Genomic DNA, 72,089 nt, shown 5'->3' on the forward strand with positions numbered 1-72,089 from the left:
TTCGAAGGTCAGAATCCTTTAGCTTGTCACATAGCTCTTCTAATTCCTCCACAGTCTTAATAGGTTCCTCCAGAACCTCTGTGAGATCAGAGACGGGGGTGCATGGCTGGCTCATATTCTGCATTCGGACCGCTGATGTGATGTTTTCCTGGATTTCGTCCAGTTTCAGAATGATTCTCCTCTCCAAATTCTCAAATAACTTGTATATTTCTGTCCAGAATTTGTTTTGAAACATTAATGACATTACTAACTACAGCAATGAAAAAAATTAACACATACGTCTGTTTGGGAGACAATTAATAAAATTGACTGTAAGATAATTATGATGAAATGAAATAGCCCGTACGGTAAAAAAATATATTTTTTCTGGCCAAAATATATTTTAAATATATGCTAAATATATGTTGTAACTGTGAAATTCAAAAAAATATATTTTTGAAATCTAAAATATATTTATTTTCATCCTTCATTTACCAAAATATATTTCAAAATGTATTTCAGGGTCAAGAAAATACATTTCCAACCTTACAGTAGAATGTGGATGGATAGCAAAAGTATCCATTATATCCGGGCATGTCACTATGCTCTGTCTTGTCTGCACCTGTTCTTGTTCTATCCCTGATTAGTTAACCTTCATCCACCTGTGTCTAGTTAGTTCCCTCGTTTACCTGTATATATATTCTCTCGTTTACCTGTGTATATAGTACCCTGTGTATATATTCTCCCGTTCAGTTCTCTCCCGGGTCGGTTATTGTTTTTGTGAACGTGATGTTTCTGTTAACACGCTGTTACATTAAATCTTATCGTCTGAAACTTACGTCGTCAGTCTGTTTCATCTGCCAAGCCGTGACAGTATTAAAATCATCAGTAGCCTATAAACAGAGCAAAAACAATGCACAATATAAAACACTGCTTTGAAATGTACATTTGACTTCTTGCCATTAAATATTCAATTAATTACGTGTTTTTTAATGATAATGACATGTAAGTGTTATTTAAACATAAGCATAACAAAATAAACTGAAAAAGTTACAATTATTTACATAAATTGTTTTTAAATCATTTTTAATATTTATAAAAATGTAATCAACTTTTGAGCTTTTCAGTGTGAATGATCAGACATTTGCTTGATAGCTTAAGCAGGAATAGCGGTAAGATGTCTGTGTTATATCAACATAAGCATTACAAAATAAACTGAAAAAGTTACAATTATTTACATAAATTGTTTTTAAATCATTTTGCAAAATATACCACATAGCATAATATTTTGCATTGCTTTAGTAATGTACACATAGCTTTTTGCCATTAATTCATCGTCAAATTTTAAAAGATAAATATACACTTATTACATTATAAAAAACATTGTACACTGACACTAAAGATCAAATTGAATAAAACAACTTAGGCCACTCTTCTTAGCTTCATTTGACGTCTCATTTAAGGAATTCAGACTGATTAATATTTCTAAAAATGTAATCAACTTTGAGTTTTTCAGTGTGAATGATCAGACATTTGCATTTGATAGCTGAAGCAGGAATAGCTGTAAGATGTCCAAGATTTTTTGACACTGGTTCAAAGTAACTTGGATTTGAGGCACAGAGACTATGCTTTGCTTGTTCATAGAATCTGCCAATGGCATAACACCTCTCCTCATTTTCATTTTGACAAATCAAGAATCTTTTAATTCTAAAAAAGTTTTGATCTTCGTCATTCAACACAACAGTGAATGAATTGCGTTTAGATACACGGCTGTAATCTTCTGAGTGAACCACCTCGTCATTTGTAATGATTCGTTGAAAGTACTTTACCCTGCCTTTTTGTACCCCATAACGACTCAGTGCCATATAGTCATCTCTCCTAAGTAATCGCACTTTAGGACGACCGAGTGCAGTGACATCATGTGTGCGAGTTACATGTTTCAACCGTTTTGGTCTTGTCAGAGTTTCAAAGATCTCCTTGCATTCATTTGAGGCATCTTTTAGGATAGTCTGACCATAAAAAGGTAAAGCCTTTTGTAACCAAAAAGTTTTGACAATCTGCAGTGCAACCCCTTGAGTGCTTTTGATCATGTCGAGTAGTTTAGCATTATAAGACTCAAATACAAAGGCAGAGTGAGCCCACAAAGGCCCCCAGTTAACTACACTTCTTGGTAAATGGAGGCAAAGATGGACATTATAAGACATATTGGCTTCCCCATAGTATACCTCCATGTCTTTCACAAAATCTGTTAGAAGTGCCTCAGACTCCGTAATCTGGTCTCTGATTATATTTTCACCCAACAGAAGTGATACACCCTTAACTAGTTTTGACCAGTGATTCAGTAGTGGTTCTGGCAAGACACCTTTTAGTACAGGTAAGCTATAATAAAAGAGCCACATGTACCACTCGTGGGCTTTCCAGAATTTCCTCAATGTGACTGATCTTGGCACACGAGGTACATTACATGGTGGTTTAATCTTTAAAAGCAACTCGTCTATCACTTTTGTAGACCTACCTATATACCAGTGTTTTTCATGGTTTTCACTGTTTAACCACAGCCCTGTTACAGTTCGTGCAACACCCAGAAGTACTGAATGCATGTAGTCTGGCACAGACCCTTCAATTACATCAAAACTGGGAAGCCGACACAATGCACTTGGTCCTTTGACACCCATAACAGGCTGTCCTGACTCTAACGCAGCTTCTACAAATTCATTAGTCTGTTCCTGATTGCGAAGCTGGAGGTCTTTCTGAAAAGGATATGCACGAGTAGATCCTCTGCCCTTTTCAACCCATTTTCCTTTGTGAAGGCAATAGGAGCAGCCATATTCACCATTAAACTGTTTGACATTCTGTATTAGAGGTCTGGCAACTGAGTCACTCATCAGAACTAGAGGGATTACTTTTGTAGTGATAGAAACACCTTTGTCCTTTTCCCATGTGAAACCGTTGTCCTCTAGTTTTACACATTCCTCTACAAAAGGATTTAAGAATGTTCTCATATTAGGCTTCTCATCCCCAAACCACAGTCCACAAAGGAGTACATTATCCTGTCTCATTTTCAACGGCAACTCATTAATGGTGCATAAAAGGGGCCAAATACTACAAGGGGACTTTTTAAAAACTGGCACACCATCACAGCTAAATGTCAAGGTAAGGGTTTGAAGGGGCGTATCTGAACCACTTAAAGCTTTCTGATACAAAAAACCATCACAAATATCACTGACAGATGTTGATGTTTCTGTTTGCCTTTGTACCAATTCGTCTGTAATTCCTGGAATTTTCAAAAGATGTTTTATTTGATCTTCCAAGGAGAGGTATATGAAAAAATTATTGGTGAACCTGCTGGCTTTGTCATAAGTAATGTTGCATTGAACACAATGAACATGGTCCAGTTCAGCTGACATTATTTTATTGCACTGGTCACACACATAACAGATTTTCATAATGTCTTTGGTATAATCGAAAGCTTTGTAAAATGAATATTTTGTCCTGCATACCGAATCATTACCACCAACAACATTTAGAATTTTCATGACATCCTCAAGACAGTCATTGGTCAAATTGTGTTTAAGCTTAAGTGCCAAAAGAAGTAGTTGGGTTTGCTCTTTAGTTTGACCTGAATCCACTGGATCCTCTATCTGAACAGGACTGGAAGTGCACTCTTCTTCAGGAGTAGTTAGCTGGATGTCTTCTGGGGTGGTGTCTGGGAACGGCTAAAAAAAAAAGAAGAGAGAATTATGGGTCCTGTTAACATCACATTAATACTCTTCGAAGAGATGTAGCCTGGAGTTTAAGTTTAAGTTTCAGATCGGTCCTTTCCCAATCCACATTTATACTCTTCTGCCCTGTAATTTCCTGTCTTCTCTCCATTATCCTTTCTGCAATAAATAAAAAGTGGCAATTTTTTTTTCTTAGTAAAAACTTTCTTTTTTACTGCTCAGCATCACATCTTTTTAGAATTATTCACAATCAAGGGAGTGTATTGTTTTGTGTATTTTGACACAAACCTTGAAAACAGACAAATAAGATAGTATTTGTTACTTGCTATAAAGGAGCAATTAATTAAAAAGGATAGTGAAAGTTCTGTAATCCTTTACTCACCCTCAAGTTGTTCTAAACCTGTGAGATTTTCTTTCCTGTTGAACACAAAATAAGCTATTTTGAAGAATGCAGGTAACCAAACAGTAGATGGACCCCATTGACTTCCATAGTATAAAACAAAAATACTGTGTAAGTCAACAGAGAACAGAAACTGTTTGGTTACTGACATTCTTCAAAATAGCTTATTTTGTGTTCAACAGAACAAAGAAACTACACGTTTGGAACAACAGTACATTTGCATTTTTGGGTGAACCATACCTTTAATTAATTAAAGGGATGTATCAAATGTAAACTGTGCAAATTACCAGAACCATACCTTATGACATTCATTGATAACATTCTCAAGGTCTTCTGCTGCCTTCATTCTGAAAAATAAAAATATATATACAGTAAATAAATTTAAAAAAGTGATCTAATACATTTCACACCATACACCTATATTATACTGAATCAAGAATATGCAGAGAAATCGGACATTCTCGCGCTATAAGTCACGAAAGTGCGAACTCGTAGGAAGACCACGAGTGCTTAGGGTACATTTAGGACAGGGCCTAAATCCCCTGATCAAAAGAGCCAACTTCGAGTGATTAATTTGGGAGCCGTTCGCACCATAGGCAGAAACAAAAGTACACCCGCCAGAACGGCTGATTGGGGAAATTTAAGGGCATTTGGTTTGGTTTGCAGTTAATCGACCTAGCAGTGGGAGATACTGTTTTCAACACACCTTTTTTTTGTGCCCATCTTCGTATGGTTCTTGGAGGAATTTCCTCTTCAGCATCAGTAAGATAACGTTTATACGAAATCCTTTGTCGAGGCTCGCTCATTGTGTCTGTGTACGTCACAGCAAATCATATGTGACCTACTGATGAAATTAAGATGACAAAATAAAGAACAACATTGAGGATTAATCATACAATCCAAAGGGTTAACGTTAAACATTTGTAATAAAGTTAGAATGTTATTTATTGTGACATCTATGCTTACCAAATAGTTTTCCAGGGAAGTAAAAAAATGGATTCGTCTGGAATCCGTCCGTCAATGCGCTTACTGTCTGCGTATGCGCAATGCATACGCAGCGCAATGCCTTAGTGATGTTATAATAAAACTGCATAATTAGATTTTAAAGGTAAAAAACAACATTTAAAAGAATCCTAAAACATTTTTATGTAAGTGCAAATACAAAAAAATTCAACAATTTAAAAAAAGCAGCTTTATGACGTCATTAAAAAAAAACCGTTGCCAGCCTGAGGCGCGAATAATATGACCGTGTCACCGCTGCACCCGAAAATTGGAGACGGTAAGAAACGAGCCGATTATGTTTGCGTTAATTAAGTGGGTGGAGGATGGAAAATTCGAGAAGGGTCTGGCTGCAGACTGTGGGCGATTGGAGCTCCACTCTCAAACAGGAAGTACGTCACCTCCACTTCGCGGGGGCGGGGCGGAGTAAATTCGCGGGGTTTTTACATTCCATACGTCGCTGTGGGGAAACATCAGCGATTTTCTCCCCTTCTATTCAGGTATTAATTCTAATGATTTTTTTTAAATATAATGTTTGTAGAGTGTGCAGATGTGAGTATTATATTGATTGCTTGTTAATTTAAATGTTTGCCATTTTTTTAGTTAAGAGATGCACGAACGCAAATCTCCATTTTGAGCATTATTTAATGGCCCGAGACCACATATAGATAACATTTTAGTGTTGGTGTGTGGCAGGTATGTTTGTATTTATTGTTTAATTGTTTAGTGGGGATTTGATTGTATTGAGAAGTGTAAATCTGAAGAGAATTTAACGTTATGCATTTTCAGTTAAAACGGTTTCACCCTAATCCATTTCCCTAAAATGAAACTTTTGGCAGCTAAAGATTTGTGCATTTATTGTCTGAATTGTGACTTTCATTGTGTTTTGAAATTGAACAGGTGTAGTGAGTTGGAAAAGACTTTCAGAGAGACACTGTCAAATGTACAGAAAGCCGTACACCATCTCTATATGCAGCCGCCTACAATGCAGCCAGCTTTACAAAGACTGTGGGGCTGGCTACCAGGGAAATGGACAACGGGGAGTGCTTTTGGGGTTTTACTCCTCAGATGACAACCCTGGCTACTGTAGCTGGGATTGCTTTTTGGATGATGGAGGTCTTGAACAGTGAAGTGTGTGTGCGCGCAGTGTTGTCTTTGATGTGACAATTTTGGTCACTTTTTTGTAATTCAAGTGTGCTGTCAATATATATATATATATTTAAACAATTCAATTAACTGGAAATTATTCTTCATTATTTTACTGTGGTTGATTTGCATGTTATTTTGCTTTAAATACAAAATTCTAAATAATTATTTTGTTCATATTTGTATTTTTTTTTTACAGTATGGACCATACAGTTATTGTGTTTTATTTGTGTAGATTATTTGTTTTTTGTTTTTTTACATAAAAACAATTAAAACTTAATTTGTGGAAATTATTCTTCATTATTTTACATTGGTTGATTTGTACATGTTATTTAGCTTTAAATACAAAATTCTGAAATTATTTTTACTATAATATTATATTTAAAAGTCATAAACCGTAAAAGTTTGGTATACTGCTTTGATTTTGTGTGTGAAGATTAGGTGAGGTCACGTATATATGCGCTCGGTTAAATAAATAAATAAATATATACATATATATATATATATATATATGCACTCGGTCGCAGTCATAGACAGTAAGGTCGCAGTGGAGGTGACGTATTTCCGCTTTTGAATGGAGCTCCACTCGCCCCGTAGTCTGCAGCCAGCCCCTATTGGAAAATTCGCTATTCTGCCTACTGAACAAATAAGAGGATTTGATGAGGATGAATACTCAGCGGGTATGGAAGAAAAGGAAGTTTACTTGGTGGAGTGGCGCCAAGGCGTCAAAGAGCCGAAAGGTGGGTGGGCGGTTTATGAGGCCTCCATCGTCAAGATAGCAGGTAAAGTTTCCTATTTTTATTATCCTATACTCTTATATCATGCTTTATTATTCTGGATACGCTTAACAAGACGTCAGTAAATTATTCAATTTGTTTTTTTGTTTTTTTATGTAATTAACATCATCAGGACCGTGTGACGTGCTACAATCATTAACGTTAGCCTTTATCTCAGCATTATTCTATCTCCTCAGAAAGGGAGAGAACGTTGCAAATACAGCTCAAGGAGCTTGAAGAACAGCTACCCAAGCCAGTCATTCTCAAGAGAAAGACTAGACCCACAATGAAACTCCTAGAGGCCGCACAGGTGAGAGAGGAACCAGCAGCTAAGAAAAAGGTGAGTGTTTGCTAGAACTGTATGTGTATATATATATAACATAATTATAAATACATATAAATGTACTTGTTCACAGTAAATTATGTATTTTTAATGGACAGCTCACAGACCTACTACCAAATGATCTAAAGGTGTGGAATGAAAAAAAAATTGAACATCTACAGCATGTGATAAATCAGCTGAGAGAAGAGAACATGAGTCTAAATAAAGAAAATGAGAGGCTGAAAAATGAAATACTTGAAAGTAAGTACTGTACTGTATAAATATATATATATATGTGTGTGTGTGTGTGTGTAATATATTATCAATCCGGCATTTTGATCAAAATACAGAAAAAAACTGTAATATTGTGAAATATTATTACAATTTGAAATAATGGTTTTCTATTTAAATATACTTAAAACATAATTTATTCCTGTAAACAAAGCTGAATTTTCAGCATCATTAATCCTTAATGATCCATAAAGTCTTCAGTGTCACATGATCCTTCAGAAATCATTCTTATATGATTTGATGCTCAACAAACATTTATGATTATTATCAATGCTGAAAACCTGTTGAGCTGCATAATATTTCTTATAATCTGTGATACTTTTTCAGGATTCATTGATGGATATAAAGTTGAAAAGAACAGCATTTATTCAAAATAGAAAACGTTTCTAACAATATAAATCTTTACTATCACTTTGTATCAATTTAACAGTTACACTTTTTATCAATTTAAGGATAAATTAAATTGATAAAAAGTGTTAAATTTTGTTAGAAAATATTTCTATTTTAAATAAATGCTGTTCTTTTTCACTTTGTTCTTTTTAATCAATGAATCCTGAAAAAAAAATAGATATCATTAGAAAAAGTAACATTAAAAATAGTAATGTTTCCAAATTTCTGACCAGTACACTATATATGTGTGTGTGTGTGTGTGTGTGTGTGTGTGTGTGTGTGTGTGTGTGTGTGTGTGTGTGTGTGTGTGTGTGTGTGTGTGTGTGTGTGTGTGTGTGTGTGTGTGTGTGTGTGTGTGTGTGCTTACAGTTTGGTCTTTCTACAGTATTTTTCAAAATATATTCACATTTAATTTTACGTTCACAGAAATCCCACCTCTCCTTCTGGCTACGAAGCACTTACTCCAAGAGGTTAGAAGAATTGTTTACATAATGTAAAGCACAGTTATGCCTTAATTTATTTTACAATGCTCCACATTTTCTTGCCTTTTAAAACTTTTTAAGACCTTTAGAGTTGCTCATTAGTAATATTTCTGCCTTCTTATTTCAGCCCATGAAATCAATTGCAGATGTCCCTGACGTAAGATTTAAATCTAATTAATTAATTTGTTTGCCTTTATCATTATTGTTGTTGTTGTTTTTGGTGCAGTTTACAATAGCTTGTGGAATCTGTTGCAGATGTTCATGATGTACATTTTACACATTTTCATATCTATTAACATATGATATATATATATATATATTTTTTTTTAAAACATATGTACTTGTACATTGTACTCAGGGCCGTGATCACGAACGAACGGGGTGGGGGATTGAGAGGGGTGCTAATACTAACTTGCACTGCCCGACACCACCCCACGCTACGCTTGGGACGGTCCTGATTGTACTTGTACACTGAATCTGAACAAGAAACAGTCTGCTATGTAAATGTTTTTCTGATTTACAGTGTTGACTTGTTTCTAATACATGAATTTCTCTTTTACAGATTTCAAAGACTCCATCTCATGTTCCCCTCTCACATGCTCCTAAAGTAAGTATTAGCTACTTTTTATGTAATGTCTGTCCCACATGCTATTATGTCACATACTAAGCATAACTATTGAAATAATGACATTTCTAATCGATTTTTTAAACATTTATAATAAACCATGAAATTAAAATAATTATAAAGAAATTACAACAGAACAAGTTGTACTTCATACCACGGCTACATGCAAACTACTATACTGTATATTAAATCTCGGCATTTTGTGGTATAATTATCCTGCTAGAAGTGCCAGTTACATAGATCATTAGATAAACGTATATTGTAAACAATTGTCCAGTACTATTGCTAACATATCCATTTACCATATTCATTTTAGCCTGTGCAATCAAATGCAGATGTCCTTGATGTAAGTTATGCATTTTAACTATTGTTTTTATCTTATTTTTTACATTTCAAATATACTTGTCAAGTCAGGATCATTAATCATAGCATCGTTATTTGAACATGACTGTGGTAGATAAACAATAGTTCACCTAAAATTGATATATCTCATCATTTACTCACCTTTGTGTTTTCTCATGTTTGTGTGACTTATTTTCCTCAGCATAACAGCAAAATATGTTCTACATCCAATGCTTCTCTGTCTGCTAGTAAAGTAAGTACTTTGTTTTTGCCTTGCCAAAATACATGGTGCAGTTACGAGTAATTGCTTTGTTAATTCTTAATAAAGTGTGTAAAGGTTTGTAGTTAAGCACTTCCTTCTTTTCTTTATAGTTTACCAGCAACAGTCTGTCTGTAATAACATTGTTGACTTTCATTTTGGTTTTATTTCAATTTTATTTTTTTAGTGTTCCAGTGATGCTAATTATGTAAGTACTTTTTGCTGAGGATTTAGGTGTGTACATAAAGATTTGTTAAGCATTTCTCCAATGGGTGAAATGGCTAAATAAAAACTTAAAAAGAGATTTACAATATACATTATTTTCAAATTAAATCTTTTAAAACTTGTTTATGTGATCACAACCACAGGTGGAGTTAGCACATGGCACGGGCATAACAATCCTACAGCATCAATGGACTTCTGCTCTGCAGGCCCAAACAGCCACTTCAATGGTCCGTGTTCTTTTAATGGCCGCCTTCCCACTAGAGGTTCTGATCCAGAGCAATTTGAAAGGTAGACCGTTTCAAAGGCCAAGTCAAATTCTTAGATATTAATCTGAGTAGTTTAAAAAAGGCATCTACATCTAACTTGCCCATAAAAATATCTTTCAAATTCAGCATACCTGTAGTTATTTTTCTTTACTTCCACTGTTGAGGTGAACAAAAATATTTGGAGATCTAAAACTAGTCAGAAGACAATTGTGCATGCCCTCTGTATCCTATTCAAATGTTCATGTATCATGTATTGTCTTTTGTAGGGGGAAAGAGTAAAACTGACGGTAGTACAGAGAGAAGAAGTGCCCTTGACAAGGAAACCATGGGAGCCATATTGGTAAATCAAGACTTGCAGTGCGTCCAAAATCACATATAAATGAATTGAAAGTGCTCGCTCTGCTCCGCACAAAAAAAGAACGGACCAAATGCGGACATAAGTGGATGTCCTCGGAACGTCCCACACCGAACGTTACAAAGCGGACCTAATGCGGACGTAAGGGGACGTTCGGAACGTCCGGGGGACGTACCTTGTTAGGTATAACCCAGCTAACAAAAAAAGGTCCCCAGAACGTCCCCTAAATGGCCTGTGCGAACGTCCCCCCGAACGTCCCCGTGTAGGGTCCGCTTGATGTCCTGCGGACCTTCGCGAAGACGTCCTCCGGACGTTCAAGAGGACGTTCCCAGGACCACCAGCGGCCATTCGGGACGTTTATGGGACTAAAGCGTTTAGTCCCCTGAATTTTATTTTATTTTACTTCTGGCTAACCAAAGAAAACAGACACGGTGTAAGGAACAAAGTAAATTGTTTATTTAAACAATTGTAAAGGTGTTGTGCTATTTCCGTGTGTGTGTGTCTTCAAATGCGCTGGCAGCTGTGTGTGTGTGTGTGTGTGTGTTTGTCGGTCAGCTGTGGGTAATCCGATGGCAATTCTCCCCCTTTGGCATCTACCTAAAACAACAAAATGAACATAGTGTTATGACTTTAAATGTCTATATATCCATATGTGAAATATAACGTTGTCTCATTTCAGCTTAACATATAACATTAGCTTCGTAGTGTTAGCATAACTGTTATCAGCGGTACATTGCGGACAACTTCAGGACACGTTTTAAAAGGTAACATTTTTCATATAATTTAAAGATGGACAGTGGTTATGGTAACTAATGTATAATAATCTAAAAATTAAAATTACCTTTTAGACAGACGAAAGAGAAAACACAAGGCTGCGTCTGAGGAGGACCGTTAACTGTCACTACGAAGCTGAGCGTTGCCATGGATACAAACCGCGTACAATAAGGAATGACGTCACTCGCTTAGGTGCATTTGATCCTATGATTTGATCGTCACTTGCTTGTTTCTCCAATTTTTTTTTTGTTATTTGATCTGCATGTGCTATCAGTCTTAAGTGCAATAATTAGAACAATATTTTTCCTAAAATAAATTGTTTTTAATAAAACCAGTCACCTTCGTCTGACCAACAGTTTGACAGGTAAATGTTTAGGATACTTTTATTTGTCTTACCTGTGTTATTTTCCACTTTCTTTCCAGCAATTTTTCCATTCTTCATGTTTTCCTTGGCTGCATTCATCATTTGAAGTCGATGCATTCTTTTAGAGCTCCTGGGATTCAACCTCTTCGTGCATGTGGAATAGCCTTTATAAATTGTAGCTCATATTCAATTGAATCAATCATGTTTTTGATGTTTGAATTATAACGGGTGAAAACAGTCTCGTGATTTTATTAAATCTTTAATCAGTGATAGAATTTACATGAAGTAACATGAAAGTTATTATCTTAACATTAAAACACTAAAATTTTTAGCACGAACTTAATTTTACAATTAATGCAAATAGCTTGCATTTATATTTTAGTTTAATTATTCGTTTGTCTGAATTGCAAAGTGTCAGCTTTGATGATAGCAAACGCATGGGCGACTGGATTTTGCAAGTGTTGTCATGGAAATGGCAGGTGAGGGACGAAATAGGGACGTTCGCAAACTGGTCCGAACAAATGTCCTCAGAACGTCCGTCAGCGAACGTTACAAAGCGGACCAAATGCGAACGTCATCGGAATGTCCGTCAGCGAACGTTACAAAGCGGACCAAATGCGAACGTCATCGGAATGTCCGTCAGCGAACGTTACAAAGCGGACCAAATGCGAACGTCATCGGAATGGCCGTCAGCGAACGTTACAAAGGGGACCAAGTGCGGACGTCCTCCGAACGTCCGCTCGGGAACGTTCCAAAGCGCCCAAACCAAATTTTGTTTTTGTAAGATCGTTGCACTTTTGGTGTTTTTTTTAGGTAATTTGGTGTTGGTATTTGGGTGTTTGGTGAAGGGTTTGTATTTACAGCAATGGCAACAGCCAAAAAAAGGAAGACGTCCCCTAACTGGGAATATTTTGAGCATGGGCGTAGATTACGCGGGGGACCCCACATAGCAAGCACATTTGGGCCGATTCCGGCTGAAATGCGCTACTGTCGGCTCAGTGTCGGCATCGGTGAAAAGATAATGGGCCAGAGTCGTGCCGGCTGTGTACACAACACTTCTGGCTGACATACGGCTTTTTATGAATGGGCCAGTGTCGGCTAAAAGCAGTTGTACTCGCGCTGGCTCATATACGGCGTTTTATGAATGGGCCAGTGTCGGCTAAAAGCAGTTGTACTCGCGCTGGCTCATATACGGTGTTTTATGAACGGGCCAGTGTCGGCTAAAAGCAGTTGTACTCGCGCTGGCTCATATACGGCGTTTTATGAATGGGCCAGTGTCGGCTAAAAGCAGTTGTACTCGCGCTGGCTCATATACGGCGTTTTATGAACGGGCCAGTGTCGGCTAAAAGCAGTTGTACTCGCGCTGGCTCATATACAGCGTTTTATGAATGGGCCAGTGTCGGCTAAAAGCAGTTGTACTCGCGCTGGCTCATATACGGCGTTTTATGAATGGGCCAGTGTCGGTTAAAAGCAGTTGTACTCGCGCTGGCTCATATACGGCGTTTTATGAACGGGCCAGTGTCGGCTAAAAGCAGTTGTACTCGCGCTGGCTCATATACGGCGTTTTATGAACGGGCCAGTGTCGGCTAAAAGCAGTTGTACTCGCGCTGGCTCATATACGGCGTTTTATGAACGGGCCAGTGTCGGCTAAAAGCAGTTGTACTCGCGCTGGCTCATATACAGCGTTTTATGAATGGGCCAGTGTCGGCTAAAAGCAGTTGTACTCGCGCTGGCTCATATACGGCGTTTTATGAATGGGCCAGTGTCGGTTAAAAGCAGTTGTACTCGCGCTGGCTCATATACGGCGTTTTATGAACGGGCCAGTGTCGGCTAAAAGCAGTTGTACTCGCGCTGGCTCATATACGGCGTTTTATGAACGGGCCAGTGTCGGCTAAAAGCAGTTGTACTCGCGCTGGCTCATTTACAGCGTTTTATGAATGGGCCAGTGTCGGCTAAAAGCAGTTGTACTCGCGCTGGCTCATATACGGCGTTTTATGAATGGGCCAGTGTCGGCTAAAAGCAGTTGTACTCGCGCTGGCTCATTTACGGCATTTTATGAACGGGCCAGTGTCGGCTAAAAGCAGTTGTACTCGCGCTGGCTCATATACGGCGTTTTATGAATGGGCCAGTGTCGGCTAAAAGCAGTTGTATTGGTGTCAGGTCCGTACTCGGTGTAGCTGTGTGTATTCACCGTCGGCCCGAGTTCGTTTTGTCACAGTCGGGCCACAACAAGAATTATGGAACTCGGCCGCCTGAAAAAAAAAAAAGGGCGGTTAAATCCTAGGTCTCGGCCGGAGATCTTCAGAAGATTTCATTTTCGGGAGGAACATTTTCAGCTGCAAAAAAGGCAAGTAATTTAATTAATTTAATGTTCATTAATGTGTTGTATTATGTTTTAAATGTCAAGAGGAATTGTTTTTTAATATCTTTATAACAGTTAGATCGTTTAACATCATCAGAAAACCCGCTGTGATAGGCTAGATGAGCGCGATCTCATAGCCTATAACATTGTGTAAAATGTAATTAACATTATCTTGTTTTATTATTATAACTGCTGATCTGTATCCAGTGCACTAGCCTATAGCTAATCCAATGATCTGGAGTTATTGAATGTTTGCTCATTCAGTGCCAGCGTCGATTCATATTTTGAATGAATGGGCTAGGCTACTGTCGGACTGCTATAACTTTAAGGCCTAACGTTAGGCTACGCGTAGCGCTGTCTGATTTGATTCACTTGAATAAACCATTCCAAGTATTTAAAAATAGGAATATGTGCTAAAATAAACATAATACAATTGATTTATTTTGTTGTCCGTGTGGAGCTCGATCCGAAACGGAAAAACGTTAGGCAAGCCGTACGTAGGCCGAAATTACAGCTTCTTGTGTTACTACGACTACGAATTATGTGACGGTATTTAACTTATTAGTAAAAAAATCATGTATTTTAAATTGACCTATGTGATAGCATTCTCTGACCCATTGAATTACATAGCCTATGTCGTCCACGAGACTAGTTGTCACGTGACTACCACGGAGTCCCAGAGGGCACATTACGGAACTGTCAATTTTCCATTTCAAAAGAAGAAACTCAAAAACATTTGAATAAAATTCAGTATAGGCTACATATCCAGCACCTATCTGCTGCAGTATTTCAACTAATAAAAACAGCATGAGGTTCTAAAACACCCAGTGTGAAACACTTGGTGTCTCAATGTAGTAGTGATTATAAAAGATCAAATTCAGTATACTTGATTGAAGATTTTTTTAAATTTATTTTTTATTTTTATTGAATTTTAATAATAACAAAACAGTTTACATACAAGAGTACATATAACCATACATGTCAGGGGTAGAGAAGAAATGAAAAGAAAAAAAATAATAAAAAAAATAAAGAAAAAATAATAATAAATAGGCTACTGAAAGACTTTTTACAAAAAAAGTTTGTACTTGTCAAACAGATGTTTAGTTTTCATAGCTTTCAGGTTTTTACTTTTGGAAATAGTTTCTAAATATATCTTAACATCAATTTTAAAATGTTCAAAATTTGGTATTTTTCCATTCCATTTGACCTTATGAATATAGTAACATGAAATTATAACAATTAAATCAAAAATAAACAAAATGTTTTTTTCACCCTCAAATGAGAAACATTTTAACATTACATCAATTTCTTCAAAGTTAACAGGAGTCATAACTTTACTTTGCAAGTAATTACTAAGTTCTTTCCAAAACATTTGGGTCTTGGGACATTCCCAAAATAAATGTTTAATAGTCTTAGGGGTGGTTTTACAAAAAGCACAAATATCTTCAATGTTCACTTTAAAACGTTGTACCACAAGTGATTTAAATGGGTAAATTCGATGGAAAATTTTATATGAAACCTCTTTTACTTTGTTTGTAATGCAATACTTGTGAGGTGTCATCCAAACTTTACTCCACTCAATATGTCTCTTAAATAAAGAATTCCAGTGAATAGTAACAGCAAATATACATTTAGATTGAAGAAGGGACCGCAAAAAAATATTATTACATCCAGAACTTGTGAAATCCTTACCCTGCAATTTAATACAAGAAGTAAATTCTTCTACTGTTGTTTGTAGAGAACAATTATTATGACCTTCCAATAATCTCAAAATTTCCTTGGGAATTGCATGTAAAACCAAAAAAATATTGGACAGGATCAACTGAAAAGTTATATATATGAACAAACTCATTATAATTGTATAAGACACCATCATTTTTTATCAACTGTTTAACCCAAATAATTCCCTTTACGAACCAATTTAAAAAAAAAATTGATTTGTTTCTAATCCTTATACATCTGTTGTTCCAAATGGTACATTTATGAGGGGAAAAATTATGACTATACATTAGAGTCCATGAAAGTAAAGCTTGTTCCCTTTCGTTGTCACTCCGAGTTACGTCGGATGACGACGAATGGGGTTTCGCTTAGAAAGCCTATCAACTTCGAGTATTACAAAACGAGCCAATGGCAAAGAAATGCCATGGGTCTGCGGAATTTGCATGGCGTAACTCCGCCCCACCTCGTGGGTATAAAAGGAGGAAGCCGGCAGCAAGCAGATATGTTTTCGCTTCGGAGCCAAGTGTATTCTTCTCTCCACAAGCCATCTCTGAATTGTCAGCTTTACAAACGAGTACCTCGAGTGTTGGTGTGACGGCGATCTACGGCGAGAGCGTGCTTCCTGCTGATCTGTTGCAGTGGTCTGCCAGTCGGTGCGTTTCTCCCCGGGTGCTTCAACACTTGAGTTTTCTCTCACTAAAAGAGCTTACACGTGGCACGTCTTTTTAAAGATGTCTCGCCCGTGTACTTCTGGTTGCGGCAGATTGGTATCGGACTCTGATGGGCACGAGCGTTGCATAGTATGTTTGGGCATTGATCATGCTAGAGCAGCGCTCGTGGATGACTCATGTTCTCTCTGTGGGAACATGACCATCGCGTCATTACGGTCGAGACTCGGTGAACTCGCAAGAGTGAGAGTCCCCTCATCCACCCCCCGTCCTGCGGCTGGTGGCCAGGGTGATCTGAGGGTTACGGTCTGGAACAAGGCGCCGACTATGTGTCCGCGACCCCAGCCCCCCTCTTCAATGACGGTGCCCGCTAGTGAACTGCTGATTCCCGCGGGTCTACCCTCTGGTGGCCCGCGTGCTTCAGTTGAAGCTAGAGAGGAAGATGCCATGTCTGTTGCAGCATCACTAGGCGGGTTTGACTCTTCTGGAAGTGAGGGCTCGTCACAGCTGCCACCTTCCGGTGTGCATACGGCTGTGCTCGAGTCTGATCCGGAGATGACGGCCATGCTTTCCCGGGCAGCCGCGAGCATCGGACTTGAGTGGAGGCCTCCACCCTGTCCTGAGCGCTCGCGGCTGGACGATTGGTTTTTGGGTAAGGCCGCCGACCCTCGTCCTCGGCAAACCCCAATACCTTTCTTCCCGGATGTGCATGATGAGATCTCGAAGTCCTGGAAGACCCCCCTGTCTTCTCGGGACCGCTCGCTGGTCTCATCCGCCTTTCCTCCCCTCGATGAGGCAGCTGCCCGTGGGTACACTGGGCTTCCCCCGGTTGAACGCTCTGTTGCCATGCAACTATGTCCTCAGAGTGCTTCTTCTCGGGGCGAGCCTAAGCACCCATCGAAAGCCTGTAGATTTTCGTCGACCCTGGTGGCGAAGTCTTACAGAGCGGCGGGACAGGCGGCTGCTTCACTGCATGCTATGGCCACTCTGCAGGTTTACCAGGCCCAGATGCTCAGAGACATGCACGAGGGTAGGACAAACCCAGGGCTCTTTGATGAGCTGCGCGCCGCGACCGACCTTGCTCTCCGGGCGACGAAGGTTACCGCGCGCTCCCTGGGTTTGGTGATGTCCACAGCTGTGGTCCAGGAGCGACATCTGTGGCTGAACCTGTTTCCCGCCGAGGGCGCCCTCCTGCGGCTCCCGCCCGGACCACGCAGCAGCCTCCACCCAGGGCCGGTCGCGGAGGAAGCCGTAAGAAGGCGCCACAGCCCTCTCCTGCCCCGCCCCCCGCTAAACGCCGGGCCAAGCGGCGCTCCTGAAAAGGGCTGCTCAGGGATGATGATTGTTTCACAGGAGGTGGTAGCAGGACCACTCCTTCCCCCGGTGGAGGGCCGGGGGACAATCTTTTGTTCTCCACTCCCCGCTGCTCACCCACGGGTGGGCAGCACCCTAATGTGGTTAAAGTCAGAAACAATCCCCTCTTCCCTGAGCTCACAGAGTTCTCGGGCGACACAGAGCGCCGCCCACAAGCCGTGCTCTCCTCGCCCCCCTCTGTCCCAGAGGCGGTTGACACGGCGTGCCGTCCACGGACCGCTTCGCCCCTGTCCCCCTCTGTCGCCAGACCCCTGGCAGAGCAGGCCCCCGCGGGACGACCAGCCTGGTCCTCCCCTGGCCCCCTCTGCCAGGGCGCGGTTGCTAACTGTGCCCCCTCTCCGGGCCGCTATGCCGTCCACATCTGGGCCTGTTACTCCGCTTCGCTGCCCCTCCGGGGGGACGCCTGTGGCTCGCATGATCCCGTTGGTTCAGTTCCTGGGAGCCTGGCTAGAGCTTCCCCGTCTGTCCCACTGGATCGCGCGTACCGTCAGGCTCGGCTATGCGATTCAGTTCGCACGGTCTCCTCCCCGCTTCTGGGGAGTCCGCTCCACTTTGGTCGGTGGCAATGCCCCTATCATGAGATTAGAGATTGCCACCCTGCTGGCGAAGGGTGCAATCGAGACTGTCCCTCCAGCCGAGATGAGGTCCGGCTTCTACAGCCCCTACTTCATTGTCCCCAAGAAAACCGGTGGGTTACGGCCAATCCTGGACTTGCGCGTGCTGAACCGCTCCCTTCACCGGATGCCGTTCAAGATGCTCACCGCCAAACGCGTTTTCGAATGCATACGGCCCCAGGATTGGTTTGCAGCGATCGACCTGAAGGACGCCTACTTTCATGTCTCCATTCTTCCTCGACACAGACCGTTCCTCCGGTTTGCTTTCGAGGGGCAGGCATACCAGTACGCGGTTCTCCCTTTCGGGCTAGCCCTGTCTCCTCGCATCTTCACGAAGGTCGTCGAGGCGGCCCTTGTTCCCCTTCGAGAGCAAGGGGTTCGCATCCTGAGTTATATCGACGACTGGCTGATCCTAGCTCACTCTCGAGATCAGGTTTGCGAACACAGGGACCTTGTGCTCCGGCACCTAGCCCGTCTGGGCCTTCGGGTCAACTGGGAGAAGAGCAAACTTTGCCCCGAGCAGAGGATCTCTTTTCTCGGTATGGACATCGACTCGGTCGCCATGTCCGCGCAGCTTACGAGCGAGCACGCGCAGTCACTGCTGACTTGCCTAAGACAATTCGAGGGCAAGAGTGCGGTTCCACTGAAACTTTTTCAGAGGCTCCTGGGGCATATGGCATCTGCAGCCGCGGTCACGCCGCTCGGATTGCTTCATATGAGACCGCTTCAGCTTTGGCTTCGCGACCGAGTCCCGAGGTGGGCATGGCAACACGGCACGTTCCGAGTACCAGTTACTCCGACCTGCCGTCAGTTCTTCACCCCGTGGAAAAACCTCGATTTTCTCAGGGCCGGTGTCCCCCTGGCTCGAGCTTCCCGGCATGTTGTTGTCTCAACAGATGCCTCCACCACGGGCTGGGGCGCCATGTGCAATGGACATGCTGCTGCGGGCTCCTGGACAGGACCCCAGCGGCTATGGCATGTCAATTGCCTCGAGTTGTTGGCAGTACGCCTTGCCCTGCACCGCTTCCGAGCGTTGCTCAGGGGTCAACACGTACTAGTCCGCTCAGACAATACCGCCACTGTAGCGTACATCAACCATCAGGGTGGTCTACGCTCCCGCCGTATGTCACAACTCGCTCGCCACCTCCTCCTATGGAGTCAGAAGCATCTGAGGTCGCTTCGAGCCATCTTCATTCCCGGAGCGCTGAACTGTGCAGCCGACGAGCTCTCACGGCTTTGCGCAAGGTCAGGGAGGACGAGGAGCAGGTCATTCTGGTTGCCCCTTACTGGCCCAACCGGACCTGGTTCCCCGAACTAGTACTCCTCGCGACAGCACCTCCCTGGCCGATCCCTCTGAGGAAGAACCTTCTTTCTCAGGGACGGGGCACCCTATGGCACCCTCGTCCCGATCTTTGGAACCTCCACGTGTGGCTCCTGGATGGGACGAGGCAGGTTTGAGTACCCTACCACCGGCGGTGGTGGCTACCATCACTTCCGCTAGAGCGTCGTCCACGAGACACGTCTATGCGTTGAAGTGGAACCTCTTCGTCAACTGGTGCTCTTCTCACCGAGAAGACCCCCGGAGATGCTCGATCAGTGTTTTGCTTTCCTTCCTTCAACAGGGGCTGGAGCGAAGGCTGTCTCCCTCCACCCTGAAGGTCTATGTTGCCGCCATTGCCGCACATCATGACCTCATCGAAGGTAAGTCGGTGGGGAAGCACGACCTGATCATCAGGTTCCTGAGAGGAGCGAGGAGACTAAATCCTCCTCGTCCTCCTCTCGTTCCCTCTTGGGACCTCTCAGTGGTTCTAACTGCCCTGAAGAGTGCTCCCTTTGAGCCCCTGCAATCAGTCGAGCTTAAGTTCCTGTCTATGAAGACAGCGCTCCTGGTTGCACTGGCCTCCATCAAGAGGGTTGGGGACCTGCACGCATTCTCCGTTGACGAAGCGTGCCTGGAATTTGGGCCGGCTTACTCTCACGTGATCCTGAGACCCCGGCCTGGATATGTGCCCAAGGTTCCTACCACTCCCTTTCGGGACCAGGTGGTGAACCTGCAAGCGCTGCCCTCGGAGGAGGCAGACCCAGCCTTGGCACTGCTCTGTCCAGTACGCGCTCTCTGCGCCTATGTAGACAGAACGCAGTGTTTCAGGACCTCAGACCAGCTCTTTGTCTGTTATGGTGGGAAGCTGAAGGGAAAGGCTCTCTCCAAGCAAAGGTTGTCTCACTGGATAGTGGACACCATTGCTTTGGCTTACCAGCAGCAAGGTCGACCGTGCCCCCTTGGTGTGACTGCCCACTCCACCCGGAGTGTGGCGTCCTCTTGGGCTCTAGCGCATGTCGCCTCGCTAACAGACATCTGCAGAGCTGCAGGCTGGGCGACACCTAACACATTCGCCAGATTCTATAATCTCCGAGTGGAGCCTGTGTCCTCTCGTGTACTCGCTTCAACCAGCTAGTACCGGACCCGCTCAGGTGTCTTCGCTTGCTCGCCATTCCACTCCACGGACTGGATACGTGCGATATTTTCCTCAGGTGAGCTTCTCCGAAAGCCCTGAGCTCCTCCAGCACTCCTGACGTCGGCGCCAGTGTCTATTGCCTGTGCGTCGGCTAGGTGCCTCCCGTGTGCATGGTCCCTCCTCTGAGCGACCCCCACATGTGTATTTCCACTGTAAGCCTCTCTGAGCGTGTGTCTTTCCCTTGGCAAGCCACCTTGCCACCCCTGGGGTTGAAATATTCCACCTGCGGCTGGACACCCCAGTGTTTTCCATATGCTTCCTTCGGGTCATATGTGTATTCTCTAAGTCCCCCCCCTCCGGGCTGGCATTAATTGCATACTTCCCCTAAGCTTGGGATATGCTTCCCAGTGTACCTTGGTATTCCTGTGTTATATGGAGTCCTTTGTCCAGGCTGACAGGGATCTCGATTTACGCAGGGCACTGGAAGACAGCTGAGAAGGTGGCGTGATTAGACTGGTAACCCCATTCGTCGTCATCCGACGTAACTCGGAGTGACAACGAAAGGGAACGTCTACGGTTACGTATGTAACCCTCGTTCCCTGAGTAGGGAACGGAGACGTTACGTCTGCCTGCGACTTTCCGCTGTACCGCGGGGATCGCCTGAGCTCAGTCTTGGCTCCTCAGCGAAGAAACATATCTGCTTGCTGCCGGCTTCCTCCTTTTATACCCACGAGGTGGGGCGGAGTTACGCCATGCAAATTCCGCAGACCCATGGCATTTCTTTGCCATTGGCTCGTTTTGTAATACTCGAAGTTGATAGGCTTTCTAAGCGAAACCCCATTCGTCGTCATCCGACGTAACGTCTCCGTTCCCTACTCAGGGAACGAGGGTTACATACGTAACCGTAGACGTTTGTGGAAACTTGCAAGTTTAACGGGTATTTTGTTAATGTCATAATCACATTTTAGTATAAATTCTATACCACCTACTTTTTTAAAGATATAATTAGGTACCGTATACCATATACTTTGTTTATTTTTTAAATAATTTTGAAGCCATTTTATTTTAAATATCATATTAGAGGTCTTAAAATCCAAAACATTCAATCCTCCATTAACTTTTGATCTACAAATATTTTCTTTTTTAATATAATGTGATTTGTTCTTCCAAATAAATTTAAAGAGTTTAGTGTCTATACTTTTAATTAGTGAGGGGGGTACCTCTAACACTTGAGCATTATAAACCAACCTGGATAAACCTTCAGCTTTAACCAATAACACTTGATTGAAGATGCATACTATATGCAGGCAAGCAGGTGAATATGAACGTAATGCAAAATAGTAGGCATAATGGTTTTATGGAAAAACACTTTGTGTTTATATTCGGGGTTTATGTGCTTTCCTGTACATATGTTTAATCAATGAGGTAGCCTATACTGAATTTGGAATTTTAATATCATTGTCCTACTAATTAGTACTTAGCACTAACCTGGTAAAAATGACTGGCGGGCAATCATGGAGGAAAGCCTTTTGCCCTCCAGTAGGGCATTTCTATATTGTTGTGACGTCACGTGAAAACTATGAATGGGGTGACGGTATGGTGGGTTATATCCTCTATGGTTATGTCACTAGCACCTACTATGGTCACATAATTCAATGGGTCGCAGAACGCTATCACGTAGCCTACATATGATAATGGGGCCAAAGGTCCTGTATGGACCTTACGTAGCCGACTTATGATAATGGGGCCAAAATCAGCTATGAGATTGATTAGATAGATAGATAGATAGATAGATAGATAGATAGATAGATAGATAGATAGATAGATAGATAGATAGATAGATAGTAAAATAATATTAAGATAAAATAATATTAAGAAAAGTTTGCTTAGTCATAGTGTTTTGGTTTGGCATTAATGGGTGTTTCATTTCTTCCTCCAGAACGAGTCAACACTGGAACCAGCAACAAACAGGTCATTACAAAATCATGGATAGACGAAATGTTAGAAAAAGAGCAGTTAAGAAGGTTAATGTAATGCTCACTTTGTTTGGTAATGATTTAGGAGAAACCGATGGTCATGGTGCTGCAGTGCATGATGAGGAACCGAGCTGGTTTGATGCCAGTCAGGATGATGTATTTTTTGAGTCAGAGAGTGAAGGAGAGCACGAGGAGGATGTTGGCAGGGGATGTAGTCCTTCCCTTACTGAGTCTTTGTGTAACTGGGCTGTCAGTTATAGTGTGTCTTTAGTGGCTTTGACTGCCCTTTTAGGTATCCTGAAACTTCAGCATCCTTATCTACCAAAAGATGGCAGGACTCTCCTAAAAACAACAACTTCATATAGTATCCAAAATGTTGCTGGTGGTACATATCATTATTTTGGTATTGTTAAAGCTCTTTCCAAAACCTTGGAAAAAATCTGGTCTTCAGTTCCAGATAAGAATGAGTTCAAAATTCAGCTGAACATGGATGGCTTACCTCTGTTCAAAAGTTCGTCATTGCAGTTTTGGCCCATTCTAGGGTTACTGCAGGATTATACAAATAAACCAGTTGTTATTGCCCTGTTCTGTGGTAAATCAAAGCCAACATCACTAACCGACTATTTAAAAGATCTAGTCAGTGAATTGCAAGAGTTAAGCAATGGGTTTGTCATGAATGGAAAGCAATTTTTCATAAAAATAACATCTGTCATCTGTGATGCTCCAGCTAGAGCTTTCATAAAGGGAATTAAATCACATACTGGTTATTCAGGTTGTGATAAGTGCATCCAATCTGGCGTGTATATTAGCCACAGAATGACCTTTCCTGAGGTCAACAGCCCGCATAGGACTGATGAGTCTTTCCTCAACATGTTGGATGAAGAACATCATCTTGAAGCTTCACCTTTTAAAGATGCAGGAATTGGCATGGTATCATGCTTTCCACATGATTACATGCACCTTGTATGTCTTGGTGTCATGCGAAAACTGCTGGATTTATGGCTTGCTTCCGGGCCTTTATGCTGTCGTTTGTCTGGGCGCCAAAGTGTTTCAATCTCAGATGCTCTCATTAGCTTGAGACGTTATATTCCTGTGGACTTTGCCAGGAAACCTTGGCAAATCTCAGAGAGACTTAGGTGGAAAGCAACAGAATTGCGACAGTTTCTGTTATACACAGGTCCAGTGGTTCTTCACAAGGTGCTGTCAGAACCAGTGTACAACAATTTTATGTTGTTATCTGTGGCTATTTTCATTCTCTCCAGTCCAACTCTGTGTATAAGTCTTAATGACTTTGCTCACAGCTTGCTAGTGTCATTTGTAAAGCATTTTAGTGAGTTGTATGGTCCTGAATATGTTAGCTATAATGTACATGGGCTAACCCATCTTTCTGAGGATGTCAAAAAACATGGAAGACTAGACTTAATATCTGGGTTTCCATTCGAAAATTTCTTGGGACAAATAAAGAAAATGATAAGAACTCCTCACCATCCCCTATCACAGGTTATACGACGACTCTCAGAAATGGATAGTTCTGTGGTAAAGGCTAATACGAGAATGTTCTTGAAAAAACAACACGAAAATGGTCCAATCCCACCCGGTTTTAATAAAGTTTGCCAGTTTCAGGAGGTTGATATTGGTAGCACTCGAGTTAATCTGTCAAGTATTGGAGATAGCTGTGTTAAAATTGGAGGCTGCCTTGCATTAGTTATGAATATAATTCAGTGTCAGGAGAAAGTGTATTTGATCTATAGAAAATATGAAGACGTGGAACCTTTCTTTCACTATCCCATAAACTCTGTTCAGATCGGGGTCTATTTAGTAGATAACCTCTCACCTAGCCTGAACTACATTGAGCTGAATGGAAATGTTATAAAGTATGTGAGGTTACCATATCAAGGACAATTTGTTGCAGTGCCTTTACTGCACATGGAGTAATGGTGTAACTGAGATTTACCAGCCCGATCTCATGAAAGTGCTTATCTATAGCCAGAATTGTATTCATCATGCAATTTATATGCAGAAATTAGTTTTTACATGCATATCCTATGCAGTTTTCGCATGCATGATACACACGTTGTGGCGTGTAATATGCACATAACCCACACCAGTAATCTTATCCAAGAGGTTTACAATTTGTATCATATGCACGTAAAAACAAATTTCTGCGTATAAATTGCACAATAAATACAATTCGTGCTATAGATGCGCACTTTCATGAGATCGTGTTAGAATAACACAGCACTGCAGCATAAAGATCATTTGTTTCATTTATTTATTTAATTCATTATTAAAGTTTAGACATGTACAAAGTGGTGGAGTTCATAAAAACGAAAGAAGTGGAGCTGGTACCGAGTGTGTGGGTACAGAATGGAGTTTGCTTCTGGCCACATCTTAAGGGAATCTCCCTACACTCCGCAATAAAGCAGCAGGTGACGCCAAGTCAAGACTGGGTGTCCTGGGAGATTAGAGAGCTGTTCACTACTGGTATGTTGGATATCTCTAATTCATGTATTCTTAGGAATGATTATAGTGATTTAAGATTTAATTTATCTTTTCTATTTAAACAGATAACTATGAGGAAGGAAGGAGGAAGGTTCGAGAGGCTGAAGTTCAATCTGACCTTCAGTCAGAAGCAGAGGAGCCAGGCCGAAAAAAAGCAAGGCGTAAAATGTAGGTGTAATATTTTTTGTAATATTTGTTTTCTGTTGTCTCATAATAAAGTGTTTTTCACATTATACGATTTTCTCAGTACACTAAAGTGACACAAATTACTTTATTTAAAAAATATATATTTTAAAGGCCAAGCACTCGACTTTTGAGCTCTTTTGAGATGGACTCTGAAGAAGATGAATTACAGCAGGGTAGCACAGGCCTTCCTACTGCTCCACCAGTCCACTGTTTGTCCGACCCATACATACAAAAAGTATATCCTTTACGGATATGCTGACCAGTCACCATGCCATCTGGCCAACTGATGATTTCACATGTGAACGTGAGTATATACAGCACATGGTTCTATAGGAAATTATGGGTATATGTCAGACATATACTTTTTTTTTTTATTAAAAAAATCTATTTGCATCTTTTTTTTTAATTAAAAACCTCTCCAGCTCCACAAGAGCCTACACGATCCTGGTTCCCAGAAACACCTCTCTGTGGAAACAGAGCACAGAAGTCAACTGAACTAATTACCAGTAAGTTTGTGTAGGCCAAAATTATGTCATACAAATTAATAAACGGTTTCCATTTAGCCCTTGCATTATTTTCCTTAAGGTCCAAAGAGCCCAATACAGCCTCCAGAAGGATGCCAAAGGAGTCCTCAGACTCCTACTCCTGAAGTTATTGTCTGTAAGTATGTTTTCTTTCATCAGCAGAATATACTTAAGCATAAAAAAGGCTACTTCAGTATTAAAAGAAACATAACACAGAATTTAGTAAGACATAAACATGGTTTCTGGAATGTAACATTTATTGTACACTGATGAGCCAGAACATTATGAGCAGTCACAGGTGAAGTGAATATCGTTGATCATCTTCTAACAGGGCCATATATTTAGCTCTGGGTAGATTATATTGTAAGAAAACATTAGTTCTTGTAGTCAAAATGTTAGATGCAGGAGAAATGGGAAGAAATAAAGTTCTGAGCGACTGGGAGTCATTTGTCATAGCACAGTGCATCGTACTCTTCTGCGTATGGGGCTGCATAACACAGACCAGTCAGAGTGCCTATGATGACCCCTGCCCTGTCCACCAACATTGGGCCTGTGAGCATCAGACCCTGGACCTTGGAGCAAGAGTTCAAGGTGTTGCTTTGGCCTCCAAATTCCCCAGATCTCAATCCAAATGAGCGTCTGTGGGATGTGTTGGACAAACAAGTTTAATCCACGGCAGCTCCACCTCACAATCTACAGGACTTGAAGGATGCTAACGCTTTCTTCGTAGAGTCCATGCCTCAGCGAAGATCCAAAAGCATATTAGGCAGATCGTCATAATGTTTTGGTTCATCTGTGTACATTATATTCATAATATATTATGAGATAGCAGGAACCTTTTCCAAGCAAAATTATTTAAATGATCAGAATACAAAGTTCACACGTTTTAAAATTTAAAAACTTTATTTACTAATTCTGTAAAAAAAAAATATATATATATATATATTTAAGTGTAATAAACAGATTATTGTGCCAATACTAGTAAAATCTATACATTGTGCAAAAAAGTTATTAGTATTTCCTATGACACGGCCCAGAAAGACACTACAACAGTTTGCACATTGAATTAATTCCAGATCAGTTTATTTATTTTTAGTATTTTGGTTTCATAATAAACTTTATGCATAATCTCATTCACAGGGCTACAGGTTCACCCCATGATGTAGTCCTTTAAATTTTGTTTTTACCATTGTTCATGTTATATTTTTTAATCATTTCTGTTCTAGCACTAATCCGTGAGATGCTGACGAAACAAGAGATGATTCTTGACCAGCAACAGTCGATTCTGCGGATTCTTAATGCAAAACAACTCCAGGACACTAATTCTAAAATTGAAGATGGACTTTTGCCAGTAAAAGACTTCGAGAGCCTCAAGAGACTGGAGCAGAAATTGCTGTCACCTGATTTAAAAGAAAACCTGGTGAGTTAAGAAGTTTACTCACCAAAAAGGGAATAACTGTGTGAATAAAAAAAACAGTTGTCTTGTGAAAAATACAAAATTAGACTGTGTGTACATTTTCCAATGTGTACTTGCTGCAATAAGTACATTTGTTGGAAATTATGTCCACATATTCGAATTATGTCATCTTTTACTTGCCCTCATGTCACTAAATTTATGGGATGATAAATGATAACAGTATTTTAAATTTGGAACTCTTGTTATCAGTGTTAACAGTTCATATGTCACTTGAAGATGATTGATAAGAAGCATGTGTTTCCCTTAGATTAATAACCTAGGGCTGGTTGGAGGGTTCGACGTAAAGGACACTGTGTGGCGAATAATGCGGCGAACAATTTCCAATGAGTTAGCCAAAATCATAAACTGGAAAGGGGTAAATGGTAAAATATCCCTTGCGGCCCTGCATCTAAAGGATGTTGTTATTGGTAAGGACATCATACATTTACAACTGTCAGAAAATGTCTTAAAGGTGCAGTATGTAAATTGTAGAGGCAAAGATAAATATCAGAAAGCCTTAACTGGTTTCACTGTTTCCATCAAATTATTTTAAGCCTTAATTTTAACAGTGCTAACATAATGTTTGGTTACAGTAGGTTGTTGTTTTTATTGTTGTTGACAAGCCAATATCAAGAATATTTGCAATGTAAAACACATTTTCCTCAACTGGAACTTCTCTCAACTTGTTCAGTGGTGTGATGTCTAGACGTTAGAATTAAAAATGTTTTAGCCTGGTTTCATTCATCAAAACATGAATATATTTTCATGACTGTTGCCCTTTCAGTGTGAAGACAGCACAACAGTGTGAAGAGTAAACAAAAAAAGAGAATAATTGGTCCTAGCAACTGTAAAAAACTGTAATGCTTAACAATATTTATTCCTTTATTTCAAAGCTGCAGTTCGGAAAAACCCCCTCACAGCCAGTGCTGCTGAAATGGAGGTCGAGGGGACCATGAAAAGGTGGCTCCAGCTGGCAGCAGATAGAGATGGTGGACGAAAGAGAAGGCTTCTGCAAAAAGAAGTTGTTCACAGAGAGTGTGTGTGAGTGAGTGTGTGTGTGTGTGCGTATGTGACTGTGAGAATTATTTGTGTGTGTGTGTGTGTGTGTGTGTGTGTGTGTGTGTGTGTGTGTGTGTGTGTGTGTGTGTGTGTGTGTGTGTGTGTGTGTGTGTGTGTGTGCATGTGACTGTGAATTATTTGTGTGTGTGTGTGTGTGTGTGCATGTGACTGTGGATTATTTGTGTGTGTGTGTGCGCTTCCTATATAAATATATTTTTATTATTATTTGTATTATTGTTTAAAATGGGTTGTTAATATTATTGTTTAAAATTAGTTTATTTTTTCTTCCTATTTTTTTCTATACATATATTTTTTATATATATTTTACATATATTTTTATTGTTATTATTATTTTTATTGTTATTGTTTAAAATGGGTTGTTAATATTATTGTTTAAAATGAGTTTATTTTTTCTTCCTATTTTTTTCTATACATATATTTTTTATATATATTTTACATATATTTTTATTATTTTCTATTGTTATTATTATTTGTATTGTTATTGTTTAAAATGGGTTGTTAATATTATTGTTTAAAATGAGTTGCTAATGTTATTGTTTAAAATGCGTCGTTAATGTTAATTTGAAAGTTTATTTGATCATTGTTAATACATGTTCATGTTATAGTGTATTTGTTATTTTTTGAATAAAAGTCCTTAATCTTTTTTAAATGTTTGAATTTGTGTTTTCCTGCTAAAATGTATTACATGTCCTAGTTTCTGGACCACATCTGGCCCGGGGACCAAGCCGAGTCTCAGCCAGATCTGTCTTACAGTGTCTGGGCCAGAACTGGGCCACATAAAACAATACAAGTCACTTTACAGAGTCTGGGCCAGTACTGGGCCACATAAACAAAACAAATCATTTTACAGGATGTGGGCCTCATCTGGGCCGGAGGAACTGTTTTTGTGTCCATTTTCCATGTGTGGACCAGTTTTGGGCCGGGGACCAAGCCAGAACTGGGCCAGAATTGAAGCAAGGATGTGGCCCTGTGGTGGGCCAGACAAATTTTGCTATCTGGGTTTTCTTCCCATAGAAAACCGTTATAAGAAAACGCTTAACATGGCTTACTGCACTTAGACAGTGATATTGAAAGACCAAACTCAGTACACATCATATTAATAAACCATACTATGTATAAAAAAATAAGAGGAGTTCAAAATATGAACGCAACGCGTTTAATTACACGTTAAGCATTTTCTTCCCATAGAAAACAGTTATAAGAAAACGCTTAACATGGCTTACTGCACTAAGACAGTGATATTGAAAGACCAAACTTAGTACACATCATATTAATAAACCATACTATGTATAAAAAAATAAGAGGAGTTCAACATATGAACGCAACGCGTTTAATTACACGTTAAGCATTTTCTTCCCATAGAAAACCGTTATAAGAAAACGCTTAACGTGGCTTACTGCACTAAGACAGTGATATTGAAAGACCAAACTCAGTACACATCATATTAATAAACCATACTATGTATAAAAAATAAGATGAGTCCAAAATATGAACGCAACGCGTTTAATTACACGTTAAGCATTCCCAGACAGCACGTTCAGTCTTACCAACGTTGGCAATTGGAGGGGACCAGCGGCAAAGGATCGGGAGGTATTTTCCGCCGTCACACCAAAGAAACTTAGGTCGGTAAACCATCAGCGGGGTGAATCTGCAGCCACTCCATTCATGCACAGCTTCGGAGATCGGCGGAGGAACCGTGAGGATCCATTTTGCCGATCCCGCTTCTTTTTTCGCACAAATATGCCAGCTGCCTATCTACGCAACCGTTGGTCCACATATGGTCCACAAGCCGGTGCTTGTGTATGTGTAAAATCCGTATGCCACAATTTATTTGATGATACCCAACAAACAGACGTCCTAAACAGTTTTAAGAAAAAAATATATAAAAACGTATGCAAAAAGAGAGAGAGAGAGTTCTGATAAATAAAAAAATAAAAAACGTAAGTTGTATTCACGTATTTTTTATGATAATTTTTTTAGGTTTAATATAATTTTTTTATAAATGAATCTTCAAGCGCGGTTCAAAATATATATTGCATTTTTTTTAACTCTGCGCTTAGGTGGCTCGTGCACTTATGCGCGTGAGCTATGCTCGTGAGTGATGATCAAGTCTTCAGCGTCGTGATCAACTGTCTACACAGCATCGCCTCGGTACAATTAACGGACTCTGTGAGTATTTATCCTTTTCAAACACACAATTTTCAGGCCACTATGTGTTTATTTTGTTTTGTGTACTTATTTTTTTATTGAAAAATATAATTTTGTTATAAAAACGTCGAGTTTTCTGAGAAATGTTTTCGATAAACGGTTGACAGAAATTGGCGCCGGGTTTCTGGACTTGGTTAGTTGTTATTAACTAACTGTTGACGTCGTTATTATTAACTGACTGTTAATATTTTCGTGTATTAAATATTTTCAGTGAGTTATTTTAGACAGTATTTTCGAGGGAAACTCGTTTTTCTTCAGTCAGAGGAGAGGTAACGTTAACGTTAAACAGCCCGTTTAAACAAATAAAATTAACGGACTGACTTTTTTTCCACACAGAAATGACATCTGTCCATTTATAATATTAACCCCTTACACTAAAGGCATTTTGAATGATTTTTTTTTCGTAAGTGACATGCTTAAAATTAAAGAAGCTCTTTTGTTGTGCGTTTCTATGGTAACGTTAAAAGTAGACCTGTCAATCAAAGAGCTCAGTTTAGTACAAGCGCGCAGCCACTAGACAGTCAGACAAAGAAGTGGTTATGTAGTGAAGTGATAGTAAGTGAAGTAAAGTTAGTGGACTTTTTTGGACACATGCCTATTCATAAAATAGAGCCTTTATTAACTGTAATTTAAACAAAATAGAATAATTGTCTTTTCTGTTTTTTCAGTGATCGATTTTCATCTGATTTTTGTAAGTGATCAATCTAGAAGTCCTACAGTTCTGATTTGCCATGTTCTTTACATACTGTTTTAGTCAATAAAGATAAATTGAGTGCACATTAATTCACAAAGGCATTTTCAATATATTTGACTCCTTTTCATGTTTCTTCTTATTCTCAACAGGAGCTACATACACCCCAAAGGCTCTTTTCAGAGCCAAGGCCCATTTTACACAGCGTCTTTGCCTTTGTACAGTAAGTATGTGTTTTAATTAACCTCAAAGACAACTGAAACGCTATCTTACCGTGAAATAAAATTAGTCATACCGTGAAACAGAATTTTGGTCATACCGCCCACCCCTACCCTGGTCGGTAACACTTTACGGTAAGGGTACATGAATTATCATGAATTCATGTATAAATTCATGCATGAATTATGCATTAATTCATTCATTAATATCTCATGAATCATCATGAAACTAACACGAGTTCAACGGTTTTCATTCATGACTTCATTGATGAACAAGATCTTAATTAAAACATTAACTAAGATGAGTACATCATCATGAATTATGATTTATTACACTTGATCATTATGTTTTCTTTGTTCAAAGTTATGCCGCCATTAATAGCACATTGTTCATCAGTGTTTCAAAGGACCTAGTCACCACTTTAGTTGAGGGGCTAATAGTAGATAGAGTAGATAATGCTTAGTTAATGATGACTACTGTATTTGAATGTCAACAGAATTTGTGTACTATAAGCTTTGATTGGTCAATTTTGGGGTCTGTCCAATACAGTACTCATTGTTAACTAAGCATATCTATCAATGACTTCATCATGTGTGTGGCCCCTCAACTAAAGTGGTGACTAGTCCTTTTAAACACTGATGAACAATGTGCTATTAAAGGTGGCATAACTGTGAACAAAGAAAACATAATGATCATGCTTAATAAATCATAATTCATGATGATGTACTCATCTTAGTTAAGGTTTTAAGTAACGTGTTGTTCATCCATGAACTCGTGTTAGTTCCTGATGATTCATGAGATATTAATGCATGAATGAATGCAGAATTCATGCATGAATTTATACATGAATTCATGATAATTCATGTACCCTTACCGTAAAGTGTTACCCTCTGGTCTAATCACAGCCGTGATGATATAGAGCTCTATCACACTCCTACCCGAGTGATATTGCTTAACTATCATAATGTTTGTAAAAGGCTTTGGTAGCGCTTTAGATTTTCATTGTATTTCCCTCTAAACACAGATAACCACATTAAATCAGCTGGGGCGCCTTTTATAAAGCGTGCGTATGCTCAAAACGGGGCTGAAAACATGCGTACGCCACTTCCCACGCAAAGGTTGTGATCTATTAAAAAAAACTTGAGTGTGCGCACCTATAAGTAAACTCTGACCAATGCGTACGCACATTCTGCCGCAGCTTTGTCTTTTGCCGATACCGATATTAATCCAATATTTTTATTTTATTCTTAAACTAATAAAAAATATAGCAATTTTCTCAATTAGCCACCTAAAATATACCTCCTATATAGTCCACAACAACAGTTGATTATGAAAGATTGGCACCCTTTATTCAAACACTACAAAAAAATAAAGAAATATATAAATGAAAGAAAATACAGGTACTTCAGTACTTAAAGCTAGCTAGCTACCAACAGGTTTAAAGTTAAAACAATTTAAACAGCAGCATTCTACATTGTAAATACCAGTACAGTTTTTGTTTTTTAAATCAAGTAGAATTTCTATAACTGTGTGTTAAACTGATTATCACTCTTGTGTGTATCTATCTTCTGTATCTACTTAATACAGACAGCTTCATTATAAAGATAAACAACAAATCCCCAAAATATATGATCATAATCTATGACAAAAATGCTATTATAAACTAGATTAGTGGATAATACACATTGCTCTTTTTATTGTTGTAAAATACATTCATGAAAAACAAGATAACAAAAATGAAAAAGATAATTTTTTTTAGATATAGCTAAATCTGTTATAAAATTGAGAAATGTTTTAAGTGTATTGCACAGCTATTTAATGAGGCAGCAACATTAATAATTATTAATGTTAATAAGCTTTAATTGCGTCACTGCATTATGATATGAAAGGCTCCAATACAGTGCGGCACAAAGCGCTTATGTGCATCCCGAGCGGAGAATGATGCGCTTGAAGCCACGTGGAGTTACAGCACGCAGCGCGTCGAGTCCGCTTTGAAAAGTTCAAAGCACAACGGAGATACATATTGACGGACAGTGTATTATTCAGTATCTATCTATGCAATCGTTTATTGAGCCTTTTCTTTTAACAGTTTTAAATTTCAGTTACTGTGCGCGTGAAGAACAATTATAGTGCTCTGACTACCGATCCTGAGTATCGGATCGGGACATCCCTAGTAATAATAACAGCCATTAAGCTCCTGGACAATTGACCGTTTTTTCTTTTCAAACAATAAATACAGTTTTGTGGCTCTTTAATGTGTCGTGACAGATCGCTGTAGAGCATCAGTTAAAGCTGCTCGTGAACCGATCATCTCTTCCTTCTAGTTCATTTATAGCATCAAATAAACATGAATGAATATAAGAATGAATCTTTTAAACGCGGAAAGGCGTCAGTACATTCCGTTTTTCAAGTTCAAATCCTCCAATGTTAATCTGCTAACTCTCCTGACTGCTTTGTTCGACAAAATGGCAGATGGCGAAGTATGATTGGTCAGATCACCTGTCAATCAAGCTCCTTGCGAAGGGTCAATTGTTTCTCTATGTTATCATTATAATAGTCCTAATTATGGTGTTCATAACAAAACCGGGATGAAGAAACTTGTTCGCCTATTAAACTAAAATAAATATTTACTCACACATGAGCAAGTTAATGCAAGTCTGTTAGGCAAAAGGAAATTAGGCTACTATTTATGTTTTAAATAAAAATGATACATTTTGATGTCTTTGTAGAGGAGAGGAGAACGATCGTGCTGCTGGAGAAGAGCTACTTCACTGGCAGAGTCATAGCAGAGGTAAAGTTCGACACATTGTCAATATGGCTGGTTTTCTTTTGAATCTGAGGGACCAGTGGTTACATATTAGATCACAGCCAGGTCGAATACATATTGATTGCATGGTCGTCAGATTGTCTATAAATTATCTGTTCCACAGGCAATGTTCAGCCCCACTCATAATACAGATCCTGTCGAGTTTACAGCTCCAACTCAGGTACACAGTAACCATCATCACCCTAACATTTAATCTATAATTTGGTTCTTAGCTGAGGTTCACTTGGGACGCAGTCATGTAAAGTTTTTCCCAGGAACACAATATATGAGCAGATGGATCTAACTAGCTTACTACTCAAACATTACCTTACATACGGAAATCCACTGCTTCATCAATCCCTTATTTAATCAAAATGTATATCCCTGTTTGTTCCCTACATTTACTATGTGTGTCTGTTTCACAGCAATGTAATAATTCATGTTTGTTGAGATTCCCCGTTTGTGTCCTATGTCTTCTGTGATGAGCTCTCCCACGCACACTGCTGCCTAAGCAGTTTATGGTTACTGCTACGACCCTGAGGGTCATTTCTGTGTATTTTTTGGGTTTCTGTTCCCTTGGCGTGTGTCTTATAGGCCGATTGGGTGCAGCTGATTGGTGTGGTGATCCAATTGGACATAACGACAGCCTGCCCCTTTAAAAGTCGCTGCTGACGTCATTCAAGAGCTTTGCTCTTGCTCGTTTTGGGGATCGCTTTTCATTGTCATCAAGCTTTTGATCCTGTGAAAAAAAACTGATTGATGCACAACAAGCTGCCTTTATTTGCCAAAGTGAATGACATTGAAACCTTTGATCTCGTGCATTGTTATGTAGTTAGAGATGGTGTTCCAATGTGTAAAAGCCCACTGGGCAGTGGACTTTCTGATGAACGTGTCTTGCAGGTGGTAGTGCCATCGTCACTGCGCAAAATGGTGTAGACAACCGCCCATAATGATGCAGGTCATGTGGGAGTTAAAAAGACACATCACAAAATTCCGCGTTACTGTTGTAGACATAGCTAGATGTTTGGTAAACTAAGTGAACTAATTACCATTATCCTGTTTGTTGCTCCTGTGTTCTTAGAGTTTATGACTGTGTAAAAGAGTCTTGAAGTTCAGAAGTTGAGTTGAATCAAACTCCTGCAGGACTTGGCATGATTCAGACTTGGGAGCATGATTCTGATTTCTTCTCTTTTTGTTTTCTTTCTTTTTGTTTTCTTTTTATATCTGAAGCATGGCAAGTGAACCATCATACTGGACCTGGAAACGTAAATCCAGGGCAAGAGTAAAAGAGCAATTGGATTCCATTCAGTCTGAATTTAATGTCATTGATGAAGATGGAGTCATTGAAGAAGATGGAGTCATTGATGATTTTCCATGTAATGTTGAAGAGATAGATTTAGAGGCAATTTTGGTAGCCTTTTCGGTTTACGTACTGGTCTTCGTGTGTTTGGGGCACCTGTATTCTGATATGTGTGCCGTCAATAACACCATATATGCGAGGAAAACCTGCTTTCCGAAAAAAAACTGGTTTGAATGACCTCCTGGTCATGATAGGATGGAAACTTGACCGTTGCGTTTAAATGACGGGAAAGAGCCCCCGCAACCCGGTGAACCACTCTGCTGACAGACGATTTATGCACGTGGAAAACATCTCCCACTACCGTCTGAAAACTTCCAGTTGCAAAAAAACGCAGTGCTATAAGCAGTTGTAACACTGCAGGTAAAGAGTGGTTGCGATGTGTGACATGGTCAAGGTCGCCGTCTAGTTTGTTAGCGATGTCAAAAATTGCGCGTCGATCAAACCGGTATTCAAGCAACAATTTTTCATCGCTAAGATGGTCCAAAAGGTTCTCCCGATCTCTAAAAATTCGTCTTTGCACATAATTATCTTCAACTGGTTCCATAAATTCAGCCATGTCGTCTTATTTTTGTCCGCGTTACTCTTAAGGTTACGATTTCCAAACCTTAAATTATACTTAGGGAAATGACCGTTAAGGGGTTTTATGCAACAGTTAACGCTTTTTAAGGGATTACTTAAGGGAAAAAACAGCATTTAAGGGAAATTCTAAGTGTTTATGACGTTTCACTTAAAAAAACCGTTAAGTAACACTTAAGGGTATTTTTCTGCAACACCCTTAGATTTAAGGGAAACATAAGGGCGAACTTAAGGGAAAATGTCACTTAAGGTGCTTTATGCAACCGGGCACTGAACTTTATGAGTATATGGAGGATTTTGTTGAGGACATCAACAGTTTAGAGAAGGGCTTCTTCTTCAAAGATATTCCCTTGTCTCTGAAGTTGGAGGCCATGGTTTGTGATGCACCAGCACGTGCGTTCTTGAAGTGTGTTAAAGGCCACACTGGTTATTCGGCGTGTGAAAAGTGCACCCAAGAAGGTGAATACTTGAATAACCGTGTGGTTTTCCCCATCACTGATGCACCCCTCCGACGAGATGAGGACTTCATCGACATGACTGATGAAGCTCATCACCTTGGATCCTCACCCCTTCTTGCCACCTCTTTAGGCTTGGTCAGTGGTTTCCCTCTGGACTTCATGCACCTTGTCTGCTTGGGAGTCATGAGGGGTCTAGTTTACCTCTGGCTTAAGGGTCCATTGACATGTAGGCTCTCAAGTGGACAGGTGAATATGCTCTCTGTACAATTAGAGAATGTAAGGAGATACACACCAGTAGAATTTAACCGGCGGCCAAGAACACTGAAAGAGATAGACAGATGGAAGGCGTCCGAGTTCCGGCAGCTCCTGCTTTACACTGGGCCTGTGCTCCTCAAGTCCTTTTTGCATGCAGCAGTTTACAAGCACTTCCTGCTTCTTTTTGTGGGAATATTGATCCTCTCTAGCAAAAAGCTGTTTGCCACCTACACAGACTATGCAAACAATGCCCTTGTTCTCTTTGTGCAGCACTTCAGGAAGATGTATGGTGATACCTACATTTCTTACAATGTACACAATCTTGTGCACCTTGCCCAAGATGCCAAGGTGCATGGAACACTGGATTGTTTCAGTGCGTTTAAGTTTGAGAATTTCATGAAGACTCTGAAGAAAATGGTCCGAAAGCCACAATCTTCCTGCTCCCAGGTAGTGAAGCGGATCCTCGAGAGGGGTACCACCCCAGTGCCACCGGTGGTAGGCTTGGGCCTGAGAAGGGAACATGTAAATGGACCACTGCCAGCCATGTTTCCTGATGCTGTTCAGTACTCTGTGTACAAAACAGAGCAATTCACACTGAAATTAGACCGGGCGAACTCCTATGTCAGTATAGAGGGTAAAGTGGCCAAAATTAGGAATATCATTTCAGACAACAAGGACATTTACCTACTCTACTCAACCTTTGCGCAGCAGTCAAGTTTTTTTGAGTACCCTGAACCCTCAACAGTGTTTGGTGTGTTTTTGATAGACAGTCTGTCAGACTCGACACAGCTGTGTAAAGTTGGACAAGTAGAGGAGAAGCTTTATGTAATTCCTCATGGACAACAGTTTGTTGCTATGCCCCTGTTACATGTGCACTGAGTCCAGTTTAAATCATTTCAACATGTTGCCATGGGTCAGCAGGTTGTCTTTGAGTGACCCAACTGTTTCTGTTGTAGTCAGTGGCGTTCATAGCCTTGATTGCGCTATAGGCTAGCCCCCCTTTGCTGTATGTGGATGTGAAATGTGTCTAAAATCCAAATACTATGCTCTACTTAGCATAAAAGTTGACTCTTCATCTTGAGTAAAGTAAAGTGCAAGTTATGGTAATATTATACTACAGGTTGTCCTCGGGGTTGGTGAAATGCTAGTGATGTGTCTCTTTAATGAATAGTTAAAATAACTGATCTGTCCTCACAGGACTTCTGAATCAGTAACACAATAGGCTATGGTTCCATTTATTAAAATCTAGTTAACTACATTAGTTAACAAGAACTATTAATAAACTGTACGTCTACAGCATTAATTAATCGTTCTTAATGTTTATTTCACCATTTACTAGCCTACATTATTGAAATCAAAAGTTGTATTTGTTAACATTAGTTAATGCACTGTAAAGTAACATGAACTAACAATTCATGTAAGTTGTAAACTACGTAGTATTTTCAGGTTATTTACATTATAATGTGTAGAAAAAAAGTTAATTTTAAGCCCTGCCTTTAGGAAGACATACTGTACAACTGTGAACATTTTTAGATTTGATCAGTACTGAAAAAAATGTGATTTAGAATTTTTCTGTACTATTAATTTTGCAACAGGAAAGCCTATACCTAATAGTGGCCTTCGATGAAGGAGCGAGTGGACCGGTTGCAAGGGAATGGTTTACAGGTAGGCCATGGCGATGTAGTGTAAATTTCTATCTTTGACCTAGATAAGGCTACAGGAGAACTCCATTGTCAAAATCAGGTTAATGCTGAGTGCTGTAACGTTGCAAATTTTATGTTTATGTTGGTATAGATTTGTGTGAATATCGTGATATGATGAAACACAAATTTTAAACCGCAAAAGCTGCGATTACTGTGATTAATTACTGTGATTAATCTGATTACTCTTGTCATGTGACACGTGAGAGAAAAGCAGTCTGCAGATGTAGCATCAACTTGGCACTCTACGCATATAGGCCTGGCATACAGGAAAGAAGAGTTTATGTTTGATTTATGTGATATTATGTTGTTATATATATATTAGGGGTGTAACGGTTCACAAAATTCACGGTTCGGTTCGATACGATACACTTGTGTCACGGTTCAGTTCGATACGGTTCGGTACGTTTCCAATACAGCAAAAATAAAGAAATGGCAGAGAAAATTTCATTGATTTCAAAATGCTTTTATGACGCAAAATGAATGTAAACATGGTCAGTCATATCTTAAACCAACAGGACAAACCACATCTTATATTTCAAATATTTCAAAAAGGATCTGTGCATTAGTGTGAATGCAGCTTATCGTATCTAAACTGAGAAGACAAATCAATCACAGCTCTTGAATGGAAAACGTTCAGAAAGCCTACTTTTAAATACTGAAAGCACTCTTTGTTTATTGCTTGTAATGTGTTTTTTTTATGTTCCTCTTTATTTACTAGCTTTTATATTTTGAAGCTATTTTTGTTTATATAGCCTATTTAAAATTCTTATGTAATTATTTTTAAAAATACATATGATTACACAAAAAAAGCTTTTTAACTGTTATTAATAATATTAATTACGAAAAAAAGTAGATCATGAGGTGCCGAAAGATTCCCATCCCTACTATACAATGATTTATTGCTTGTCTTAGTCGAATAATACAGGTCCTTCTCAAAAAATTTGCATATTGTGATAAAGTTCTTCTGGACAGCAGTCAGGTCGGCAGTCTTACCCATGATTGCGGTTTTGAGTAATGAAACAGGCTGGGAGTTTTTAAAAGCCTCAGGAAACTTTTGCAGTTGTTTAGAGTTAATTAGTTGATTCAGATGATTAGGTTAATAGCTCGTTTAGAGAACCTTTTCATGATATGTGTAAGACTGGAAAAACTTGAAGGACTTTAAGAGAGGGCCACTCTCTGAGAAAACAAAGGAAATTAACATTTGAACTCCCCCCTCATGCACTATTGAGACGAAGGTCTCACCTCCCTCATCCTAATCTACATTTCTCTCCCCCATTCTTCATCCTGGCAGAGGTCTCCCAAATTCACACAAGAATCTAAATGGTTTAATGTGAATGATTATGATCTAGTTTTATACATATTTGGTATTATTTGAAATGTCTCGGTACGACTGGTAAAAATGTCTCATTCCCAAAGAAGTAAACCCAAAAGGTAATAAAGTTCTTAGGAAGTTAAGAAATATCTTCCACACCCTCCAATACTGGAGGGTGTGTCTTTGAGTTAACACCTTCGACCATTTGACTGAATGCTAATTTTCCACTGCTAGCAAATGGTGACTTACAGGTAAATTTCCACTGTGAATGATGTTTAGATTTGAAATGAGGTCTGGGTATATAATGAAACGCAGCGAGAGCTCAGGGCTGTTTTCTGTATTCAGATTAGCCCGTGTGGTTGAGGGTCTCGCGACTCTCAGCTCACGTAAGTGTCGGGTAAACTTTTTCCTCTTTGTTCTAGAACATTTGATGGTTTGCATTGATTATCTTTCAATTGATTATGGAATTGTAATAATACATTTACCTGACATAATAAATTGTTATATTTGATTATTCTAACAGACTTTGACTTTATTTTCATTGGAGTTAAAAGGAATAGTCAAACATTAACGTATATTTAATGATGCACAGATATCATTGAAAAACCTTTTCATTTTATGGAGTCAGATGAAACGAGTTAATACATAAGATAAAATGTATTGCATTTAACCAAAAATACTTTGCCACGAGAAAAGACAGTAACACGCAAAGACCTTCACCTGTATTATTGGAAACCCTCATTGGACCAAATAAACAGCATTACAAAGTGGTGACCTCGACGTGATCTCGCATCACAAGCGAGCAATGTCTTATCCAGCAAAGTATTGGGATTTTGAAATCAACTTGAGGTTTGAACATCTTCTCTTTCTTCCGCCGTTATGGTAAGTCAACTTTTTCCTTCCCTTTTGAGAAGTGTTGAGAAAATGTTGTTTGCATTGTTACGGATCGGAAAGCCATTTGTTTAGTCCGGAACTGAAAAACGTGAGGACGTGATAGTGGCGGCGCAGATGAAGAATGAAACCCCTTGTTAATAGATTTTAAAGATATCCTTGTTTGCCTAAGCAAAAAAAAAAAAAAAAAAAAAAACGAAACCTAAAATCGGAATAACATCTTCCAAATGTTTTTCGTGTAACGTTACTTGATGAGGAGCTGTAAAACAAACCCTAAAAGTTTTCAAATCAGCCGCATGTTTGTCGCCATTGTTGTATTGGCTTTGTTGAAACAAACCAGCAACACGTGAAGAGAATCAGCAAACAACAGAAAGAAAAATCTAAGTTTGTAAACGATCGGAACACAAATGATTTTATAAATAAAAGTCAGGCCGATGATGCATTGTTTATAAAAAGCTAAATTTGGAAAAACAGGATGATATGATTTGCAGGCTAAAATCGGATCTCAAGGCTAAGCTAAATGCTATTGTCCATGCTGTTTCCCAAAACAAGGCTAAGCTAAATGCTATTGTCCATGCTGTTTCCCAAAACAAGGCTAAGCTAAATGCTATTGTCCATGCTGTTTCCAAAACAAGGCTAAGCTAAATGCTATTGTCCATGCTGTTTCCAAAACAAGGCTAAGCTAAATGCTATTGTCCATGCATTCAAAAAACACTTAACCCTTTGTGTGACCACCAGCACACCATGGGCCCTAGGCCACATTGAATAATATTCTATAATAAACCTAAACTAATCTTTACAAACTTTATATTGCATTTGAAAGCTTCCACTTTAACACAGATGCGATTAAAAGGCAATAATGCAATAATTTGTATTTTCAAATTTGGAGTTGTGCTTCACACATTGTAATGCACTCATAGAACACACTTTATAGTTGTTTGTGCTACTATATGTGCACATAGGCTAATTGTAAGTTTATTCTTTAAACACAGGATTGCTTTATTGTGGGTGTATTTGGAACACTTAGGTAAAGGCTGTTGATGTTGTATTCTAGGCCATGTATCCTGTGTGAACTGAATTAAACAAGTGTGTGTCTATGCTGAATGTGGTTATAATGTGATTCACAATGAATTTGAAAGTCAGAAACAACAAACGCGCATCTCATTAATTCTTGAAAGTCCCGAGACAGAAATACTTTTCATATTCGGAGAACGAAATATTATCACGTTTGAACTAATTCTGGATTGCTCTGAAATTATTTTTCAAAATAGATTACAGGATTCGTATATTTCCACAAGTTTGCGCCAGACATTAGTGACGACTAATACTGAATATCAGATTCAAGTGTACTTGAATGAGGGGAACGAGTTATTTCCGTCCAGACTCAGCAAAATGCTGTTTGATCAACCTGGATTCGGGTGCGTTCCATAACCTCTGTTCCTGAGGTGGCGTTCAAGGGGGCTATTCAAGTGTCTGTTATTGTGTACGTGTGAATACGGCACATCTAAGATATTTAGCCAATTACCTCTGTTTTGATAAGTCAGACTGGCGAGATTGTGTCGTGCATCCTTAGAAGGACTGCAAAGTGATATAGTTTCCTGATCTATAAACGAAAAATATAAAGTAAGAGAAAATAGAATAATCAAACGTTAAAATGACTTTGCCTTCATATAGTCTGAATTTTTGTATCCTTGGTGGAAAACTCCCATAGCTGCGATAAAACCACGCAAAGGAACATAGATGAGAATCAGAAACTGTGAACGCGCATCTCATTAATCCTGAAACAAAAAACTTTTTCATATTCAAAGCTTCAGGGAACGAAATTTCCCCAAATATAAATTGGAACATGTATAATGATCCTGTCCTGTTTACATTATGGGGCGAAAAGGTCGAGCCTACACTGTATAAACTCAATAAAAAAGGTCTTAAGATGGACGCTATTGAGAATGAAATTTCCACTTGGTGGAAAACGGTGGGTAGTAAGCAGAAGAAATCAAAACATGGTGAAATAATTGAGGCTTTAAACTTCATGAGTTATAAACGGCTAGATAAGTCAACAACATTTCTATCTTCGCTTATGGATATTAAATGTGAAGAAGTGCATTCTAAAAATGCAGAGGCAAAAATGTCTGAGGCAAAGATTCAAGATCTCCAAACACAGCTAGATAAATTACTAGCTGAGCAGTTAGCCCTGACTGAAAAGTGTAAAAATCACAAATACACCATTGCAGATCTTAAGACTAAACTAAATGCTAAAAAGTGCATGTCTCCCAAAACGCTCAACAGCGATGGGACTAAAAATGTGCACTTCTTAAATGAGCCAGCCTGCTCTAACAATCCTGTATCTTTTCAGACATGTGAAGCATGTGATAAAGTTTTGAACAGAGTGCCTGTTTCAGCCTTTAAGGTGATACGGCACCCAAATGGCACAGAGTCAACCATTCGGCGTCCTCTAACGGTAACTGAATGTAGCTTGTTTAAAACAGAGATCGGACCATTCCCCTTGAAAGGGCCATTCGAACCATGGTGGAGACGCATTGTTAGTCTGAAACATGCATTTCAGCTTGAACCAAAAGATATTTGGCAAATTGTTATCAGCTCAATTCCAGACGTTCTGAACTATAAGATACCACAGGCTTTGATGACAGGGAACATCGTGCAGTCAGTGTATCAAGATGAGCCTGAGGATGAAATCTTTAATAGACTAAAACAATGTCTTCGCGATCTACGTGGTTGTAGTCCTGTTGGATGGGAATTGATTTTCAATCGGAAACAGAGTACTGAAGAATCGTTCGAGACGTATGCAGAAAATATGTTTGAACTGTTTGAGGAGTATTCTGGAATTGAAGGTGTTAACCACAACAATGTAACTCTCCTTGATTTACTACTTACAAATGCAGGACCGCGTGTACAGCAATCGCTCATGTATGGTGCTTCTCCAGCAAAAAATACATTCGAAGGTATTGTTAGCTGGGCAACAAGAATTGAGTCACGAAAACAGATGCATGGTGAGATAGCTGTGTTAGAATGTCATGAAAATCCTCCATTTGCAGTAGAATTCAGAAAGCCACACAGTGAAAAACTGAGCAGACTCTGTAATTCCTGTCACAAAACAGGCCATACTGAGGAAAAGTGCTGGTCATTGGGCAGAGGCAGACCTCCACCCTATTTAAAAAAACGCAGAAAACCACACTCTGATGACACAAACCAGCGCTCTGCAAGCAACCAAAGCTCAAATGCATCCCTCAGTGAGCTAACAACTTTGGTCACTCAAGGCCTTCAGCTATTAGCCTCATTTGCTAGTCGGGTAGCAGCCCAATAGCAAATGGCTTAATAGTTTATCATCTAAATTCATTGAATCTGTCACATTTTTCCCTTAAATGTATTGAAACAAGAACGAGCAGAGACTCTTCAGAGACCAGAAACAATATAATTTCATTTATATTCTTAAATTACAATATACATTATATTGTAATCGCCAAACAGGGCATTAATTTGAAAAATATGACATTAACATTAATCCTTACAGTTCGATTTCGTTAACCTGCTACCCAGTGCCAAAAGGGCGGAGGTGTGTTTTAATTTTTTGCCTTTGAAAAACACTCCCGGAAGTGTGGCACAGGTAAGCAAATTTATAAGGAGGGTGTGAACTAAACATCAGACAGACCACAGCCTTTTGCAGGTAACTAGAGACCTGCACTAACCAAACGTGTGAACGACACCATGAACTAATTCATGCCCACAGATCTGGCTGTAATGAAAGCAACTTGTAAAACCCGAAAACTGGGATCTCTAATGCTGTGACACAGCAGACTGTGAAGGCTAGACTGCAAGAGCAGCTTTAAGGTGTCACACACTGCACCGAAAAAACAGCAATAATTCAGACCTGGTCTATGAAACTCGGTTTCATGTGACAACTGGAATTAAAATTGCAATGGACATGATAATGGAGCAAGCAAAATAATTCCACATGTCTGAATTTGAAACTGTTTGAAAACATCAGAATTAACTGTGGTTCTCTCTGCATTTGTTTCTGTCAGGTTTACTTCTGCAATTCCTCGGAGGACGGATGCCAGTACGGGCCGGACCTCACGATTGTTAGAACATAACCTGAGACTCGGGAGATGGGTGAAAAGACACTTCAAGAGGCCATTAACATCTCACAATAGCACATCACTATATAAGCATGGCCTCCCAGTATACAACTGGAACTAAATTTACAACACAATTATTATAGATTAGATTCCACCCATCTCCTAGACATGAACACTGAACACACTCCTCCATCACTACACCCTCACATCATCATCACCTGGAATAGATCAAGTCTATCCAGGCTGAACACTACACATCATGGGAAGATCACCTCACTAAAGACCTATTGTACATCTTCACACTAACAGATCCGGATAGCTTCACACATATAGGATGATAGAGCTGATCCAATGACGACAGTCTAACAGAGACGCACATAGCATACTCCGTTCACAACACTCACACAAAAACACTGTAATATACATATGAATGGTCACAGCCACAAATCGATGATGCAAATTATAAGCAGAGACAGACCTGCTATTCAATTTTCAAAATGTTTAAACTTTCTGATTGTTATTAGGGTGGTTGGAAAATCAGAGGGCCCCTGATTTCTCAACAAACCACTAATAACAGAAACATCATAACTAAGTAGATCGCTTTGTGCAAACGCTTCAATCAATTACAGAATTTACAATTCAACCCTGTCATTGACTGTGACTTAGCCAACAACACACACACACAAACACACACACACACACACACACACACACACACACACACACACAGACACACACACACACTCTCTCGCTCTCTCTTTTTCTCTCACACAAACTATCACACTCACACACAGACACACACACCCTCACACAGACACACACTCTCACACCTGTTGCAAGGAATGAACAATCTCCATTCTTGAATACATTTAAGCATGTTCCAAGTCACTTCGTAGATTTGCATAAGTGGCTTGCATTGGAAGATTCCTGAACAAACACTGATTATTACATACATATGCATTTATTGAATAGTATTGTTGTTATTACATGACTTCTTGATCCATGGAATCTATTTGATTGCTTTGATTACACTGACCTCTTGCTGCATTTTCTTTATATATGTCACAGTTTGGGTTTTGTTTCTTGTTCCTGGTTCTTGTCTGTCATGTGATCCCCTGTTCTAGTCATGTGATCTTGCCTTGTGTTCCCCTGTCTGTTGTGTCATTGGTTGATTGTTTAAATGTTCACAGGTGTCCCTTGTCTCGTTGTTAGTCCAGTATGTATTTAAGCCCTGTGTCTTGTTCAGTCTTTGTGAGTTCTTAATGTTGTGTTGTTGTACCTTGATGTTGGTGGTTCTGTTCCTGAGTCTTGTGCCCTAGCCAGAGTCTTTATTATGTAGTTTGAGTTTATTAAATAAAGTGTGCTGCAATTGGATCCTGCTTCCTCCTTGCTTCCACCTCATCATAACAGAAGAACTCACCGCCAATGGATCCAGCAGTTGTTAGCAACCAGGCCTTAAGGAAATTCCTATCATCTCTGTCTCAAGATGGCCAGCCCTTGGAGAGGTATGTGAGGGACTTTTTGGCGTGTTGTCATCTGGGAGCGCTAAATGACGCCCAGCTCGTGGACCTGTTTTGTAGCGGGCTGGATTGGCACATCGCTCAAGTGATGCCGGAGGATCATACTGGCTGGACCCTGAAAGGGTTTGTTGATCTGGCCCTTTCCTTGGGCGGTTCGGCACTTGCAGAGCCTGAGTTTCCCCGCGTCACGCCAGTCAGCGGGTCTGACACCGGATCGGTCTATGGGCGTTCAGGGCTGATGTCCAGCTTGGCAGATTCCCCGCTAAGGTCCGTACGGTCTGCAAGGATCACCGTCCTGCCTGAATCTCGTCCCTTCAAACCAGTTCCAGAGCCCGTCCAGCCAGAGCCCGTCCAGCCAGAGCCCGTCCAGCCAGAGCCCGTCCAGCCAGAGCCCGTCCAGCCAGAGACCGTCCAGCCAGAGCTTCACGTCAGCCACGTCCAGCCAGAGCTTCACGTCAGCCACGTCCAGCCAGAGCTTCACGTCAGCCACGTCCAGCCAGAGCTTCACGTCAGCCACGTCCAGCCAGAGCTTCACGTCAGCCACGTCCAGCCAGAGCTTCACGTCAGCCACGTCCAGCCAGAGCTTCACGTCAGCCACGTCCAGCCAGAGCTTCACGTCAGCCACGTCCAGCCAGAGCTTCACGTCAGCCACGTCCAGCCAGAGCTTCACGTCAGCCACGTCCAGCCAGAGCTTCACGTCAGCCACGTCAAGCCAGAGCCGAGGCCCTCTTCGCCGCTGGTCCCGTCCAGTCCAGAGACTGTTCAAGTCACGTCTGCCGATCCAGAGACTGTTCAAGTCACGTCTGCCGATCCAGAGACTGTTCAAGTCACGTCTGCCGATCCAGAGACTGTTCAAGTCACGTCTGCCGATCCAGAGACTGTTCAAGTCACGTCTGCCGATCCAGAGACTGTTCAAGTCACGTCTGCCGATCCAGAGACGGTTCAAGTCACGTCTGCCGATCCAGAGACTGTTCAAGTCACGTCTGCCGATCCAGAGACTGTTCAAGTCACGTCTGCCGATCCAGAGACTGTTCAAGTCACGTCTGCCGATCCAGAGACTGTTCAAGTCACGTCTGCCGATCCAGAGACTGTTCAAGTCACGTCTGCCGATCCAGAGACTGTTCAAGTCACGTCTGCCGATCCAGAGACTGTTCAAGTCACGTCTGCCGATCCAGAGACTGTGCAAGTCACGTCTGCCGATCCAGAGACTGTTCAAGTCACGTCTGCCGATCCAGAGACTGTTCAAGTCACGTCTGCCGATCCAGAGACTGTTCAAGTCACGTCTGCCGATCCAGAGACTGTTCAAGTCACGTCTGCCGATCCAGAGACTGTTCAAGTCACGTCTGCCGATCCAGAGACTGTTCAAGTCACGTCTGCCGATCCAGAGACTGTTCAAGTCACGTCTGCCGATCCAGAGACTGTTCAAGTCACGTCTGCCGATCCAGAGACTGTTCAAGTCGAGTCTGCCGATCCAGAGACTGTTCAAGTCACGTCTGCCGATCCAGAGACTGTTCAAGTCACGTCTGCCGATCCAGAGACTGTTCAAGTCACGTCTGCCGATCCAGAGACTGTTCAAGTCACGTCTGCCGATCCAGAGACTGTTCAAGTCACGTCTGCCGATCCAGAGACTGTTCAAGTCACGTCTGCCGATCCAGAGACTGTTCAAGTCACGTCTGCCGATCCAGAGACTGTTCAAGTCACGTCTGCCGATCCAGAGACTGTTCAAGTCACGTCTGCCGATCCAGAGACTGTTCAAGTCACGTCTGCCGATCCAGAGACTGTTCAAGTCACGTCTGCCGATCCAGAGACTGTTCAAGTCACGTCTGCCGATCCAGAGACTGTTCAAGTCACGTCTGCCGATCCAGAGACTGTTCAAGTCACGTCTGCCGATCCAGAGACTGTTCAAGTCACGTCTGCCGATCCAGAGACTGTTCAAGTCACGTCTGCCGATCCAGAGACTGTTCAAGTCACGTCTGCCGATCCAGAGACTGTTCAAGTCACGTCTGCCGATCCAGAGACTGTTCAAGTCACGTCTGCCGATCCAGAGACTGTTCAAGTCACGTCTGCCGATCCAGAGACTGTTCAAGTCACGTCTGCCGATCCAGAGACTGTTCAAGTCACGTCTGCCGATCCAGAGACGGTTCAAGTCACGTCTGCCGATCCAGAGACGGTTCAAGTCACGTCTGCCGATCCAGAGACGGTTCATGTCACTTCCTCCAAGCCAGTGTCTACGGACAAAATGGCCACCTCCGAGCCAGTGTCTACGGACAAGATGGCCGAACCAGAGACTGTTCACATCACTTCTGCTGATCCAGAGACTGTTCACATCACTACCTCCGAGCCAGTGTCTACGGACAAGATGGCCGCTTCTGAACCAGTGTCTACGGACAAGATGGCCGTCTCCGAGCCAGAGTCTGTTCCTGTTCCCGAGCCAGTGTGTGTGTTGTCTGTTCCTGAACCCGAGCCAGTGTGTGTGTTGTCTGTTTCTGAGCCCGAGCCAGTGTGTGTGTCTGTTCCTGAGCCCGAGCCAGTGTGTGTGTTGTCTGTTCCTGAGCCCGAGCCAGTGTGTGTGTTGTCTGTTCCCGTGCCAGTGTGTGTGTTGCCTGTTCCCGAGCCAGTGTGTGTGTTGCCTGTTCCCGAGCCAGTGTGTGTGTTGCCTGTTCCCGAGCCAGTGAGTGTGTTGTCTGTTCCCGAACCAGTGAGTGTGTTGTCTGTTCCCGAGCCAGTGTGTGTGTTGTCTGTTGCCGAACCAGTGAGTGTGTTGTCTGTTCCCGAGCCGGTGAGTGTGTTGTCTGTTCCCGAGCCAGTGAGTGTGTTGTCTGTTCCCGAGCCAGTGAGTGTGTTGTCTGTTCCCGAGCCAGTGAGTGTGTTGTCTGTTCCCGAGCCAGTGAGTGTGTTGTCTGTTCCCGAGCCAGTGAGTGTGTTGTCTGTTCCCGAGCCAGTGAGTGTGTTGTCTGTTCCCGAGCCAGTGAGTGTGTTGTCTGTTCCCGAGCCAGTGAGTGTGTTGTCTGTTCCCGAGCCAGTGAGTGTGTTGTCTGTTCCCGAGCCAGTGAGTGTGTTGTCTGTTCCTGAGCCAGAGTCAGTGTGTGTGTTGTCTGCTGTTCCTGAGCCGGTGTCTTCACCGCCGTGGCCGCCTGAGGGGTCTTCACCGCCCTGGCCACCGTCTGCGCATCCTGCTCTGCCCTGGTCGCTCAAGAGCCAGGTCCACCCAGGCTCTGTGGCTCAGGCTCGCCATTCCTGTGTCCTGGTTCCTGGTCCCAGTGCGAGCCTGGCCCTCCGTCCCTCCCCCAAGACCGCCTCCACTCACCACCCTCCTGAACTTGTGTTTTTTTTGTTTTGATGGGCGTCGGGAGCCGCCCATAGAGGGGGGGCTATGTCACAGTTTGGGTTTTGTTTCTTGTTCCTGGTTCTTGTCTGTCATGTGATCCCCTGTTCTAGTCATGTGATCTTGCCTTGTGTTCCCCTGTCTGTTGTGTCATTGGTTGATTGTTTAAATGTTCACAGGTGTCCCTTGTCTCGTTGTTAGTCCAGTATGTATTTAAGCCCTGTGTCTTGTTCAGTCTTTGTGAGTTCTTAATGTTGTGTTGTTGTACCTTGATGTTGGTGGTTCTGTTCCTGAGTCTTGTGCCCTAGCCAGAGTCTTTATTATGTAGTTTGAGTTTATTAAATAAAGTGTGCTGCAATTGGATCCTGCTTCCTCCTTGCTTCCACCTCATCATAACAATATAATTCAGACCAAAAAATATATATATTTAAGAATTGGATATTTAATATGAGACATCCTTACCATTCAGAACCTGAATCCTTACCATTCAGGACATATGAGACAGATGTACCATTCGCACTTGCTGACAAGAACATGGTATTTTACAGTGAACATGACATGATTTTGTTTTGTTGCATTATGCGTTTCTATGCATTTCTTCACGAGTTCAAGTTCATATGTGTTCAATCGTGAAGCGGACATTTAAGATGCTTTTCAGATGTCTCACACAAGGCAGTGTGAAGCCAAGGAGAGCCCCTTCATCCATCGAGGTCTGCCCAGACAACCACACCGCTGAAGGTGACAGGATTGGTCAAGAAGGGTCAGATTATCATCATGGGGAAGGTGCCAGAGAAGCAGAAGTTTCTCTATGAAAGGAATGACACGTCGACTGAACAAGTCACAAAGGTCCAGATTGACTATGAACTTTGCTCACATTCTAGGCTGAAATGCAAGAAGAAAACCTGAACGCATTCATCCACCTGCTGAACTCAAGCTTCATACACCCGGTGAGACCAGGCGTTCTGCAGGTGAACACAGCACTCTGAAAGCTTCTACAGATGCTAACATTGCAAAGACAATTTTTGAGTTAGGTTTCGAGGATTACAACAACCGTCTTACTGTGACCACGTAAGTGTTCATCTGAATTTGACCCACGTGGTCAAGAGGCCAATCTGTAAGACTGGAAAAACTTGAAGGACTTTAAGAGAGGGCCACTCTCTGAGAAAACAAAGGAAATTAACATTTGAACTCCCCCCTCATGCACTATTGAGACGAAGGTCTCACCTCCCTCATCCTAATCTACATTTCTCTCCCCCATTCTTCATCCTGGCAGAGGTCTCCCAAATTCACACAAGAATCTAAATGGTTTAATGTGAATGATTATGATCTAGTTTTATACATATTTGGTATTATTTGAAATGTCTCGGTACGACTGGTAAAAATGTCTCATTCCCAAAGAAGTAAACCCAAAAGGTAATAAAGTTCTTAGGAAGTTAAGAAATATCTTCCACACCCTCCAATACTGGAGGGTGTGTCTTTGAGTTAACACCTTCGACCATTTGACTGAATGCTAATTTTCCACTGCTAGCAAATGGTGACTTACAGGTAAATTTCCACTGTGAATGATGTTTAGATTTGAAATGAGGTCTGGGTATATAATGAAACGCAGCGAGAGCTCAGGGCTGTTTTCTGTATTCAGATTAGCCCGTGTGGTTGAGGGTCTCGCGACTCTCAGCTCACGTAAGTGTCGGGTAAACTTTTTCCTCTTTGTTCTAGAACATTTGATGGTTTGCATTGATTATCTTTCAATTGATTATGGAATTGTAATAATACATTTACCTGACATAATAAATTGTTATATTTGATTATTCTAACAGACTTTGACTTTATTTTCATTGGAGTTAAAAGGAATAGTCAAACATTAACGTATATTTAATGATGCACAGATATCATTGAAAAACCTTTTCATTTTATGGAGTCAGATGAAACGAGTTAATACATAAGATAAAATGTATTGCATTTAACCAAAAATACTTTGCCACGAGAAAAGACAGTAACACGCAAAGACCTTCACCGCTAATTCGAATACCGCCATTGGATCGAGTTAGACGGCCTTACATATGCTAATTTTTTGAGATAGGAATTTTGGGTTTTCATGAGCTGTATGCCAAAATCATCAGTATTAAAACAATGAAAGACCTGAAATATTTTAGATGGTGTGCAATGAATCTAAAATATATGAAAGTTTAATTTTTATCATTACATTATGGAAAATAATGAACTTTATCACAATATGCTAATTTTTTGAGAAGGACCTGTACAGAAGATAAAGAACTTAAAAAGTAATCGCATATTTAATCGCAATATTGTAAAAAAAAAAAAATCACAATTAGATTATTTTCGAAAATCGTTCAGTCCTAGTATAGATATTTGTCCACTGTCTATCACTGTCAATAAAAGGTATTTTTTATCACTCAGGCAAATATGATGGAGGCATGGCTTGGTGGCCTCCATATAAAGATTCATTCAAAATACTCCAAAGTATTTTAAAGAGGACATCACCTAACCCATCTAAAGGATGGAAACAGTACTCTTGTCGAATACTACATGAGACAAGTAAGGGTGGGGGGTTAAGATATTCTGATGTTACTCATTGTACTTTCTTTGTTGATGTTGTAATATAGAATTAATTGATAACATACAGTACTAAACATTGCCTATAGACTGCTTTGAAAGTCTCAGTAAGAGGTGGGGCCTGTCCTGCCACACCTCTGATCTGAATACAGACAAAGAGGAGCTGCCAGTAAGTCGCCAGCGGAGAAAGTGAGCATCATATGTTGTTTGACTTTTTGATCATCCTCTTTGTATCACACAGATACAATTTTCCCATTTCATATTTTTCTCTGTTCGATGTGATCAATAGGAAAACTAATCTTTGTTAAAACTTTTCATTTACAGACCATCGCGTCTAAGATCACCATCACCACCATCATCCCCTGCATCGTCCCCCTCATCAGACACCCCAAATCCTCAAACATCACGGGCAAAGAAGAAAACGCAGAACAAACCTTCCAAAAAAAAACTCCTCCCCCTCCCCTCCTACCTATGACTGGAAACAATATTAGAGCTGGCAAGTGGGATAACTATTTTGATCTTAAGTTTCCATATGTCCATTAGAAAATGAATTACATGCTCATACTTTTAATTATGCCTGATAAGAATTTGTAATCTTTGTGTTTAAACATTTTTTTAATTTTAATCCTTGTTTTTTAAATCGCCATGACAGTGACAAACAGGGAGCAGCCTGTAGCCCACCCAAACTTCCATCAAAGGAGCAAACCTAGTAAGACATTTTATGTGTATAATACTGCACTTCCCATACAGCGATTATTAGGGGTGGCACGGTACATGAAAAAACATCCGAACCGTTCGGTTCGCTAGTCTCGGTTCGTTGCGTGTGTGCGTCGCACGGTTCGACGCATGCGCAATGTAACCTCGTGCCCGTGACCTCAGACAGCGCGTTTACTTTTCGCGTGAAATAAGAGATGTGTGGACAATGGATACACACACTTGGATATGCGTCAAAATCTTGTGTTTATTTGTGATAATCTTAGCCCCGTATTATTATTGTCCTACCTGTATTATGAATGACATATTATTATTATTTGCGTAGGCTACATGGACCCCAAACACACCCCGTCTTCTAAGTTAGGTGACAGGAATATTTCGCAAAACTGCAATGGAAACAGTTTTTGCGCATTTACATTTTCGAATTGCCTGAAAAACCACCTCATGCGAGCGTAAAAAAGTTTTTGCAATAAACGAGAGTTTTTGCGAAATTGACGTGTTTCCATTGTGCGTAGCCTACCTATTTTCAATTCGCAATTTCAATTTGTTTTCAAAGATTTTTATTTGTGTATTTATTTCATTTGTATTATTTCTTCGCCAAGCTCATAAAATAAATTTGGGTCGCACATAATTTGACAGGGTCGGTCGGAAACCGGAACGAAACGAATTTTTTTTTTATGCCCAATACACATTCTCCTTTTTTTTGCCAAATAAACAAAAGCATTTCATCAATGTCTTCTCTCTTGCTGTATCAAAATGTCACCTAGCTTTCCTCAGAGATGGTCTCAATAATGTGCTTAAAGTCAAGTCAAATTCAGGTTGTGCATGATAACATGATATAATTTTTTTTTAACACTGTCTCCTGAATTGTGGATAATTAAGCTATAGCCTATATAATATGCTGAAGTACATTTCTGGAGTGTTAAAGATTAAAAGAAAAAATTACAACAAGAACCGTACAGAACCGAAAACCATGACCCTAAAACCGTGATACGAACCGAACCGTGGGTTTTGTGAACCGTGCCACCCCTAGCGATTATCAGATGTAGATATCTAAGGTGCAAATCTTACGGTTGATGTGCCTTTTGTTCTTTTGGTTGTAACCTTTTTAAATCTTCTTGAAGTGTCAGTAAGAAGAAAGCTGGCCCACCCTCCCACCCCTTGTGTAACTGCTCCAGCCCATCCCACATCATCGTATAGTGAAGGTTAGTGTCACCTCTATAGTAAATGCATCAAATCCCTAAACTCAAGTAGACACAGTGTACTGCACAGGTCCACAGCGCATACCATAGTTTGATGTTCCAGATTATGTTTTTGAGTTTATATTAGTAGTGTGATCAGTAAGCCAAGGTTTTCTGTCTTTCCAAGAGGCCGCAGTTCATATTCAAGAGGCGCCGGGACTGGAGGATTGGAGGACTGAAGGCTTTCCTGATTGTAAGCTATTTAAGATGCAGGCAAAGAACACACTGACACACACACACTCACAAACACACACACAAAGACACATGGAGCACAGCACAGTTCTATGCAAAGTGGGGAATGACAGAAAAAGTTTGAGAATCACTGATGTGGAGTGACACTGGGTTAGCTCTGTTATTTTGACATGTGTTAAGATTAGTTGCTGCTGATAGAAATTAGGGATGGCAACAATTAATCAACGATCGATTAATTGTCGATAATACATTTAATCGATAAAACTTATCGATCATCAATTAAGCAGGATCATGCGCTTGCATGCTGCTCAACCGCAAAACATGTAAGCGAGCGCGCCGGTTTGGTGAAGTGTTGAGTCCCACTGAATGACACACCGGAGTTGTTTGGGACTAATTTACACCTTCATTACAACTAATTTTGCGTGTGCATTCGCATCCTTTTGTTTTGTACAAATGTAAGTTGTAATAGTTATATTTATATATTAAATAATTAATTTAATTTATCAATCACATCAAAAACATTTTACCATCCTACTAACCCTTTATTTAGATTAAAAAACATTCTTATTAATTTGGTGAGGAACATAGCTTTTTGAGAAGCATTTGCTGACCCTGTAATGCTGTTTGCCATTAATGCTAACGATTAGTCGATTAATTGATCGTTAATTTAAACGACGATCGATCATGGGAGCTTGTGAAAATTGACATCCCTAACAGAAATGTGTGGCAATTACTCAGCTCACTGACATTAGTTTATCTAATTGTGATAAACTTGAATTACTGTTCACTCCAATAATTTAGTTTGTATGTATTTTCTAGTGACACCGGATAATAACGGCCTGTGTGCTTTGCAGCAGCCTCCACGCCACCCTCTTCCAGGGATCCTTCAGAGGACTAGCGATTGTAAGATATTTTACATTTAGTGTATGCTACTAAACTTCTTACTCAGAACATCAGACTGAGGTAGTAAAAGTATAAATTTCATAGTAATTCAATAGCAAATTAATTAGGGCCATATTTTAAAATCCAGCTGAATCTGGGCCATTTGAGGCCAGTCAGCAGGAGAAAAACCTACACCAATATGCAAGGAAAGCAGAAACCAAACTGTGTGTAACCAGCATTAATGTGTTTTGCCATTTTAAGTGATTACATCTGTTAATGAGGACCTTCTTCTTACTGAATGTAAGTTTCCGTTAAATATGTGATGCATTGGGTCTTTAAATTACACTTTTGGCTGTAAGCGCACTTGAAAAGTTTGAGTGCAAAAAGCCTACTTCCTGTTTGTGTCACCTGTTAGTGACAACCGTTAATTGGCTGCAGGGAGCCGAATATGACGGGCTGGGCTCTCCTGAAAGTAAGCTATTAAGCATGCAGATGGAGAACACAATGAGACAGGCACACACACGCACAAAATACACAGCACACAGCACAGTCCTATACAAAATAGGGAATGACAAAAATTACAGAAACATTGAGAACCACTGCTGTGGGGTCACTTGTTTAGCTCAGTTAGTTTGAACTGGGTGATTCAGTTCTTTGTGTAATGGGCCTTTTTCTGTATTTCCAAGTGCCACAAGATGAGGACACACCCAGTGATGAAGGGATGTTCTCTCCTGAATGTAAGTTACAGGGCTTAAGAATAATTTAAGTCGCAGAATTTTCTGTCAGCAATGCATGACAATTAGTGCTGTCAACGTTAACGCATGCGATTAATTTTTGTCCATGTAAAAATATTGAACGCAATGTCCGTTCTTTCTGTCATCCTTTAGCTAGAATAACAGTATATGAACACGCTCTGAAACAATCATTAATCTTTGTTTTAACCTTTTTAATCTTTGTGTGTCAAGTGACTGTGAACACCAACATGCCGCAGTGTCGTGAAACCCCTCTATCCCGTCCAGGCCTTCCACACAGGACCCCTCAAAGTAAGAAGTATTTTAGTGTATGATGTGTTTTATTTGTATGTACTTCTTACTCTGTATCATGGTAGCCTAGAGCAGAGCAGGGCTCAAGACTAATGGCTTCCTAGAGGCTGAGACAGTAGTCAAGTATTTTTATATAGCGCTTTTCACAGTATAGATTGCATCAAAGCAGTTCAAAGTATCAATCAGAACATAATAACAATGTCCGTTTCTTGGTGTAAAAACATCCACGTTTGGTAGAGCTGATCAATGGTATTAATGATTGGTTAATTAATTTGAATATCCCCAACTGAGCAAGCCAAAGGCAAGGAACCGAAAAACTCTATCAAGTGACCTAATGGTGTCCTATAACTCCATCAGGCGACCTAGTGGAGAGAAAAAAAAACCTTGGGAGAACCCAGGCTCTGTCGGGGGCCAGTTCTCCTCTAGGGCTGTGTATCACCAACAATGATACGATACGCATCACGATACTAAAGCCACAATACGATATGGATCAATTTGGAATTTTGAGCTGAGTTTGGTAACAGTGTTATAACAGTTGTGATAAATGAAAAACAATTTCGTTTTTGTCATAAAAAAACAATGAGTTAAATAAATAAAAATGCTTAAAATGGCTCTTCCTTCTGAACGAGATGAACGAGACACGAGCTATCATTTAGAGGCAGTGTTTTTCAATTCAGTGAAATCTAGAATTTTTATTGATTTTCGATACTTTAAAGTAGGGATGCACCGATCCGATACTCAGCATTGGTATCGGCTCCGATACTGCCATTTTTGCCGGATCGGGTATCGATCAGACGAGGCCGATCCAAATCCGATATTGTGCGTATACTATTCTGTGTTATTGTTAAGCCCCACAAAAGCCCCTAAAACATTATAAAACACCATAAAGTTTGCGTGCACTATATTACAAGTGTTCTGAAGCCATTATAGTATAATGTGAGATAGAAATTAACATTTAAGTCGTTAAATTCAAGATAACGTAAACTTTTCCCTCCGCTGCGGCTGTCAATCATTCTTCATTCAGTATTCAGCGTCGCGTTCAGTTACGACAGTCAACATGATGAAGCTCTCTCCAAGATGATTCAATGTTACTATTATTATACTTGATCTGTAGATAAAGCTCTATGGTTTCGCATAAAACAACTTTATCTTGTTGGATTATTGCTGTAACGTTAACTTAATCATGTTTCTACCGGGTGTCTGTTAGATCACAACACTAGAGTCAGAGACCTATAATTGTTCTTCACGCGCACAGTCACTAAAATTTAAAACTGTTAAAAGAAAAGGCTCAATAAACGATTGCATAGATAGATACTGTATAATAGCCTACACTACGCATCAATATGCCTTTCGTTTGTGCTTTGAACTTTTCAATGCGGAGTCGACGCGCTGTGACTCCGTGTTGCTTCAAGCGCATCATTCTCCGCTCGGGATGCACATAAGTGCTTTGAGCCGCACTGTATTGCAGCCTTTCATATCATAATACAGTGACGCAATGAAAGATTATTAATGGCCTATCTATCATATGTTGCAGCCTCATTAAACAGGTGTGCTATACATTTAAAATATGTCTCAATTGTATAGTAGCCTATAGCTATATTTAAAATAATTTATCTTTTTGATTTTTGTTAACTTGTTTTTCATGAATGTATTTTACAATACAAAGAGCAATGTGTAACGTTTTACCAGATTTAGTGTTACATTTATTGTCTCTTTTTTTTTTTCACTAGATGGTCAGATTTTATACAATTATTGTGGACTTTTATAGACTAAATTTTACTGCTGAATTATCCACTAATCTAGTTTATAAAAACATTTTTGTCATAGAATATGAATATATATTTTTTGGATTTGTTTTTCTTTATAATGAAGTTGTCTGTATTAAGTAGATTGTGTTTAACACATAAAAGAGTGATTATCAGTTCAACACACAGAGAGTTATATAAATTCTACTTAAGAATTGGTATCGGATCGGCATCGGTATCGGTCGATACTCAGAATTTTTGGTATCGGATCGGATCGATTCTGAAAAAAGTGGTATCGGTGCATCCCTACTTTAAAGCTATGAAAGATCTTGTATCTTTTGATCAGATTTGGTGTAATAAAGGGGCTTTGTGTGAGATTATTGATGACAACCTGCATTTTGCACCCCTTTTAAGATAATTTTGTCTTGTCTGTTCTGATTTTTTTTTAAACAATGTGTTAATTGACTGGACAATGTTTTAAATTTTGTAATTCAAAATTCTCTCGCTCTCTCTGTCTGTCTGTCTGTCTCTCCCTCTCTGTCTCTCTCTCTCTCTCTCTCTCTCTCTCTCTCTCTCTCTCTCTCTCTCTCTCTCTGTCTCTCTCTCTGTCTCTCTCTCTCTCTCTATCTCTCTCTCTCTCACACACACACAGTTTTATTAAAAAAACAAGACAAACTCATAGTTTGTATTTTTGTTAACACCTATATTTTTCCTGTTTTCCACAGGTCAAAGATTTGTCAGATCAGCTCCTGCTGGATGCACAGGTACTGTGAGCAGGTTCTCTCTGCTGTTGTCAATAAACTACTGTATTATGCATTACTTGTTAATTGTTTTTTGTATAATTTTGTATATTTTTTTCCTGTACTTTCCCCAGCTGTTGAAAGGCTCCTTTTGGAGCAGGTCGGAGAACTGCAGCTTAAAATGGATCATGTAATCAAACTACTTCAAAAAAACAATTCGATTCCTCATGAAGATTTTAATTTGAACATGCTACCACTGCTCACGCTGCAAGACCTGGAGAATTTTGAAGACAAACTTCGGACCAACAGCACCTTTAAGAAGAAAGTGGTATGTCCCGTCTGTGTCTACCTCTAAAGCACAAAAGCCCTGATTTATCGTCAAATAAGACACCTATAGAGTATAGATACTCTTTAGATCCTGTGAGGGAAATTTGGTCTCTGCATTTATCCCATCCATGATTATTGAAACACACAGAGCACACAGTGAACACTTACTCAAGGGCACTTCAGCCATGGATGTGGGCATGGGAGAGCAGTGCTTCAAAGACAATGTAATACAGCAGGTTGTGAAATGGGATTAGTCAAATTTGTCTTTTACTTCACAGATAACTAAACTGTCATTGTCTGGTGGCAAGAATTTAAAGGAAACAGTTTGGAGAGTCTGCACTAAAATATTTGAACAGAATCTTTCAACTCAGCTGAACTGGTGCGGGGGTCAGAAGACAGGCCTTAAATCACAGCCTATTCATCAGGTACTCCTGAGTAAGTCCTACAATGTGTTGAAGCAACATTCTGTCACTATTCAACCCATATATAAATATACATAAATATTTAAAACAACTGATATAAATACAGACTCCACCTGTATTTATATCAGTTGTTTTCGATATTTATATACTAGTTTCACAGTATTCTCAACCAAATGTCTTTTAAGGTTGTTTTTTTGTTTTGTTATAAAATGCTCTAACTTTTCTTAATTGTCTTTATAGAATAAATCAAATGAAGATATAGACTTTTGTGCTACTGTCTTATTTTTTCCCCCTGTTGCTTTTTTTAATTTTTTTGTTTAGGTGCTGTATTAAGAAATCCTGCCCAACAAAATTCCACTGAGGCAGAGAGGTAGAGATGGCTGTAAGAAACTGCCTGCGGCTGACCAGGGACAGGAATGGGGGGCGGCAAAGGCGGGGCGAGCAAGCATTTTAAAGTGAAAAAATTGATTGGGCTGATTTTTCTTGATTAACTATTTTGGATGGAATTTCTTTTTCTTTTCTTTTTTTCTTGTGTACTTTTCTGTGTGATCTGTTGAGTGTTAAAATAAATGATGCTGCTTTTGCAAAAACAAATTAAAATTAAAGCTGCAAGCAGCATTTAGCGGTGTTCAAGCAGTTAAGGCCTTTAAGGCCGTAAAGCACAAAAGCATCAAAAGACATTAAGTTTTATTTAGCATACATTTAACTCTTCGGGGTCGCCGATCACGCCGGCGTGATCAAGTTACATGACCAGTTTAAGACGTCGAAGCATAAAAACAAAGTCACGTTGAGCGCTGCCGTCCACTTCTGTCGAAAGTGCTGGCTTGAAATTTTATTTTACTTTTTGTTTTGTGTTGATAGACCAAGTAAAAACGGAGATATGATCATTTAAACTTTATATAAAAAAATACTGACGCGTTCGTAAAATAACGCAAGATGGGATGCGACAGGCGTTGCATTTATTCTAATAACTTCGTCGGTTTTTGTCATAAAACAAAACGGAGAAAAATGTGTGAATCTGCTGACTCTGCTCTTCAGGCTGCACATTTTAGGGAATGGAGGAGGAGCCAACTGAGCTAAGACGCAAAATTGAAAGGCAGAGGATTTACGGAGTTGATAAAGATAGACAAATATACGTTATATATATAGAGAGAGATTATTGCTAGTTTTTGGAAGAGTTTGAGTAGATTTTGAGAGTAGTTTAGGAGTAGTGTAGATAGTTTAGGTAGTTTAGGAGTAGTTTAGGTAGTTTAGGAGTAGATTTAGCTAAACTGTTTTGAGGAGAGGCACAGATAAAAAATAAAAAACACCTGATATTTGCTGTAAATAGTTGTATGTATAATTTGATTTTGTGTTCATTTTACCTATTGTATGGTATATTTGCACTATTGAGGAACCCCTCTTACTCAAGGAATGAAATCCCTGTAATGTAGATATCTGTGTAATTGTACATGAATTGTTTTGTAGAGTTTCTAAGCAAAAAAGAAAAGAAAAAAACGCCTATTGCCACACCTGCTTTTTGCTGCATATAGTTTAATTTTATCTCAATTTTAAATTTTTTATGTTGTATTTGCACTATTTGCGAACCCTCATACTCTGGGAATGCAAGGCCTTAAATATAGCTCTCTGAATAATTGTGTGCACAACATTTTTTAAAAAGTGGCTGAGCTAAAAAGAAAGAAAAAAAGCCTATGGCTACACACGCTTTTTTTTGTAAATCATATTTTTTTTGTATATAGGTTGATTATATCTGAATTGTACCTGTATATGTTGACATTTACAACTTGTGTTTACATTTTAAACCTTTTAAAATGCTTCATTGAGCATGTTTGTGTTTTTTGTAGTAGAAAAGCTATAATTTTTCTATTCGGATTTTGGGTTTTTTGTGTGATTTTGGGTCCAGTATGTTGATAGAGTACATCAAAGTGAAAAACTAATTGTCTGATCATATAGGTGATGTTGTGCTGAAAAAAATTATACCAAACATTGGTATGGTAAACATTTTTTTATGTTGCAAAATTTAAAAAAAATAAAAGTACTCAAAAAACGGCCAAAATAGCCCAAGACTCCGAAGGGTTAAACACTGACATAATAGATGGAAAATACCATTTACAGCCTATACAGGCAATTTTAGCATGATTTACCATGATATACCCCATTTCACTGTGATTTTCATGATTTACCATGAATCTAGCATGATTTACCATAGTTTACCATGGTATACCAAGTTCTAGTATGATTCACTATGATTTACCCTGTTCTAGCATGATTTACCACAACTGAACACATTCTAGTATGATTTAATATGTTTCTAGCATGATTTATCTTAGTTTACCTTGATTTACCATGTTATAGGATGATTGACCATGATATACCACATTCTAGAATTATTTATCAGGATTGTTTCATGATTTACTATGATTCATCACATTGCTAGCATGATTTACCATGATATACTGCTGAAAATCAAGTCTGTCAAAATGAGAGTGAGCCAATAAGTGTTCTTCTACTGCCCTCTGCTGGCCATTATACTTATTAATAAAGTGTTTTCACAGGTGCTTTTGTGACTCATATCTAGACACACACCCAAGTCATTATGAAAATATATGAAATGCTTATAGACCATTAAAATATATGTATTTGCAAGCTATTAATCAGATTATTCAGGATTTATTCAGAAACATGGGACTACACACACACATTCTGTTGTAGATAAAGTGATCTGAACTGTGTCTCATTCAGGATTAACATTTGTCCGTGACACAATGGTCAATAGTAATACTTCAATAGATGAATTTTGACAAAATGTGAGTGTAAATTTTAAAATAGTGATTTTATAAACTCTAAATAAGAATTATAGAATATTAGTAATTAGTAGCTTGACAAAATGACTATTTTAAACAGCAGGGGGCAGTAGAATACCACTTATTGGCTTAATATGCCATTATGTTATAACTTTAACCCTTTTAACTGTTATAGATGCATTATTTCTTATCTTATTTAGAGTCACATGTTCTGACTTGTTTTTAAGAAGATCTGAGCATTCATTGAAGAGATGTAAGCTTTCTTGGTAAAGGCTTCATATTGAAGTGACCCTATTATAGCCATCCAAATGAAGAAGTTATAACTTTTCTGATAATTATTGATCTAGAGAGTCCAGATAATTGTACTGCACTGGTTTTAAACATTAAGATATGAAAATTATACGATCATAGATGGAAAAGACCATTTACAGCCAATACAGGCAATTTACCATAGGAAATGTATGGTTTTAGAGCTTTTCAACAGTTATAGCGCCACCTATTGTCCGATCTCCATGAAACTTTGCATGCTTCTTTACCATGGTATGACACATATTCTCATCAATTTTTGTGAAGTTCTGAGTTTTTATTTAGGATTTATAGGCTTTTGAGTGTGTTTTGACACACCCCTTTTATAAATGACCCTGTTATAGCAAACCAAAGGGCAAAGTTCAACTTTTTTTCAATAATTATTGATCTAGAGAGTCCAGAGAATAGGCCTAGACTGGTCTGGTTCCGATCGGGCGAAAAAACCAGGGACTAGTTCGCAAAAGTAGGTTTTGGACAAAATTGGACGTAAAAATTTTTGGGTTTGGGCTGCACGATGCGTTTTAGGGCAATTTTTTTTTCAAATAGCAAATACAATAGGTTTTCAGCACTAAAGTGCTTGAACACCTAATAAATTTTCAAGGTCATCTTCCGGTGCCCTCCTATTTTGTTATTTCTCCCAGAAAACTCCTGTAGCCTAATTTGCATGACCATCAAACTTAATTTTAATAATCCATTCATTTTTTCTGTTAGACTGACATTTCCCAGGTAGTCAGATTGTGTGTGAAATAGGCTACCCTACACATAAACAATCACTTACTTTCAATGTAACTTTCACTTCAATTTCATTTCGATTTACTTTCAATTTACAAATTGTTAGGGAAGAAATATTATGATTAACACATCACATAAACTGTTATTGAGTGTTGATGGACAATATGAAACTTGTGTCCTTGGAACAATCTGACAGCAGTTATAACTGAACGTTACCTTAAACAAATAAATAAAACATAACGGTGGGATCCTACTAGAGCGGCGAAAAGCATTCAGACGCCTCGCTCCCTTTGACTTAACACTGGAACAGCTGATTTTCAAGCATGCTGTGTCGTTTCCAGCGATGCAGCCGAAAATCAGTTGTTCCGTTGTTAAGTCAAAAGGAGCGAGGCGTCTGAATGCTTTTCTCGCTCTAGTGGGATCGCGCCGAATAGGTCATAATAATTATTTCGGGTTTACGTTGGCTCAAGGTCGGCGATCATGTCGGGTTTACGTTGGCTCACGGTCGGCGATCATTCTAATGCCACCGTCTTCCCAATGTCTTGCCGATTAGCTACCGATCTCCATAAGACATCTCACCGAGGCACTTTATGTCGGGCAGGCACACGCGCCCCAACATCGGCACGATCTAATTTGTTGTCTGGGTTAACGTGGCTTACTGCACTAAGACAGTGATACTGAAAGACCAAACTCAGTACACATCATATTAATAAACCATACTATGTATAAAAAAATAAGAGGAGTCCAGAATATGAACCCAGCGCGTTTAATTACATGTTAAGCATTTTCCTCTCATAGAAAACCATAAGAAAACTCTGTGGAGTAAAAAAAAAATGTTTCCTCTTCAACGCCCTTTTGTGATCACGCCCCTTTTTAGAGCACATGGTTGCCTACAACCAATCACAAATCTTTGTTTTTGAATGTCCAATCACCACACAATGTAATCTTTTGAAATACGTGTAACTGTCATCTGTAGGTATATATAAAGCACTGCCAGTGGCACTGACACCACAACCTGTCATTTGTGCAGTCGCCTTGCTACAGTCGCTCTATAGGTCATTCAGTTGCATTCAGATGTTTGGAATCGAAATTTCTTTATAAAAAGCTTTTTTAAAGGCTACAACTCATTTTCACTGGTGTCACACTAATTACCAGGGTATTCTTAATATACATATATTATATAATATTATATTATAGTATATTATTACTAATATTATATATTATAGTATATTATATTATTACTAATATTATATATTATAGTATATTATATTATAATATAGTATATTATATTTTGTTGTATTTGTTTGTTTTTTCTTTTTTCCCCCTATGTTGTATATTCACATCGACACAGGTGAATATAAAAAAATGACTTTAATGCAAAAACAGTCAGAGTTTACACTTAAAGAAGCAGAAGCAATTCTAGATGATGTTGAAAAATACAAGGAGTTAATTTCCAGCGAACCACCATTACATCCAAAGGGTGGGGATGTGTTCCTTTACACAAGTTCACAATCAGATAAACCTAACATGGACTTTAGGTTTGATCAAATGATGTGGATGCACAAGGGTTCAAATTATCACAACATTAGAAAGTATGGGGGAAGAGTTTTGAAACGCTACTATCACATTAGAGCTGGTGAATGTGAAAAAAGCACCTCCTCAGAATTCAGGAAGTGCATTTACACTCTTGTTAATGAGGAAAAAAATTCCTATTTGATTCATTACCTGGGAAATGAGACCGTATATGTACCACGAAAGCATGGAAATGCCAAAACGGACAGAGTGTTTATTCCCTCCAAAAAAGAAGTTTTCTCTGACATACTTTTAAACGATCACGGTCAAGCCCCGTCAAACATCTACAAAACTGTCCTTGCTAAAACATGCAGTTTTAATCTGGAGCACATGGCAGTAAACACACCAAGAAACCTTAAACAAGTCCAGAACACAGTATATGCTCAACGATGCAACCAACGAATTTCACGAGATGAACTGTTTAGTTTGCATGAATTGGCATACCAACTACCAGGTTTCATGGAACATTACAACATTCCCGGACCTTCTTGTTTATGCCTGCAGACAGACATTGTTTATTTGGCACGTGCAAACTTAGATGAATCAGTGAGGTTTGAGGACCCACGAATGATAAGTTATGACAACATTTCAAATGGGGGATTTTTATGTGTCTGTGCTGGCTATGAGAAACACTGCACTGGTCAATGACCCAGTGTATCCAGTTGGCTTCATGTTACATGAACGTAAATTCATGCAACACCATGAGAAATTTCTGACTGAGATTTTTGGAAAGCTGGGAATGGACTCAAAAAAATACCAAAAGATACCAGTGACAGTTGACAGGGAGAAAGGAATTGTAGGTGCTTTGAAAAAAAACTTTACCAATCCAAGTGTAGTGTTCTGCCGCAACCACATCTTACGAGATGTGGAATATTGGGTTAAGACACATGGGGGGAGAAGGGATGATGTGAAGGTCCTAAAAGACCCTGTTGAGCAGCTCATTGATTCCTCCTGTCCAGATGAGTTTGATGCCCGCTATGATGCCTTCAGAAAAGTATGGTCAGAAGGATTCCTCTGCTACTTTGACCATCACCTGAAAGCAGACATTTGTGAAAACATGGCTGCATACTACACCAAACAATTCGGTGCATTTAAAGACAAAACACCAACAAACAATATAAGTGAGAGCATCAACAAAATGATAAAATCCCAAAATGAATGGCGAGAACTTCCAGTGGACGCAATGGTTCTCTCACTGTACTACATGCAGTCATACTTTTTATTTGAATTTCAGAGGGCAAAATGTGGCTTGGGAAATTATGCAATGAAGCAGAACCTTAGCGTAGCAGTGACGGATGTGAAAATGCCCCCTTTTCTTCCTTTGGAAGAAATCATCAAAAGGATCAAGACAAACACAGAAAATGAGCTGTGCAAAGTTGAAGGAGTTAAACTTCTGTCTTCTCAGACATCTTTGGCCAAGACAGTCATTGAAATGGGTCTGGTGAGTCTAAATCCATCATTGAGAGTGTTTGTCGTGAAAAGTCCCTCAAACGAATCAGTACATGTAGTTCGAAATACTGCAAATGGTGCATTATGCTCTTGTCCCAGCACTGGAAAATGCAACCACATTTTTGCAGTAGAAATGGCTACGGGGCTTCACTTTGCTACAAATCAAACATACAGCCTCTCAGTGATGAGGAAGAGAGGGAGAGACAATGAAACAAAATCGGGCCGGAAAAAACCCAGAACAAAAGATTATGATTATTTGGTGAACCTGGCACCAGACTCTTTACTGTCTTCATTGCCTGACTCTCTGGTAGACAACATTCCACAAATTCCAATAGATGCTGAAAAGGAGGACAAAACAAAAGATCAAAATAAGTGTTCCGATACAGCTGCTCTGTCTAAGGAGCCACCACAGACTGATGCTGGGAAAGATACTTGCCAGTTTGGGTGCTCATATGAATCAGCCTCTTTGGTGGACAGCATGCTGTCAATTTCTTTGAATGCTGAAAATAAAAAAAATACAGAGCAGGAGTTTTCTGATAAAGCTACATTGTCAAACTTGCCATCACGACCAGGTGCTGAAAAAGAGGACAACACTTACCAGTTTTGGCTTTCAAATGGCGACAGTCTGCCTCTAGAACCACATCTTTCCAGAGTATCCACACCAAACAGTGCAGGGGATTCATTTGCTCCTTGGATGGGCATCAATGACATTCATGACTGGGCAAAGGTCTCTCCCAAAAGCCACTGTCTTTCTCCAATGACCTGGCTTGAAGGGGAAACAATTGAGCAGGATATTAATGTCTTCATTCACCAACAAAAAAAGTCAGACTCAATTCTATGTGTACCCACATACCTTTACCAGCTAGCTGCACTAGAAGACTTTACTCCAATTTTGCAGTTTTGTGCTGCAAAAAAGGCTCTAAATTATGATCTAATCATAATACCCTTCAACACTGACATTACTGGCCGTGGTTATCACTGGGTTCTTGCCAATGTAAATTTCAGAGAGCGAGAGATCTCAGTGTTCAATTCAATCCACAGTCTTAAAACTTTGAAGCATGCTGCTCCAAAACTAATGAAAGTAGTAACTTGCATGTACACTTCAGCAACAGAAAACTTTCAGGCTTCTGACTGGAAAACTTCAGATGTGGTGAATACTCCAAAACAAGGAAATGGGTATGACTGCGGTGTCTCGCTGTAGTGAATGCTTGTGCTATCATTGACAACACACCATTAGGTCCAGTCAACAGTGTCAAGGCAAGAATGTGGATTCATACCCTTATTGAACAGTATGAGCCTCCAAAGGTCAGAAGGGCGGGACTCTCACACGAAAAACTGCAATGCTTTAAAAAAGAAGTACAGACTTATGAGGCAGTCACACAAACAGTACATGTAAGCAAAGCAGATTACACTGGTACCTTAAAAAGACTACACCCGAACAGCAAAGACTGGACTCTCTGCTTAACCACAACGTGTAAGGGTGACCCAAAGCACAGAGATGACTATATCTTGTGCATTATTTGCAGACGGTGGTTCCACCTTAAATGCACACCATCAGCTGACCGGTTAGTTGTTGCTTGCACTGATTATCATAAATGTCTTATGTGCTGTTCCTGAGGCAACACATTGGAAACAACAGAATGAAATGTGTTAACACTGTGAATGAAATAGTGCAGGTTTCATGATCAATAAAATTGATAGTGAACTGTTGCAAATACCCCAGATATATAGATATATATATATATATTATATTATATTTATATATATTATTATTCCATATATATATATATATATATATATATATATATATATATATATATTATTCCACATATATATTATTATTCCATATATATATATTTATATTTACACACTGTGTGCCTAATTATTATGCAAGTTGATTTTCTGATAATATTATTTTCCCAGGCACCTTTTAAATCTCTTTTTTGGCTCATTTTATCTGTAAAAGAAAACCTGCTAAACAATTATGCACACCTGAATATAATGCGTTTTTCACTTCCAGCTTTCATCAACAATTATATATCACTTAAATTATTAAATACAAAATTAATAGTAGTTATTAAGATTGATGTGGTTTGGAATTGGTAAAATGTGCTTGGGGGAAAAATGTGATCAGAAAATCATAAATAATACATATGCACGCAGTATACACATAGATAGAATAGATAATGTATACCATTTTCATATGTGTGTTGTGTGTGTGTGTGTGTGTGTGTGTGTGTGTGTGTGTGTGTGTGTGTGTGTGTGTGTGTGTGTGTGTGTGTGTACACAGCCAGGCTCCATCACCACCCAATCACGAAGATCACCTGAATACTATAACCTGCACCTGCACATCATCTCCTCATCATCACAGGCAGTGTAAAAGCACACACCTCACTCTGGCACTTTGTCTGGTCTTGTTTTGAGCTAGGACTCACTCAGACCCGTCGCTATGGGCCCAAAAAATGTTTGTGTGAAAAATGTTACCTCCATTGTCTTCCTGGTCCTCCATGTCTCCTGTAACTCCGCTACTCGCCGGTTCCCTCATGTGTGTGCGCTCCGTCTGTCATCCACGATCTCCTCCATCTTCTACAACACAATAAACTGTCAGTATTCACTCTGGTTACATTCACGTTTCACCTTGCTGCATCTGCCACACTCGCCAGTATTTCCTGTCTAGCACCTCATCTCAAATAAACTGTTGTTCATCATCATTTTCTCTTTCTTGAGTCTCTGTTCTGTAGCATAATTATTATTTATTAGCTATATATTCTTTAGATAATGTATATTCTATGTATGAATGTCTATCTATCTATCTATCTATCTATCTATCTATCTATCTATCTATCTATCTATAAATCATTTGCTTCAAATTTGAAGTACAGTATGACATGTTCATATGTATATAGACATTTAATTATATTAAATGGTTTAATATTCATCCATCCATGCATCAAGCTGTAATTTGAAGGCTGATATTTTAATGTAGATATGAAACTTAAATGCTATATAAAAAAAGCAAAAGTTAATTCATATCCCAGTTACACAATGTTTCACATGTTTTTGGTACAAAAAAATAAAAAAACATTGTCTACTTTAGGCTTAAACGATTCATGCATCTAAACATCTTTCGATTATATATCAGTTGAAATTCAAGCTTTTGTAACATAAATCAAACTAAACATACATACCTCTGAATAAACAGGAAATCAATCAAGATTGTTGTCAACAATCAGCAGCAGGTAGCTAGAAAACCCGCCATCTTTCCTGTGAGAAACGTGTCCAGGGTGTGGTTAATTAAGTGGTCTGCAGCTAAGGAGCCGACCAATCATTGATTGTCTGATTGGTGTTGCTGTTGCTGTGGGTTAAACAAGGGAAGCCTGGTAGAACTCTGAATCTATTTTGTGCATTATTAATATATTGTGAACTTTGTCACCTATGGCCTACTAGTGTCACCTAGGCCAAATCTATGTTGTGCATTATTAATATATTGTGAACTTTGTCACCTAGGCCTAGTAGGCTAAAATTAGGAAACATTACTTGTGAAAATGCTTAATGAGAAATTTAGCTCATTGCTTTAACTCTGTTACTTATACACATTTATCAATGGGTGTCCAGCCACATCGCATTTTCTATAATGGATATGGTAAGAAAATAATTAACCGAATTGCGGTTATATTCTGGGCTCATCTTATTTTTTTATACATAGTATGGTTTATTAATATGATGTGTACTGAGTTTGGTCTTTCAATATCACTGTCTTAGTGCAGTAAGCCACGTTAAGCGTTTTCTTATAACGGTTTTCTATGGTAAGAAAATGCTTAACGTGTAATTAAATGCGTTGCGTTCTTATTTTGGACTCCACTTATTTTTTTATACATACTATGGTTTATTAATATGATGTGTACTGAGTTTGGTCTTTTAATGTCACTGTCTTAGGCCGTGTGTCCAGCAAAGCGTTTTTAGCCGGCTGAAAGCCGGCTGGCAGCGCTGCGTTTTTTCAGTTGAGACGATTCGTTGCTATGATACAGAATATCCGCAGCACAGTTTACTTGTAACTGATTTCGCTGATAATTTTGTTTCATACTAAAAATTTATTTTTCATCCATTTTGTTCGGTTAGCTCTGCTGGTTGACGTCGTTGTACAGAAAGAATGTTGTGACAGTTGGTCGTGTGGTATTTGTCCCGCCCCTCCTCCACTGTGATTGGACGGCTGTGTAAAAAGTGACAGTGATGAGCGCAGCGTTTTACCCAAAGTTGAACATTTTTCAACTCTCGGCGACCAGTAAAAAACGCCGGGCGCTCAGCGCTTGAGCGTTAAATACACGCTCAGCGCCTCGTTACGCTCATGGCGTTTAAAAAACGCGGCGCTCCCATTGAAAACAATTGGAATTTTACGCCAGCTGCGTGAAAAAACGCTTTGGTGGACACGCGGCCTAAAGGGGCTTTCACACAGGACGCGGAATGCGCTGCGCTGCGCTGGCCGCTGGGTTCAGCGTTGCCCTTCAGATACAACGCGATTTGCGCTGCGCTATGCCAGAGCAAAGTAGGCGGAGTTTTCAAAAACCTTTTAAGCGGGAGTTCTATACTGCCCTACAAAACAAAAAGGCAGTAACTGCATTTACAGTCATAAATGAGTTATAATTTTCATGACATTCAAGGCATCCTTTGTTATGTGACAAAATACCTTATCTCAAATGTGTGTCGTTTTGGAGAAAAATGGTAGTCGTTTGTACAGTAACAGTACTTAGGCTGGATGACAAACTTTAAAGTAATTTTTCTCAGTTTTGCATTCTGCGTAGTTACTGCCTTTTTGCTTTGTATGGCAGTATACCTCTCCCCCACGTGAGAAAATTGAACAGGTGTAACGTTAGGTGTCATGGGGGACGTGCATACGTTCTATGTATAACAATTGTATTAGACAGGTCTATTAAACAGATCGTAAACTAATAAACACAGAGAATGCGAGCACTATGTGCTCAGTTTCTGGCGTTCTCAGCGCGTCAAAAATTAAAGGTCCGCCGCCCATATTGCCTATATATATATATATATATATACATACATTCATACATACATACATATAACATCGAAATCAACACACGAATCATGAGTTCAGTTCTTTTTTACAATAAAACATTAATTCAAACATTAAAGCTGACACAAAGGAACAAATTATATATATATATATATGTATATATATATATATATGCAATATAGTTTTGAACATATATTAATGCAAATACTTTTCTTCTTTCATATGTGCAAAAAATTGAAATTAATTAAATGATACCACAGAG

At 39.7% G+C, this 72,089-nt stretch overlaps 3 protein-coding genes and 1 long non-coding RNA gene across 4 annotated transcripts; 3 read left to right on the forward strand and 1 right to left on the reverse strand.

Annotated features, from left to right (window-relative positions):
• The first annotated feature begins 6,820 nt into the window (after window positions 1–6,820).
• Window positions 6,821–10,603, forward strand: LOC143741410 (uncharacterized). The gene is made up of 11 exons (XM_077233769.1): window positions 6,821–7,028; window positions 7,220–7,362; window positions 7,464–7,605; window positions 8,452–8,495; window positions 8,635–8,664; window positions 9,070–9,114; window positions 9,449–9,478; window positions 9,677–9,727; window positions 9,921–9,941; window positions 10,102–10,246; window positions 10,491–10,603. The coding sequence occupies exons 1-11, from the start codon at window positions 6,821–6,823 to the stop codon at window positions 10,601–10,603; spliced, it is 972 nt and encodes a 323-aa protein (XP_077089884.1).
• A 410-nt stretch (window positions 10,604–11,013) lies between these two features.
• On the reverse strand, window positions 11,014–11,914 carry LOC143742552 (uncharacterized). The gene is made up of 2 exons (XR_013205468.1): window positions 11,750–11,914; window positions 11,014–11,176 (listed from the first exon to the last, which is right to left on the reverse strand). It is a non-coding gene; the product is annotated as an uncharacterized LOC143742552 (long non-coding RNA).
• Window positions 11,915–25,126: 13,212 nt separating this feature from the next.
• On the forward strand, window positions 25,127–28,799 carry LOC143742509 (uncharacterized). Its single transcript, XM_077235391.1, has 8 exons — window positions 25,127–25,370; window positions 25,454–25,556; window positions 25,686–25,878; window positions 25,997–26,080; window positions 26,160–26,234; window positions 27,325–27,518; window positions 27,823–27,982; window positions 28,448–28,799. The coding sequence occupies exons 3-8, from the start codon at window positions 25,827–25,829 to the stop codon at window positions 28,597–28,599; spliced, it is 717 nt and encodes a 238-aa protein (XP_077091506.1). The 5' UTR covers window positions 25,127–25,370; window positions 25,454–25,556; window positions 25,686–25,826; the 3' UTR covers window positions 28,600–28,799.
• A 2,761-nt stretch (window positions 28,800–31,560) lies between these two features.
• LOC143741411 (uncharacterized) lies at window positions 31,561–59,538 on the forward strand. Its single transcript, XM_077233770.1, has 12 exons — window positions 31,561–31,756; window positions 34,482–34,543; window positions 34,683–34,739; window positions 38,803–38,872; window positions 52,471–52,608; window positions 52,716–52,815; window positions 55,628–55,676; window positions 56,094–56,127; window positions 56,342–56,392; window positions 56,621–56,698; window positions 59,169–59,207; window positions 59,318–59,538. Exons 1-12 carry the CDS (start codon window positions 31,663–31,665, stop codon window positions 59,536–59,538), a joined length of 993 nt encoding a protein of 330 aa, XP_077089885.1. The 5' UTR covers window positions 31,561–31,662.
• The last annotated feature ends 12,551 nt before the right edge of the window (window positions 59,539–72,089 follow it).

The sequence above is a fragment of the Siphateles boraxobius genome, unplaced genomic scaffold (genome assembly GCF_051911475.1).
Source record: "Siphateles boraxobius isolate OS27281-9 unplaced genomic scaffold, OSU_SipBor_1 19, whole genome shotgun sequence".
NCBI lineage: Eukaryota > Metazoa > Chordata > Actinopteri > Cypriniformes > Leuciscidae > Siphateles > Siphateles boraxobius.

Excerpts from the sequence above, each read along its gene's own strand:
- LOC143741410 (XM_077233769.1), top strand. The coding sequence starts at position 6,821 with ATGGAGCTCCACTCGCCCCGTAGTCTGCAGCCAGCCCCTATTGGAAAA. Across the intron at positions 9,479-9,676 it reads CAAATGCAGATGTCCTTGAT|CATAACAGCAAAATATGTTC; the intron begins GTAAGTTATGCA and ends TATTTTCCTCAG. Across the intron at positions 10,247-10,490 it reads GATCCAGAGCAATTTGAAAG|GGGGAAAGAGTAAAACTGAC; the intron begins GTAGACCGTTTC and ends TGTCTTTTGTAG.
- LOC143742509 (XM_077235391.1), top strand. The coding sequence starts at position 25,827 with ATGCTGACCAGTCACCATGCCATCTGGCCAACTGATGATTTCACATGT. Across the intron at positions 25,879-25,996 it reads TGATGATTTCACATGTGAAC|CTCCACAAGAGCCTACACGA; the intron begins GTGAGTATATAC and ends AAACCTCTCCAG. Across the intron at positions 27,519-27,822 it reads CTGATTTAAAAGAAAACCTG|ATTAATAACCTAGGGCTGGT; the intron begins GTGAGTTAAGAA and ends TGTTTCCCTTAG.
- LOC143741411 (XM_077233770.1), top strand. The coding sequence starts at position 31,663 with ATGTTTCTTCTTATTCTCAACAGGAGCTACATACACCCCAAAGGCTCT. Across the intron at positions 52,816-55,627 it reads GTAAGTCGCCAGCGGAGAAA|CAGCCTCCACGCCACCCTCT; the intron begins GTGAGCATCATA and ends TGTGCTTTGCAG. Across the intron at positions 56,128-56,341 it reads CGGGCTGGGCTCTCCTGAAA|TGCCACAAGATGAGGACACA; the intron begins GTAAGCTATTAA and ends TGTATTTCCAAG.